Raw genomic sequence first — 69,022 nt, forward strand, 5'->3', positions numbered from 1 at the left:
TGAAGCACTTCTCCCAAGGCGCTATCTCTAGGCACCATTCCGGGGACCTTCTTCCCCTGCTCTCAGAACTCCTATTCCCCATCCCTCCAGAACGCTACCATGAACTCCCCAGCTCACAGGTTACCACACTCTGATTCTCGGATTTTGGGCCCAATCCCTCAGCAGTACTACACTCCCATCTCTCGGGTTAATAGGGGCGTACTGCTGGCACTTTGTCAAGTGGAGCCGCAGCTCGGCACTCAGCACTCGCTTCGCACTGACGGCGCGTCTCAGTCACACACACTCAGGAGTCTCAACCGACCCCAAGGAAAGAGTTCAATCCCCTTACCTTGGTCCGTGCACGAAGTTACCGGGTCGCCATGGCCAACACCTGTGCCTGCCTGCCCCTTGGCTTTCACAGAGCCCGTCCTTTATGTAACAGTCTCGGCTTTTTATCGGCCGTCCCAAGGAGTCACCTCAGCACCCAGACAGGACCGCTGCCATCAGCGGGGTGCACCTAACCTGTGCAGGGCAGTAGGGAAACTCCCAAAGAGGCGATCATAATCCCGGACGAGCCCCCAAATTGTTGGAAATATCCAAGTCATGTTTGTCAGGACGGTATCTCTGATAACAGCAGATTTTATTTGCGATTGCAATGGCGGCGTCCCGCAAGCAGGAGCGCCTATGGACACAACATGACAGCCTTTATACCCTGTTTTCTCCCCCTGCCTCCCCCCCCTCCCCTGTTTCCCCTATTTACTGGCTGGGTACTCCAGGTTCACAATCTTACAGAAGGTTTTTCTAAACAGAACAGAACTTTTTCTAAAGCTGTAGATCTGGAAGATGTTAATTAATGTCAGTAAAATGGGAGCAAAGAATTTAAGGCAAAAATAGAAATAAGATGTGTCAACAAACTTTCCATTTTCTAAAATGCTTTGGGGTCTTAGTTTAAAAAGGCGATAGTTTTTGAGAAGATTTAATGTCTTTTTTCTTCCTTTCTCTTTTTTTTTTTCTTTTTTCTTTTACAGAAAGTACAAAGAATGTTTTCCAGCACTGTGTTTGGAAGACAAAGATGCCTTCAGGCACAGGGGCACCGACACCTGGTGCCAGTGTTCATGCCCTGAACCCACACTCAGCTTCCACCTCAGCTCTACTCTGCTCTCTCTCTGATCTCCCTTACCTTCGCGGCGCTTCCAGCTCTCCTGACTGTGGTTAAGGGTATCTTTTCAGCAGGCAGTCTGTACGCATGTCCTTTCCACTGCTCTCCACATTTTCCTTTCCCTTTTCTCTTTATTCATTCATATACTTCCCAACGATTTGGCTGCTGTATGAGTTAGAAACTCGTCCCATCTCGAAAGTCTAATGAACTCTTTAGTCAACTTCTTAATTGTGTTTATCATAGAACCATATCACAGAATCACAGAACAGGCTGGGTTGAAAAGGAACACAATGACCATCTCGTTTCAACCCCCTGCTGTGTGCGGGTCGCCAACCAGCAGCCCAGGCTGCCCAGAGCCACGTCCAGCCTGGCCTTGAATGCCTGCAGGGATGGGGCATCCACAGCCTCCTTGGGCAGCCTGTTCCAGTGCCTCATCACCGTCAGAGTGAAAGACTTCCCCCTCACATCCAACCTAAGCCTCCCCGTTCCCCCTTCTCCTATCACTAGGAGACTTGTAGACAGACATTCCCCCTCCTGTTTGTACACTCCCTTTGAGTATTGGAAGGCCACAGTGAGGTTTCCCCCGGAGCCTTCTCTTCTCCAAGCTAAACAAGCCCGCTTCCCTCAGCCCTTCTTCGTAGGAGAGCTGCTCCAGCCCTCTGATCCTTTAGCGGTCCTGCTCTGGACCTGTTCCGAGAGCTCTGCGTCTTCGTTGTGCTGGCGGCCCCAGGCCTGGGCGCAGCGCTGCAGATGGGGCCTCACAAGAGCCGAGCAGAGGAGGACGATCACCTCCCTCTCCCCGCTGGCCGCCCCTTTTTAATGCAGCCCAGAACACAGCTGGCCTTCCAGGCGGCGAGCGCGCACTGCTGCCTCATGTCCAGCTTCTCGTCCACCAGGACCCCCAAGTCCTTCTGCACAGGGCTGCTCTCAAGGAGTTCTTCCCCCAGTCTGTATCAACACCTGGGATTGCCCTGACCTGAGTGCAGCACCCTGCACTTGGCCTTATTGAATCTCATTAGGTTTTTATGGGCCCACTTCTCCAGCCTGTCCAGGTCCCTCTGGATGCTTCCCTTCCCTTCAGTTATCGACTGCACCGCTCAGCTTGGTGTCATCTGCAATCTTGCTGAGGCTGCACTTGGTGCCATCATCTGTGCCCTTGATGAAGATATTAAAGAGCACTGGTCCCAGACCAACCCCCCATCCTGTCTCCAACTAATACATTTCTTCTACAAATATTCCCTGTGGAAGATCGACCTTCTTAAATGCAGCCGGGACGTGGCAGCCCCCCCCTCCCAGACCTCATGTAAGGGTTGGCAGTGGAGGCAAGAATGTTTTTCTGGAGATCTCTGCCTACCTGAGACCTTCTGAATGTAAGCAGCCTTTTTCCTTTGCTTCTGCATCCCCAGTTGCTGCACTTAAGCTTATCCTCTCTTGCTTCAGCTTGGGACTCTGCTACCCTGCTATCATGGCTTTGTTTTCTATCACATTATACCGTTACAGCCGTTTTCCCCTATGTTCCTTAGTTTCCCATTTTTTTCCTCCTTTTTATTGTTTTCCAGTTTCCAGCAGCACAGGGAGCAGTGCAATCAGAAGTTCTCTCTCCTCCCTTTTTTTTTTTTTGTTTTTGTTTGATTTATTATTCTTAACTACTCTACATTCTCTCACAATCCTTTTTAAAAATCAATTTTATCTCAGCTGGTTTTTTTCTTCTATCTCCCCCCCTTCTCTCATTGGGAGGGGTGTCACGTGATTAACTCTTCAAACTGCAACACAATTCAAAGAAATGATACGAAATTAAATGCAATCCAATGTAATGGAATGAAATCCAGTGTAACCCTAGCCCTAATCATAAACCAAACACAATACAGTGTAATGAAATACAATGCAGTGGGTTGAAATGAAATACAACAATAATGGAATGTAATACAGTCACAACCCCAACCATAAACCTAACTTAACCCTAAACTTTTCACTACGTGTAATCTACCACAAGCATTAAACCAAACCAGTAATACAATGGGATGAAAAGTAACGCTCAGCAAGGCAATTAAATGCATGACAGTGGAATGCAATGCAGTCCTAACCCTAACCGTAACCCTTCTCCTAATCCTAGGCCTAGCCCAAACCCTAATGCTAAACCTAACCCTAACTCTAACCCTAACACCAACCCCAACCCCAATCCCAACACAAATCCTATCCTTAACTCTAGCCTAACCCTAACCCGTAAGTAATACAATGGGATGAAGCCAAAGGCAATACAAAGCTAAATCCCAATCAAGCTAAAGTTCATGAATTCAATAGAAATTTGATCTGTCTGGCTAGTGTTCCCTATGAACCATGTGTAATGCCTTAAGAAATCTCCCTACGGTTTGTCCAGCTGTGTTATGCCGAGCTGCTACTTCCTTCGTCATGCAAGACAATAGAGGAAGGAGAGCCAGCTAACACTTGCCAATGTGAAAACAATGCAAGGCTCAATCATATTTCAGAATTCATATAAAACATCTGCCCTTCCTGTCCAGACATTCTCCAGTGTCAACCGACACATCCCTTTGACCAAGGACAGAGGGAGCTAACACGAGCAGGGCTGCTGGAACTCCACAACAAAATGCCCGTTTCCCTCTTTTTTGCTTTATTGTATAAAATGCATTATTTGCCTCTGAGTCTGTGCTTAGACATTCTATATTAAGAAAAAAAAAAAGAAAAAAAAAAGGCTGTGTGCAATTCTTATTCATATTGAGAGGGAATTGTGAAAAGGGACATCTCCATGGAGAATGTCATGTGCCTTTTAAATTAATGATTTTGATCTCGTTTTTTGTAGCAACCTTCATTGAGAGGAAATTTTTATGGGTCTGGGGAAGAAAGAGTTTAGAAGTCAGTTGTTGCACATACAGTTAGCACATTAGTTATAATCATAAAATCTCAAACTATTAACGGAGATTATTCAAATTGGTAACCCACAGCTGCTTCTTGTCATCATTCAACACCTGGTATGTATATGAGACAGTGCTGTGCTCACATTACTCAGACATCTGTGGCATGATGGGTTTGGAGATGGCACAAACAGAGGAAGAACAAGAGCTTTCGTGAATCTGAGAGAGGAAGGGTCTTTAAAGATGAGGGGATTAATCCCTCTCTCTGTTCATGTACTTGTTATCTATTACTCCATGCAATAAGGAATAGAGAAGAGCCAATGATAATTCATGCATTAAGATAATCCAAGGTAAGAAGCCACAAAATAAGTGTAATAAGTACATTCAGATCAACTTGACAGGCTGACAAAGGAAAATCTCTAGCTTAGCAGCTGAGATGATTCCTGATTTTCTGAGCAGTGACAAATGTGGCAACCAGGCATGGACTCAGATGTGGATGATCCAAATTGTTTATTACAGGTTCTCACATCACTTACTCACATTCACAAGTTTTCTGTTTAGCTTTCCCATCTGCCCTTACAACTTTCCCACCCGCCTTTACATGTCAACAAAGCATTCCACAAGCACTCCATAACCGTGCATGCAGGCACTTAATCCAGAACTGTGAGCCGTTCCTTTTGCTTTGCGCTACTAGACGTGTCCTTGGTTCTCAGCCTTGCCATCTCACGCTGTTTACCTCGCTCCACAGCATTTGCTCCAAATAGTCTCTCTTGTATTCCCACAAACAAGCACCATCCAGTCAGATTTTAAGAAAAAGCTCTTTTGTGTGCAGTGCTCTGCTCCCAGCCGCACCGCATTGTTTGCTTCACAGAGCTTCTGAGCTGGCTCACTGACCATAAAGCTGCTGACAAAAATAAGCGTGCTCTTAGCATGGACAAGAATAACTCATTTGGCAAAGTGAAGCATTTTACTTCTATGCAGATTAAAATCTATATCATATTCAGACTTTAAAATAAATCCAGGTCTCTGAAGCAGTGGAAGAAGAAAAGGAAAACAGGCAGAAGAGGACCAGGAAATCCATTCAGAAACTATAGGGAAAAACAGATTTTAAGTGCAGAACGCCAGCTGGATACTCACTGTCTTCTCTAGCAGCGAACATGCAACCCAACAAAACAACGGTAGAAGCAGACTGGAGCCTCTAGGCCTCCAACAGAAAATTAGTTCTTATTGAATGAAACATCTAACATGTTCTGAAGCTTTCTCAAGTGACAGAAGAAAAACGGTGTCAAAGTTATCCTAGCTGGTCTCTTACATATATCCAGTTTTTCTCAAAAAATAAATCAAGGAGATAAATCTTGTTGAAGTTAGAAACACATGCAGGAAGGCAAAGAAAAAAAAAAAAAGGGAGAGTGGTTCTTCTGACAAGTGTATTGAACTATGTTATATCTTTTCATCCTCTAAAACAAAGTTGCATGTTCTTCTTTAAGGGTTACAGTACCAAGCGTCCAAGCCTGCAGAAGAGCATCTGCTCTCGGCAGCCAGAGCCTGGCTTAGCAAGGTCAGCGCTGCGGCTGCGGATTCGGCAGCCCGTGAAAGCACGTCGCTTTTAACGCAGCTCGTTTCCCTTCATTCGGTTCGTCTCCGAAAGCTCCTCTTTGCCCGCGCCCCTAGCCCTGCCCGGGGAGCCCCGCCACGGGAGGCCGCAGGCGCCGGTAGTAACGCTCCGCGCCCCGCAGGCCCCGCAGCGCGTCGGCCGACGACGGGCAGCGCGGCCCGCGCCGCGGCAGCTCAGCTCAGCCAGGCCCGGCTCCGCCGCTCGCTCCCCGTACGGCCGCAGCACAACGGCAGCAGTAGGGCAGCTCGACCCGGTCCGGCCCGGCCCCACCGCGTCCGCCATCGCCGCCACGGCGCCTCGCGTCATCACGCCGCGCCGCGCTCCGATTGGCTGCGCCGCCGCTCGCGGAGCTCCGATTGGACGGCGGGCGCGCGTCCGGCGGCGGTTGAACGCGGCGCGGACGGGCGGTGCCGTCCGCCGTGCGGGAGCGGGGCTCGGTGCGCTCGCGCCGTTCCTCGGCCCTCATGGCTCCTGCCCGCAGGAAGGCGGCCGCGGGCGCGCGCGGCAGGAAGCTGAGCGCCTTCCTGAAGGACTTCGACCGGGAGGGTAGGCCGCGGGCGGGCCGCGGGCCGCGCTCGGGCCCGGGCCGCGTCTGACGCCGCGTCCGTCCCCGCAGTGAGGAGCCGGGTCGAGCAGCTGCGGGCGAACGGGGAGCGCCTGGTCAAGGAGGTGGAGAACCTGTACGACGTGGAGCTCCTCCGGCTGCCCGTGGCGCTCCGCGAGATGAACTGGCTGCAGTTCTTCGGTAGCGGCGGGGGGCGCGGGCGGGCGGGCGGGCGGGGGGCGCGGGCTGCCCCTGGAGCGGCGCTCGGAGGCTGTCGCTGAGGAGCGGTGGGACGCGGCGCGAGGGGCTCGCGCGAGCAGAACGCGGGTGGGCGCGGGCGGATGCGCCGCCCCCTCTGCCCGGGGCCGCTCGCTCGCCGCCGGAACGCCTGCTGTGCGCTGCGCGCTCCTGCGGCGGCGTTACGGCGCGGCTGCGGGCGCTGCGGGAGCTGTCCCGGCTGCGGACCGCAGCGACGCTTCCAACCGAGATGTCTTCTTTCTAGCTGAAGGGGGAAGCCGGAAGGTCCTGGAGGAGGCGGTGACGGTAGGTATCCGGCGCGAATGGGAAACTTTCCCCGGCGCGCGGTGCGTTCCTGGAGGAGACGAAGGCTTTGTGTATCCGCAGGAGCGCCGCTGCGATAGCGCGGGTTGTGCCCGCGGATCTGAACTGTTAAGGCTTAGCGGGAGGAGATGCTGCGGTGTCCCCTGCAGGGTTTGCGTGCTCGTGCTGCTCCTTGCCCGGCTTTGCGGGCCTGCTTAGTTTCATGCTAAGGGATCGCCGAGGTTGGAAAAGACCTCCCGGGCCGCTTCCCAAATTCCGGGATGGTCACGGTTTCCCCTCTGAGCCCGCTGTGTAATCACCACCAGCCGCTTACTCCAAGTGGCATCAGAAGCACGTCGTGTGGAGGGGGCCTTTCCTTGAAACATGCAGTTTGAACTGGTAATCACGGTGTTAAGGGGAGCCGTGCTTCAGTGCTGATTGTTGACGAAGCAGCTCCTCAAACTCCCTCTGTTGGGCCGGGCCCCAAATAATTTGTGCCCCCATGGGTCTGCTGGGGCCGCAGCCTTCCCTCTCTTCAATACCTGCCTGACCTCTCCGGGTTCTGCAGGAGTCTGGGAGGGGAGTTCGGTGGCACCGGGAGTGTCCGTCCGCTTCTCTGAGTTTTCTCCTGAGTTCCTCCACACCCTCTGCCACTCGCTGTTACCCGGCTTTGGGGGAGGTCCGCGGCCGATACCGATCATGAAAAGCACGTTCTGAAAACACGACAGTGCGAACAATGTGACTGTGTTGGTTGGGACGTTCCAGAAATGTCCAGAAATGTTGGGGGGGAGAAAAGGAAAAGCGTGGGAGGAGGGAAGCTTGGAAACCTGTTGAAACATCTCTCTGCCCATCGGCAGATTCCCCACTGGGAAGGCAGTGGGGGGCATACAAGCATTAGCACCTTCAGGAGCGTAGCTTTTGAGGCTCAAACCGTGCTGCATTGTATACAAACCCCAGACGGGTGACCCAGCTGTGCTTTTAGGGCTGTTGTGCATATACACCCTACAGCCAGGGGCATGCTCTGGGCAGCCTCTGCCAGTACGCCTCTCCCAGTCCTCTTTGCATTTTAACATTCTTCAGGGATGGTCATAAAGGAAAAAAAAGAACTAAACACGATATAATTGCTCTCCATTGGCTGCTCCATCATCACACACGGAGATCGCTGTTCCCTAACGCACCAGCCCTTCTCTCCTGCTATCTGTAAGGTTGCTCTCCTCCCTTGGAGTCATTTTGCGGGGCCCCACGCCTTGGGGGTTTGCTCCTAGGCCTCTGGAAGAGCACGCGCCTCTCGGTAAGCTGAAGCACTGCTGTGCTGTTGAGCAGCAGGGAGTAGGTGAAGCGTGCTCACAGCTGCCCAGCAGGGCGTGCTGGCGCTGAAGGGCACGAGATCCATTGTGTCCGGAACAACGAGGAAGGACCTCTTTTAGCACAGCAGAAGAACGCGAAGATACAGTTATGTTAGATAGTTGTGTATGTGAAATAGTTACAAAGATTTTGCCTGCAACTTTGACTTATCACAAACTCGCAGTACCGATCATCCCAACTTCTTAATCCTAGGCAGACTTGGGAATAACAGAAATAAACAAGTTGACAGCAGAATTTATCCAGACTCCTCTGAAAATCGTCACGAAAGGTCAGTAGATAACATTCTGTGAATGCTGGTTTGGTTCTTAGCTACAGCCTTCGCTACGTGTGAAGACAAGGACGTAATTCTGCCTTTACTCCTGCGACCCGAAGTAGTTTTACTTGCTTTAATTAAGGCATTCTGGATAATTCACAGCCATGTTCTCTTTACTGTTGTCATCAGAATTCAGATTTTAGAAGCAAACTGTTGCCGAAATAAGCTTGTAGTGTGTTTCCTTACCTTAGCTAATGGTCAGTTACGTCGTGTTAGTTTTTTTTTTCCTGTCAACCTGAATAATGCTTTCCTCTTTTCGTAGAAAAATCTAAACAGGGTATTGAAGCCACTGAAGAAGCAGCAGAGGTTCCTTTGCTTCCTCCAGCAAAGAAGGCGAAACACGATGGCCAACTTCTTCTGGAGCAAGCAGCTGCAAGTACTAATCCAAGAAACGGAAAGGTAAGCAGCTGCTCTTTGTGATGGCTTTTATTCCTGGGATATAAACTATGTACCGAGACGATGCTGATGCCTAAGGGGGAACAGCGTGCAGGATGCTGTAAGGGTGGCTTTCCAAAAGCTGTTGCTTGCTGATCATCCCGGTGACGCTGGAAGCTGGCTTTCGTTGGCAGGTCGTGCTGTTACTTGTGGCGAGGAAAGCGACTGTGCTGCGAGTTACCTCTGCTTTTATTCCTCTTGTACTTCTGCACGTGAGAGTCTCACCCTTCTCATCTGAGCGTTGCTGTATGGAGGGAGCGATATTCCCTAGAGCAGAACAGTCCGGGCCACATTGAAAATATTTACCAGCAGTGCTTTTCGGCTTTGTAGTTTCTGAGTTGTGCTGTGGGCAGCGGTAAATACATGAACCGTCTCGAGTCAGAGTGGAAGTTAAGGTGGTCTGTTATCCTCCTGAAGTTCTGCAGCTGAGCTTCGGGGAAAGGACGTGAGGGCAGTACTCGAATGGGGAAGGTCTCAGAAGGTTGTCCCGTGGCTTGTGTCAGACTCCCGTGCTGCAGGAAGGAGCCTGCTGAGCCAGGCGTTTCGTATGGGAGCGTTTGCTCGGTGCGGACTTGGCTGTCCCAGGAGAAGGAACTGACTGACTTGGCAGCTAATGTGTTTCAGGTGAGGACGTCCACTAAAAAAGCACCAGCGTCCAGGAGCAGAAGAGCTCCTTCAGCAAGAGTGAAACGCATGAGTCAAAGGTAACGGCGATGAGTTTCGTGGCAGGATTTCAGAAGCAGAGAGTAAAGGTGCGGTGCTAACGTAGCTGCAGAGTGGGGCGGTGCGTGGCCCGGCAGGCTGGGTGGTGTGGGCATGGCGTGCCGTAGGGCGATCTGTGAGGACCCTGGGTTGTCTCGTCCAGGTCTTTGGTAAGACAGTGCTTACGTGTCCGTTAAAATTATTCTTCTGAGAGCAGGGCTCTGCTTACATGCTTCCTTTTAAGCAGATCAAGCAAAAGCAGCTTTATCACTCCAGCTACTGGCAGAAATCTCAATCTCTGTGCTCAAGGAGGCGCCTCCATCATCACACCCAGGTTTGATTCCAGGTCTGTATTCTATTGCATTTCTCTGTTAATTTCTCATACAGAGGAGTGCCTTGCTGCTTGGTCCTTACATCTCAGTTGTCTATATGCAGAATACTTTCCAGCAGCGCTTTGAACCTGCAGTGGTTCAAAGTTTTGGTCCAAGCGCTCTAAGAAATTGCAGTAAAAGTCCTTGCCTGTTGCTTTTTCCAGAGTTTTCAAGACGCCGGGTTTGCGCACACCCACAGTAAATGAACGTGTTTACACCATCTCTGCTAACGGCAGCCCCCTTGCTGATGGCAATGATGTCTTCATTACCGTTCCTGTTGGAGGAGGGGAGGTAAAAACAAACTTGAGTCTGTAAAATCTATGCAGCAAGGAGAGCCTGCGCCTTCTTGGGGGCCTTATCAGTTTCAAGGGACTGCTGTTCATCCATTCTCGCCCGCTTACTTGTGCCGCCGCAGCTTATCAGGAGGTAAATGTCGCTTAAAAAGAACCCGAAGAAGTTCTTAGTCAGAGCGGGAGCTGTCTAAGAATTCTGGCCTAAGCAGAATGCACACTGCTGCTTTGCTGCGCTTTTGAGTGAAGCTGAAAGTGCCTTCTGCTCACGGTGCTGCGTCAGCACACCAAGGGCAGCACGGGATGAGCTGGTCAAGCTGGATGTGGCTCTTGGTACGGACGCGGCCTCCTAGTGTGCAGGGAGGGGTTTCTTTGCTGCTTGTAGCTGCTGCTGCTGAACAACCGGGAAACCTGAGATTTGGTGGTGTTTGGCTTCTTGCAGAGCATTCGTTTAACAGCAAGTGATCTGACCAAGAAGAATCTTCTTCATCTCAATCCAGAGGCACGAGGCATTATGAAGAAGCTGTCTGTAAGCCTTTCCTTTTTTTTTTTTCCGTTTGGGACCTGAAGCTGTAATGCAGCATTGTCTCTGTCCTTAATTGTTGTCCTTACCTGTTGAGCTACTGAGCTGTAACAGAAGCTTCTTACTTCAAGTCTTGTGTCTTAGCTCCTACCGCTGGTGGAGAAGAAGCATGAACTGGGAAGGGGAGGGATAAAGCCTCACGCTTGTAGAAAAATAACTGTTGTCAGCATTTTGAAAAACTGAATCGAAACTAAAGGTGTCTTCTGCTTCGGGTGGGAAGCGGAAGTGGCTGTGGGTTATAATCTCTTTGGCTCTTTCTTTCTAGGTTCGTCTTGCACAAGCTTGTAGCAGTGCAAAAACCTACAGGTGAAGAGCAACGAATGTCAACACCTTTTGTACACGTGGAACTACTATAAGCTACAAGTACATTTTGTTTGGTGTCTTGTAATTCTGTGAGCATTCACTTAAACAAAACGAAATAAAAAGAAAACAAACAGCAAAGCAGTTAAAACCTGTGCTGGGTAACTGACAACGCTGTTAATATTCAAACGTCCTTTTCCAGCAGTCAGAGCGATTCGGTTGTAGCTGGCATGAATCACAGCTACCTGGCAGCTAACAGCTAACCATATTCATCCCCCAAATCCATTTCCCATTGTGCCTGAGCCCCGTGTGCCTTCAGGGAGTGGATAGGTAAGCAATAGTTCTTTTCTCTGCAGTGTATTGCTTGCGCACACTACTAGAATCTCTTCTGCCCCCCTTCTGCAGCCCACGTGGCAGTAGCGTTTGGTTTAACCAAATTGGAACTTCCTTCTCAGTTCAAGTGTTTGAGGCAATGCAGGAAAGCTGGTTCACTTCCTGGTAACAGAATCTCTCGGTGTAATGCAAAAGCCCCAGCGCTTCTTCATTAAGATTTTCTGATCCTGAAGGAGGTACACAGAGGCAAATTATGATTAATTCATCCGGTGGAGAGGCACTGGCATTACTGCGGGCAGCTGCCCTATGGAAGCAAGGTCATTCACACAAGGCAAGGAGACTGGGATACAGCTGCAGAGCAGTTCCTCCCAAGCAAGTTTATTCTGCTATGTGCAGAAGCGCAGGCTGAGGCAGTTTACTTGTGTTCCCAAGCAAGCAGGAGACCTGCAGCTTGTGGCCGGAAGATGGCCCATGGCATGCAATCACCAAGCAGCTCATTTGTGCCGATTTGGGTCAGAAATGTTTGCCGATTAATGAGTGTTTGTAGTAACTTGGAATGTATGGTACTGGGTATGTGGGGCATCCCCAGGTAATCGTCTGGAGCAGCTGAAGGGTAGCTGTGGCCAGCCGTGCTGACCAATGAAGAACCTCAAAGTGTCAAATGCACAGAGTACTTCCTGGGATTCTTATTAAAGGATTTGGGTAAGAGAATGTTAAGCCAGCTTTTGGGTGAAGCTCCTGGAAGAAGCAGTGATGGTAGGTATTTAAACACAAATTTAAAGTTCCTTTATAGAGCTGTACGTTGCAGTAGCACGCCACTGTTTTATTGCATTCCCTTTCACTGTTCTTTTTCACTCCACTCATCTCTTTTCATTGCATTCCACTCCCACCCAGTTCATTTTATTGCATTCCCTGTGATTTCACACCACTCTGCATCATTCAGCTCCACTATACCTCATTCCTTTTCATTTCTTTTCAATGTGCTCGCTCCTCCCTCCACCACCGCACTTGTCCTTGCTCCCTCCCTTTGACCAGCTGCTCCTTGCTCAGCCTTGCTGGTTTCCTGCCTCCCCGTGGGGACAGAGACTTCTCACACTACCAAAGGCATCCTTAGAGTTGTTGGCTCTGTTTGGTTCCTGTTTCCTTAAGAACCTGTTTCCAAGGGACCTTTCCCCCTGATTCTTTTGAAAGAGATGGAAGTTCCTGCTCTTTGCTAAGCCCTCAGGGTCACAAACAGCCCGTACACAGTGGCTGCAGCCCGCACTGCCTCCAGTCTTAACCTCTGTAATGAGCTCACCTGCACTGGTGGGCTCCCGATGTGTTTGAGGGACAACCTGCAGATCTCGGGTCACCGAACTACTTGAGCAGGCACCCAGTGGCTCCGGATGACACTCAAAGGATCTTGTCATCTCCCCCTGAACTTCCTCCCGCCCCCCATTTCCTCACAGTTAGATTTCCAGAGCCGGTGCTCCGCATGCATCAAGCTTGGGCAGCGAGGCTGATGTCTCGAGCCCTGCAGTGCAGCACTGTCATCCCCTCGGGGTTGCCCAGCCCTCTGGAACCACCATGCCACAGGCGAACCTGCTGCCGCCCCCTAGCCGCAATTGCGTTCCCCACCGTAGCTGTGCGTCCCCAGGGCTGTATTCAGTGCCACATCACCCAGAGCGCCTGAACAGGGCAAAACCGCAACGTTTTCAATCAGGCGATTGTCAGGAGCTTCCCTTTGGAGACAATGCCACCCCGAGGCCAAAGTCCCCACAGGCCAGGTGCCAGGGACGCCGCTGGGATATCGAGTGGTCGGTGGCAGCATCAGCAGCTCAAGCGGGCGCAGCCCTGGTGACACGATGACAAGATCGGTGTCAGTGACAACCACAACCCTCAAGTCCGGTGGGATCCAAAGGGAGAATGAAGCCATACAAAGGCTGGACCGCCCTGCAGCGAGGCTGGAGACCGCACCTACCAGTGGATGCACTGCATAAAACCTCCCAGCTGCCGAGGCTGCTCGGCGGTTCTCTGGCATGGCATCTTCCCACCACAAGCTGCAGTCATCTCTGCTGAGTGGCAAGGATCAGCACCAGCTCATCATACTGCAGCAGCACTGAATTTAGCACATCAAGCCACCAGACTGTTTAGCTGGAAATCACAACAGACACAAAATTGCACTACAGAACCACACGGCATTAGACATACTGACTGCTGCCCAGGGGGCACTGGTGCAATCATTGACAGGAACTGTTGCGTATACAGCCCTGATGCTTTCAAAAATGGAACTTGTATGATGGCACAGATGAAGACGCAAATTATTCACATGGAACAACTAACGAATAATCCTGTCTCTACCTAGTTAGCCCCCCTAACTCCACGGTGCAGGAAACTGTACAGTGTTATTGGATTCTGACTCATACGTCTTCTTCATTGCTGCGTGCTGCATTGCTTATGTGGCACTTGGATGCAACGTGCTTCAGCCGTCTTCCGAAGAGCTGTGTCCAGTTCCTGCTGCAGAGGGCTGGGATGCGTGGGCAAATACAGAGCACTGCCTGAACAGGTGACTGACATACGAAAAAGGTCTCCTGCTTGCTTGGGAACACAAGTAAACCGCCTCAGCCTGCGCTTCTGCACATAGCAGAATAAACTTGCTTGGGAGGAACTGCTCTGCAGCTGTATCCCAGTCTCCTTGCCTTGTGTGAATGACCTTGCTTCCATAGGGCAGCTGCCCGCAGTAATGCCAGTGCCTCTCCACCGGATGAATTAATCATAATTTGCCTCTGTGTACCTCCTTCAGGATCAGAAAATCTTAATGAAGAAGCGCTGGGGCTTTTGCATTACACCGAGAGATTCTGTTACCAGGAAGTGAACCAGCTTTCCTGCATTGCCTCAAACACTTGAACTGAGAAGGAAGTTCCAATTTGGTTAAACCAAACGCTACTGCCACGTGGGCTGCAGAAGGGGGGCAGAAGAGATTCTAGTAGTGTGCGCAAGCAATACACTGCAGAGAAAAGAACTATTGCTTACCTATCCACTCCCTGAAGGCACACGGGGCTCAGGCACAATGGGAAATGGATTTGGGGGATGAATATGGTTAGCTGTTAGCTGCCAGGTAGCTGTGATTCATGCCAGCTACAACCGAATCGCTCTGACTGCTGGAAAAGGACGTTTGAATATTAACAGCGTTGTCAGTTACCCAGCACAGGTTTTAACTGCTTTGCTGTTTGTTTTCTTTTTATTTCGTTTTGTTTAAGTGAATGCTCACAGAATTACAAGACACCAAACAAAATGTACTTGTAGCTTATAGTAGTTCCACGTGTACAAAAGGTGTTGACATTCGTTGCTCTTCACCTGTAGGTTTTTGCACTGCTACAAGCTTGTGCAAGACGAACCTAGAAAGAAAGAGCCAAAGAGATTATAACCCACAGCCACTTCCGCTTCCCACCCGAAGCAGAAGACACCTTTAGTTTCGATTCAGTTTTTCAAAATGCTGACAACAGTTATTTTTCTACAAGCGTGAGGCTTTATCCCTCCCCTTCCCAGTTCATGCTTCTTCTCCACCAGCGGTAGGAGCTAAGACACAAGACTTGAAGTAAGAAGCTTCTGTTACAGCTCAGTAGCTCAACAGGTAAGGACAACAATTAAGGACAGAGACAATGCTGCATTACAGCTTCAGGTCCCAAACGGAAAAAAAAAAAAGGAAAGGCTTACAGACAGCTTCTTCATAATGCCTCGTGCCTCTGGATTGAGATGAAGAAGATTCTTCTTGGTCAGATCACTTGCTGTTAAACGAATGCTCTGCAAGAAGCCAAACACCACCAAATCTCAGGTTTCCCGGTTGTTCAGCAGCAGCAGCTACAAGCAGCAAAGAAACCCCTCCCTGCACACTAGGAGGCCGCGTCCGTACCAAGAGCCACATCCAGCTTGACCAGCTCATCCCGTGCTGCCCTTGGTGTGCTGACGCAGCACCGTGAGCAGAAGGCACTTTCAGCTTCACTCAAAAGCGCAGCAAAGCAGCAGTGTGCATTCTGCTTAGGCCAGAATTCTTAGACAGCTCCCGCTCTGACTAAGAACTTCTTCGGGTTCTTTTTAAGCGACATTTACCTCCTGATAAGCTGCGGCGGCACAAGTAAGCGGGCGAGAATGGATGAACAGCAGTCCCTTGAAACTGATAAGGCCCCCAAGAAGGCGCAGGCTCTCCTTGCTGCATAGATTTTACAGACTCAAGTTTGTTTTTACCTCCCCTCCTCCAACAGGAACGGTAATGAAGACATCATTGCCATCAGCAAGGGGGCTGCCGTTAGCAGAGATGGTGTAAACACGTTCATTTACTGTGGGTGTGCGCAAACCCGGCGTCTTGAAAACTCTGGAAAAAGCAACAGGCAAGGACTTTTACTGCAATTTCTTAGAGCGCTTGGACCAAAACTTTGAACCACTGCAGGTTCAAAGCGCTGCTGGAAAGTATTCTGCATATAGACAACTGAGATGTAAGGACCAAGCAGCAAGGCACTCCTCTGTATGAGAAATTAACAGAGAAATGCAATAGAATACAGACCTGGAATCAAACCTGGGTGTGATGATGGAGGCGCCTCCTTGAGCACAGAGATTGAGATTTCTGCCAGTAGCTGGAGTGATAAAGCTGCTTTTGCTTGATCTGCTTAAAAGGAAGCATGTAAGCAGAGCCCTGCTCTCAGAAGAATAATTTTAACGGACACGTAAGCACTGTCTTACCAAAGACCTGGACGAGACAACCCAGGGTCCTCACAGATCGCCCTACGGCACGCCATGCCCACACCACCCAGCCTGCCGGGCCACGCACCGCCCCACTCTGCAGCTACGTTAGCACCGCACCTTTACTCTCTGCTTCTGAAATCCTGCCACGAAACTCATCGCCGTTACCTTTGACTCATGCGTTTCACTCTTGCTGAAGGAGCTCTTCTGCTCCTGGACGCTGGTGCTTTTTTAGTGGACGTCCTCACCTGAAACACATTAGCTGCCAAGTCAGTCAGTTCCTTCTCCTGGGACAGCCAAGTCCGCACCGAGCAAACGCTCCCATACGAAACGCCTGGCTCAGCAGGCTCCTTCCTGCAGCACGGGAGTCTGACACAAGCCACGGGACAACCTTCTGAGACCTTCCCCATTCGAGTACTGCCCTCACGTCCTTTCCCCGAAGCTCAGCTGCAGAACTTCAGGAGGATAACAGACCACCTTAACTTCCACTCTGACTCGAGACGGTTCATGTATTTACCGCTGCCCACAGCACAACTCAGAAACTACAAAGCCGAAAAGCACTGCTGGTAAATATTTTCAATGTGGCCCAGACTGTTCTGCTCTAGGGAATATCGCTCCCTCCATACAGCAACGCTCAGATGAGAAGGGTGAGACTCTCACGTGCAGAAGTACAAGAGGAATAAAAGCAGAGGTAACTCGCAGCACAGTCGCTTTCCTCGCCACAAGTAACAGCACGACCTGCCAACGAAAGCCAGCTTCCAGCGTCACCGGGATGATCAGCAAGCAACAGCTTTTGGAAAGCCACCCTTACAGCATCCTGCACGCTGTTCCCCCTTAGGCATCAGCATCGTCTCGGTACATAGTTTATATCCCAGGAATAAAAGCCATCACAAAGAGCAGCTGCTTACCTTTCCGTTTCTTGGATTAGTACTTGCAGCTGCTTGCTCCAGAAGAAGTTGGCCATCGTGTTTCGCCTTCTTTGCTGGAGGAAGCAAAGGAACCTCTGCTGCTTCTTCAGTGGCTTCAATACCCTGTTTAGATTTTTCTACGAAAAGAGGAAAGCATTATTCAGGTTGACAGGAAAAAAAAAACTAACACGACGTAACTGACCATTAGCTAAGGTAAGGAAACACACTACAAGCTTATTTCGGCAACAGTTTGCTTCTAAAATCTGAATTCTGATGACAACAGTAAAGAGAACATGGCTGTGAATTATCCAGAATGCCTTAATTAAAGCAAGTAAAACTACTTCGGGTCGCAGGAGTAAAGGCAGAATTACGTCCTTGTCTTCACATGTAGCGAAGGCTGTAGCTAAAAACCAAACCAGCATTCACAGAATGTTATCTACTGACCTTTCGTGACGATTTTCAGAGGAGTCTGGATAAATTCTGCTGTCAACTTGTTTATTTCTGTTATTCCCAAGTCTGCCTAGGATTAAGAAGTTGGGATGATCGGTACTGCGAGTTTGTGATAAGTCAAAGTTGCAGGCAAAATCTTTGTAACTATTTCACATACACAACTATCTAACATAACTGTATCTTCGCGTTCTTCTGCTGTGCTAAAAGAGGTCCTTCCTCGTTGTTCCGGACACAATGGATCTCGTGCCCTTCAGCGCCAGCACGCCCTGCTGGGCAGCTGTGAGCACGCTTCACCTACTCCCTGCTGCTCAACAGCACAGCAGTGCTTCAGCTTACCGAGAGGCGCGTGCTCTTCCAGAGGCCTAGGAGCAAACCCCCAAGGCGTGGGGCCCCGCAAAATGACTCCAAGGGAGGAGAGCAACCTTACAGATAGCAGGAGAGAAGGGCTGGTGCGTTAGGGAACAGCGATCTCCGTGTGTGATGATGGAGCAGCCAATGGAGAGCAATTATATCGTGTTTAGTTCTTTTTTTTCCTTTATGACCATCCCTGAAGAATGTTAAAATGCAAAGAGGACTGGGAGAGGCGTACTGGCAGAGGCTGCCCAGAGCATGCCCCTGGCTGTAGGGTGTATATGCACAACAGCCCTAAAAGCACAGCTGGGTCACCCGTCTGGGGTTTGTATACAATGCAGCACGGTTTGAGCCTCAAAAGCTACGCTCCTGAAGGTGCTAATGCTTGTATGCCCCCCACTGCCTTCCCAGTGGGGAATCTGCCGATGGGCAGAGAGATGTTTCAACAGGTTTCCAAGCTTCCCTCCTCCCACGCTTTTCCTTTTCTCCCCCCCAACATTTCTGGACATTTCTGGAACGTCCCAACCAACACAGTCACATTGTTCGCACTGTCGTGTTTTCAGAACATGCTTTTCATGATCGGTATCGGCCGCGGACCTCCCCCAAAGCCGGGTAACAGCGAGTGGCAGAGGGTGTGGAGGAACTCAGGAGAAAACTCAGAGAAGCGGACGGACACTCCCGGTGCCACCGAACTCCCCTCCCAGACTCCTGCAGAACCCGGAGAGGTCAGGCAGGTATTGAAGAGAGGGAAGGCTGCGGCCCCAGCAGACCCATGGGGGCACAAATTATTTGGGGCCCGGCCCAACAGAGGGAGTTTGAGGAGCTGCTTCGTCAACAATCAGCACTGAAGCACGGCTCCCCTTAACACCGTGATTACCAGTTCAAACTGCATGTTTCAAGGAAAGGCCCCCTCCACACGACGTGCTTCTGATGCCACTTGGAGTAAGCGGCTGGTGGTGATTACACAGCGGGCTCAGAGGGGAAACCGTGACCATCCCGGAATTTGGGAAGCGGCCCGGGAGGTCTTTTCCAACCTCGGCGATCCCTTAGCATGAAACTAAGCAGGCCCGCAAAGCCGGGCAAGGAGCAGCACGAGCACGCAAACCCTGCAGGGGACACCGCAGCATCTCCTCCCGCTAAGCCTTAACAGTTCAGATCCGCGGGCACAACCCGCGCTATCGCAGCGGCGCTCCTGCGGATACACAAAGCCTTCGTCTCCTCCAGGAACGCACCGCGCGCCGGGGAAAGTTTCCCATTCGCGCCGGATACCTACCGTCACCGCCTCCTCCAGGACCTTCCGGCTTCCCCCTTCAGCTAGAAAGAAGACATCTCGGTTGGAAGCGTCGCTGCGGTCCGCAGCCGGGACAGCTCCCGCAGCGCCCGCAGCCGCGCCGTAACGCCGCCGCAGGAGCGCGCAGCGCACAGCAGGCGTTCCGGCGGCGAGCGAGCGGCCCCGGGCAGAGGGGGCGGCGCATCCGCCCGCGCCCACCCGCGTTCTGCTCGCGCGAGCCCCTCGCGCCGCGTCCCACCGCTCCTCAGCGACAGCCTCCGAGCGCCGCTCCAGGGGCAGCCCGCGCCCCCCGCCCGCCCGCCCGCCCGCGCCCCCCGCCGCTACCGAAGAACTGCAGCCAGTTCATCTCGCGGAGCGCCACGGGCAGCCGGAGGAGCTCCACGTCGTACAGGTTCTCCACCTCCTTGACCAGGCGCTCCCCGTTCGCCCGCAGCTGCTCGACCCGGCTCCTCACTGCGGGGACGGACGCGGCGTCAGACGCGGCCCGGGCCCGAGCGCGGCCCGCGGCCCGCCCGCGGCCTACCCTCCCGGTCGAAGTCCTTCAGGAAGGCGCTCAGCTTCCTGCCGCGCGCGCCCGCGGCCGCCTTCCTGCGGGCAGGAGCCATGAGGGCCGAGGAACGGCGCGAGCGCACCGAGCCCCGCTCCCGCACGGCGGACGGCACCGCCCGTCCGCGCCGCGTTCAACCGCCGCCGGACGCGCGCCCGCCGTCCAATCGGAGCTCCGCGAGCGGCGGCGCAGCCAATCGGAGCGCGGCGCGGCGTGATGACGCGAGGCGCCGTGGCGGCGATGGCGGACGCGGTGGGGCCGGGCCGGACCGGGTCGAGCTGCCCTACTGCTGCCGTTGTGCTGCGGCCGTACGGGGAGCGAGCGGCGGAGCCGGGCCTGGCTGAGCTGAGCTGCCGCGGCGCGGGCCGCGCTGCCCGTCGTCGGCCGACGCGCTGCGGGGCCTGCGGGGCGCGGAGCGTTACTACCGGCGCCTGCGGCCTCCCGTGGCGGGGCTCCCCGGGCAGGGCTAGGGGCGCGGGCAAAGAGGAGCTTTCGGAGACGAACCGAATGAAGGGAAACGAGCTGCGTTAAAAGCGACGTGCTTTCACGGGCTGCCGAATCCGCAGCCGCAGCGCTGACCTTGCTAAGCCAGGCTCTGGCTGCCGAGAGCAGATGCTCTTCTGCAGGCTTGGACGCTTGGTACTGTAACCCTTAAAGAAGAACATGCAACTTTGTTTTAGAGGATGAAAAGATATAACATAGTTCAATACACTTGTCAGAAGAACCACTCTCCCTTTTTTTTTTTTTTCTTTGCCTTCCTGCATGTGTTTCTAACTTCAACAAGATTTATCTCCTTGATTTATTTTTTGAGAAAAACTGGATATATGTAAGAGACCAGCTAGGATAACTTTGACACCGTTTTTCTTCTGTCACTTGAGAAAGCTTCAGAACATGTTAGATGTTTCATTCAATAAGAACTAATTTTCTGTTGGAGGCCTAGAGGCTCCAGTCTGCTTCTACCGTTGTTTTGTTGGGTTGCATGTTCGCTGCTAGAGAAGACAGTGAGTATCCAGCTGGCGTTCTGCACTTAAAATCTGTTTTTCCCTATAGTTTCTGAATGGATTTCCTGGTCCTCTTCTGCCTGTTTTCCTTTTCTTCTTCCACTGCTTCAGAGACCTGGATTTATTTTAAAGTCTGAATATGATATAGATTTTAATCTGCATAGAAGTAAAATGCTTCACTTTGCCAAATGAGTTATTCTTGTCCATGCTAAGAGCACACTTATTTTTGTCAGCAGCTTTATGGTCAGTGAGCCAGCTCAGAAGCTCTGTGAAGCAAACAATGCGGTGCGGCTGGGAGCAGAGCACTGCACACAAAAGAGCTTTTTCTTAAAATCTGACTGGATGGTGCTTGTTTGTGGGAATACAAGAGAGACTATTTGGAGCAAATGCTGTGGAGCGAGGTAAACAGCGTGAGATGGCAAGGCTGAGAACCAAGGACACGTCTAGTAGCGCAAAGCAAAAGGAACGGCTCACAGTTCTGGATTAAGTGCCTGCATGCACGGTTATGGAGTGCTTGTGGAATGCTTTGTTGACATGTAAAGGCGGGTGGGAAAGTTGTAAGGGCAGATGGGAAAGCTAAACAGAAAACTTGTGAATGTGAGTAAGTGATGTGAGAACCTGTAATAAACAATTTGGATCATCCACATCTGAGTCCATGCCTGGTTGCCACATTTGTCACTGCTCAGAAAATCAGGAATCATCTCAGCTGCTAAGCTAGAGATTTTCCTTTGTCAGCCTGTCAAGTTGATCTGAATGTACTTATTACACTTATTTTGTGGCTTCTTACCTTGGATTATCTTAATGCATGAATTATCATTGGCTCTTCTCTATTCCTTATTGCATGGAGTAATAGATAACAAGTACATGAACAGAGAGAGGGATTAATCCCCTCATCTTTAAAGACCCTTCCTCTCTCAGATTCACGAAAGCTCTTGTTCTTCCTCTGTTTGTGCCATCTCCAAACCCATCATGCCACAGATGTCTGAGTAATGTGAGCACAGCACTGTCTCATATACATACCAGGTGTTGAATGATGACAAGAAGCAGCTGTGGGTTACCAATTTGAATAATCTCCGTTAATAGTTTGAGATTTTATGATTATAACTAATGTGCTAACTGTATGTGCAACAACTGACTTCTAAACTCTTTCTTCCCCAGACCCATAAAAATTTCCTCTCAATGAAGGTTGCTACAAAAAACGAGATCAAAATCATTAATTTAAAAGGCACATGACATTCTCCATGGAGATGTCCCTTTTCACAATTCCCTCTCAATATGAATAAGAATTGCACACAGCCTTTTTTTTTTCTTTTTTTTTTTCTTAATATAGAATGTCTAAGCACAGACTCAGAGGCAAATAATGCATTTTATACAATAAAGCAAAAAAGAGGGAAACGGGCATTTTGTTGTGGAGTTCCAGCAGCCCTGCTCGTGTTAGCTCCCTCTGTCCTTGGTCAAAGGGATGTGTCGGTTGACACTGGAGAATGTCTGGACAGGAAGGGCAGATGTTTTATATGAATTCTGAAATATGATTGAGCCTTGCATTGTTTTCACATTGGCAAGTGTTAGCTGGCTCTCCTTCCTCTATTGTCTTGCATGACGAAGGAAGTAGCAGCTCGGCATAACACAGCTGGACAAACCGTAGGGAGATTTCTTAAGGCATTACACATGGTTCATAGGGAACACTAGCCAGACAGATCAAATTTCTATTGAATTCATGAACTTTAGCTTGATTGGGATTTAGCTTTGTATTGCCTTTGGCTTCATCCCATTGTATTACTTACGGGTTAGGGTTAGGCTAGAGTTAAGGATAGGATTTGTGTTGGGATTGGGGTTGGGGTTGGTGTTAGGGTTAGAGTTAGGGTTAGGTTTAGCATTAGGGTTTGGGCTAGGCCTAGGATTAGGAGAAGGGTTACGGTTAGGGTTAGGACTGCATTGCATTCCACTGTCATGCATTTAATTGCCTTGCTGAGCGTTACTTTTCATCCCATTGTATTACTGGTTTGGTTTAATGCTTGTGGTAGATTACACGTAGTGAAAAGTTTAGGGTTAAGTTAGGTTTATGGTTGGGGTTGTGACTGTATTACATTCCATTATTGTTGTATTTCATTTCAACCCACTGCATTGTATTTCATTACACTGTATTGTGTTTGGTTTATGGTTAGGGCTAGGGTTACACTGGATTTCATTCCATTACACTGGATTGCATTTAATTTCGTATCATTTCTTTGAATTGTGTTGCAGTTTGAAGAGTTAATCACGTGACACCCCTCCCAATGAGAGAAGGGGGGGAGATAGAAGAAAAAAACCAGCTGAGATAAAATTGATTTTTTAAAAGGATTGTGAGAGAATGTAGAGTAGTTAAGAATAATAAATCAAACAAAAACAAAAAAAAAAAAAAGGGAGGAGAGAGAACTTCTGATTGCACTGCTCCCTGTGCTGCTGGAAACTGGAAAACAATAAAAAGGAGGAAAAAAATGGGAAACTAAGGAACATAGGGGAAAACGGCTGTAACGGTATAATGTGATAGAAAACAAAGCCATGATAGCAGGGTAGCAGAGTCCCAAGCTGAAGCAAGAGAGGATAAGCTTAAGTGCAGCAACTGGGGATGCAGAAGCAAAGGAAAAAGGCTGCTTACATTCAGAAGGTCTCAGGTAGGCAGAGATCTCCAGAAAAACATTCTTGCCTCCACTGCCAACCCTTACATGAGGTCTGGGAGGGGGGGGCTGCCACGTCCCGGCTGCATTTAAGAAGGTCGATCTTCCACAGGGAATATTTGTAGAAGAAATGTATTAGTTGGAGACAGGATGGGGGGTTGGTCTGGGACCAGTGCTCTTTAATATCTTCATCAAGGGCACAGATGATGGCACCAAGTGCAGCCTCAGCAAGATTGCAGATGACACCAAGCTGAGCGGTGCAGTCGATAACTGAAGGGAAGGGAAGCATCCAGAGGGACCTGGACAGGCTGGAGAAGTGGGCCCATAAAAACCTAATGAGATTCAATAAGGCCAAGTGCAGGGTGCTGCACTCAGGTCAGGGCAATCCCAGGTGTTGATACAGACTGGGGGAAGAACTCCTTGAGAGCAGCCCTGTGCAGAAGGACTTGGGGGTCCTGGTGGACGAGAAGCTGGACATGAGGCAGCAGTGCGCGCTCGCCGCCTGGAAGGCCAGCTGTGTTCTGGGCTGCATTAAAAAGGGGCGGCCAGCAGGAGAGGGAGGTGATCGTCCTCCTCTGCTCGGCTCTTGTGAGGCCCCATCTGCAGCGCTGCGCCCAGGCCTGGGGCCGCCAGCACAACGAAGACGCAGAGCTCTCGGAACAGGTCCAGAGCAGGACCGCTAAAGGATCAGAGGGCTGGAGCAGCTCTCCTATGAAGAAGGGCTGAGGGAAGCGGGCTTGTTTAGCTTGGAGAAGAGAAGGCTCCGGGGGAAACCTCACTGTGGCCTTCCAATACTCAAAGGGAGTGTACAAACAGGAGGGGGAATGTCTGTCTACAAGTCTCCTAGTGATAGGAGAAGGGGGAACGGGGAGGCTTAGGTTGGATGTGAGGGGGAAGTCTTTCACTCTGACGGTGATGAGGCACTGGAACAGGCTGCCCAAGGAGGCTGTGGATGCCCCATCCCTGCAGGCATTCAAGGCCAGGCTGGACGTGGCTCTGGGCAGCCTGGGCTGCTGGTTGGCGACCCGCACACAGCAGGGGGTTGAAACGAGATGGTCATTGTGTTCCTTTTCAACCCAGCCTGTTCTGTGATTCTGTGATATGGTTCTATGATAAACACAATTAAGAAGTTGACTAAAGAGTTCATTAGACTTTCGAGATGGGACGAGTTTCTAACTCATACAGCAGCCAAATCGTTGGGAAGTATATGAATGAATAAAGAGAAAAGGGAAAGGAAAATGTGGAGAGCAGTGGAAAGGACATGCGTACAGACTGCCTGCTGAAAAGATACCCTTAACCACAGTCAGGAGAGCTGGAAGCGCCGCGAAGGTAAGGGAGATCAGAGAGAGAGCAGAGTAGAGCTGAGGTGGAAGCTGAGTGTGGGTTCAGGGCATGAACACTGGCACCAGGTGTCGGTGCCCCTGTGCCTGAAGGCATCTTTGTCTTCCAAACACAGTGCTGGAAAACATTCTTTGTACTTTCTGTAAAAGAAAAAAGAAAAAAAAAAAGAGAAAGGAAGAAAAAAGACATTAAATCTTCTCAAAAACTATCGCCTTTTTAAACTAAGACCCCAAAGCATTTTAGAAAATGGAAAGTTTGTTGACACATCTTATTTCTATTTTTGCCTTAAATTCTTTGCTCCCATTTTACTGACATTAATTAACATCTTCCAGATCTACAGCTTTAGAAAAAGTTCTGTTCTGTTTAGAAAAACCTTCTGTAAGATTGTGAACCTGGAGTACCCAGCCAGTAAATAGGGGAAACAGGGGAGGGGGGGGAGGCAGGGGGAGAAAACAGGGTATAAAGGCTGTCATGTTGTGTCCATAGGCGCTCCTGCTTGCGGGACGCCGCCATTGCAATCGCAAATAAAATCTGCTGTTATCAGAGATACCGTCCTGACAAACATGACTTGGATATTTCCAACAATTTGGGGGCTCGTCCGGGATTATGATCGCCTCTTTGGGAGTTTCCCTACTGCCCTGCACAGGTTAGGTGCACCCCGCTGATGGCAGCGGTCCTGTCTGGGTGCTGAGGTGACTCCTTGGGACGGCCGATAAAAAGCCGAGACTGTTACATAAAGGACGGGCTCTGTGAAAGCCAAGGGGCAGGCAGGCACAGGTGTTGGCCATGGCGACCCGGTAACTTCGTGCACGGACCAAGGTAAGGGGATTGAACTCTTTCCTTGGGGTCGGTTGAGACTCCTGAGTGTGTGTGACTGAGACGCGCCGTCAGTGCGAAGCGAGTGCTGAGTGCCGAGCTGCGGCTCCACTTGACAAAGTGCCAGCAGTACGCCCCTATTAACCCGAGAGATGGGAGTGTAGTACTGCTGAGGGATTGGGCCCAAAATCCGAGAATCAGAGTGTGGTAACCTGTGAGCTGGGGAGTTCATGGTAGCGTTCTGGAGGGATGGGGAATAGGAGTTCTGAGAGCAGGGGAAGAAGGTCCCCGGAATGGTGCCTAGAGATAGCGCCTTGGGAGAAGTGCTTCAAAACTGGAACATAATCCCAAAACTAGGGACAAGGACAGGGAAAAGATGTTTAGATACTGTATACAGTAGAGAGCCACTGCAGGGAAAATCATTATTGTGACCAAAATAGGAGTCTGACGAAGATTGGGCCTGTCAGACTTTGTATTTATATGTAAACAGTAGGACTCCTTTTCCTGAAACAGAATTGGCTTAGGTCGCTTAATGGGTGCAAGAAGTACAGAAATGTTCCTCGCGAGGAGTCGAAGTTCAAAGGAAATAGGAAAGAGAAGCAGAAAGATCATAAATGGGATCCCTTAGGTAACTTCTTCCCCCTCCCCCCCCCTTCCCTCCACTACCCCCCCCCCTTCCCTCCACTTCCCCCCCTCTCCTCCCCTCCCCCCCCCTTCAATTTCTGAAGCAGTGCAGGCGGCAGTGACCTCTCCAGAGGAGGAGAGTGGGTGCTGCTGATCTGTGCAGGTCCTGGAGAGAGGCTGTGCTCTCGATTACTGAGGGAGTTGGAGTAATGTGAATGGGACCTGGAGAGTTTTCCTTTCTCTAATACTAACCTTACTAACACTTCACTTTATCCTCTTAGGGCAGTCTTAGGTCAAAGGGAAATTGGGTATGGTAATGCCTGCTGTTTTTACTAGAAGAGAAGTTAGGAGTTTCAAGAAGAATTACCTAACTGAGGATCCTATAAGTGTAGCAGAACAATGAGATCAATTTCTAGGGCCTAATTTCTACTCATGGATGGAAATGATGTTTATTGATATGTTGTTTATTGGAGAAGGAGGTGGGCAGCTACGCAAGTGTGGGAAATGAATACAGAGGGAAGGTTGGGCTCTGGAGGGAGGCAGAGAGAGGAAGGATCCTGAGGATGAACTGTACTGATTGTTGTCACTGTCTTTGTGTTTGTTAAATGTTTGTGTTGTGAAAGTGTTCTGTGATGTCGTGTACGAGGCTGTTATGGAACAAGGGCTGTCTAAAGTGATACGAGAAGAGCCCTGGGTTGTATTTTGGCTCACTGGAGAAACATTGCTGGTGAGCCAGGGGAATATTGAATAAGAAACCAGGAACGTAAATGGAGTAATGGGACCAGTTGTATAATTGAGTGCCCTAATCATGAGACCAAGTGCCGGGTGTTTGTGGAAGCTGAGGAATGTATTGTTTGATTTGAGGATTTTGAAGGCACTTGGAGAAACTGTCTTAATGGTATGGGGAAATGCAATTGTTAACGGTATGTGGAAACGCAACTTTTAATGGTATGTGGAAATTATGTGGAAATGCAGTTGTTAACAGTATGTGGAAATGCAATTGTTAATGGTATTTGGAAATGCGGTTTTTAATGGTACGTGGGAATGCAGTTGAGGGTACAGATAGTGGAATTGTGGAAAAATGAACAAACAACAACAAAAAACAAATGGCAAAAAGGTGAAGGAAAGCAGTGAGTTTGGGATATTAGAGTTGGGCCGGCACGAGAACACATCCCCTGCACCACCACCCCCACTGCGGCTTGTAAGAACAACTTGGAGTGGGAGAAAGAACTGGGGGCCAGAGCATCCTACTGTAATTGTGAGGGGTGTATTAGCTGTGAATGGGGATGGGACGGGACATTGGAAGTGAGAATAGCCGGCATCTGCAGAGCTGGGGAAACCCGATATCCAGTGTGAGCACTGGAAGCCTGGGGACAGGAGGGGGTGAAACTGAAATAGAATGTTAGTAATGGCTGTGATGATGGTAGTTTGGAGAGTGAGAAGGGTTTGGGAAAAACGAGCTGAGGAAGGCAAAGTTGAGCAAGGTGTAACAGGGATGTCATTACCTAGAAGAAGAGGTGAGGGGAGCCTGCAAGGGCTCAGGGAGAGTTCCACCCCACAGGACTGACAGCAGCTGGGGAAGCAGGGTAAAGAGGTTTATTTTCTGATATGGGTGCCTCTTAACTCTGTGCTACACCAAGAATTATTACCTGTAGGTGATTTTTGTAACACTTGTAGGAGCTACTGGCAAGATAAGTTTACTTTTTTTGGACCAATTAAATGCAAGCTAGGAGAACAAGTAGGAATATATAAATTCTTGTACATGCCAGGTTTTCCAAAACCATTATTTGGGCATGACATGTTAGAATAGTTGAATGTAGAGTTTAAATTCAGTAGAGACGATTAGAACTACTTGTCAAGCAAGAGCAATGGACTGAAAATTTTAAGTCTGGCTTTAACACAAACTGGGAAAAGCAATGTTGTACTCCCAGAAGTTACGTAAATCCTACATTGGGTATACACAGGATTGCGGGCATCAGGGATGCCTGGCAGAGCCAAAAATGCAGCCCAGTGAAAGTTAAGGTAAAGATGGGAGCCAGCCCAACCAGGGTAAAGCAATGCCCTTTGAGGATACAAGATTGTAGGAGGATAAAAGAAATAATAAATAACTTTTTGTATTTTGGATCATTGATTGGATAGAAATCCAAATGCAGCACCCCAATCTTGCAAATGACAAATTGGATGGCAAGAGCTATAGTTTGGTACCAGATTTGAGGGCAATTAAAAGAAATGGTGAATATATACAACACATGGTGTATATCTTTATTGACCAAGGTAAGGAATAAGCAGGTGGGGTTTACTGTTCTGGATTTGATGGACACCTTTTTCTGCCTGGTTTTGCCAAAGAAAGTCTAAAATCATTTGCCTTTGAATAGGAAAACTCAAATATGGAGAGAAGAAAAAAATAATAATTAAAAATAATAATAATAATAATTCAGTTAACCTGCACAGTGTTACCCAGGGTTGTGAGAACAGCCCAATGATTTTTGAGAACTGGTCAACTCTTGAGCCCGAGCTTTAGGTTCACCATCTCACAGTGGAACTTTACTGCAGTACATGGGTGCTACAGTAATAAAGGACTGTGTGCAATGGACTGTGAGCTTGCTGAATTTCTTGATTTAAATGGCTATCAAGTTTCTCAACAGAAAGCACAACTGATCAAAGGGAAGGAAGCCATTTGCTGAACACCCAGAACACCAAGGCAGAGCTGCCTCCAAGCCAGCAGTGTGCGACTGCATGGAGGCTGTCTGTGCAAGTTGGTCAGAGCTACAGGAGGAGCCGTTGGACGATGCTGAGGAGTCCTGGGTTCATCGACGGAAGCAGTTTTGTGAGACAAGGAGACTGTAAGGCAGGACGTGCAGTAACTGCTACTGACAGGGTAATTGAAGCACAGCCATTACCTGTGGGGACTTCCACCCAGAAGGCTGAAATAATTGCCTTGACAAGAACCTTAAATGCATGGACAGATGCTAAATATGCTTTTGGGGTGGTACCCACTCGTGGTACCATCTGGAAAGAGCGAGGGTTGCTTACACACAAGGAAAACAAATTCAGCATGATGTAGATCTACCAAAGAACATCATGGCTGTTATACATTGTAAAGGACATCAGAAGAGTGACAGCGTACAGGAAACTGGGAATATGATGGTGGATCAGGGGGCAAAACAGGCAGCTGAAGGAAAAGAAATTGGAGAACTGGCTTTAAGTCCAGATGGTAAACTTGAAATATCTGAACCTTAGTCAGAACCTGTAAGGTACTCTAGAAAGGATAGGAATCTAATGATTGAAGGGAAGAGAGCAAGCTGACAGATGGCTGCATACCCCGATGGACACACTGTTGTGCCCGTTAGTATTTTATAGCATTTGGTTCTAAGGGAACATGATAAAACATGGAGGTACTGACACCAGAAAGTAACTGTACAATCCTAGTACCAGGAACAGGGTGCAAGTGGGGCTTGTTGGAAAGGAAACCTTCCAGGGCTACAATCGCAAATTGATTTTTCTTTGAACTGCCAGGAAAAAGGAGGGTTTCGATATATGCTGGTTCTAACCAATACCCTCTCAGGGTGACCAGAAGCATTCCCTTGCAGGACCAATAGAGCCAAGGAAGTAACCAAGGTGCTTTTGCAGGAGATTATTCCAAGGTTTGGGTGTCCTGCAACAATACCCTTCAACCAGGGAACTCATTTTATTGCAGAGATTGTCCAACAGGTCAGCAAGCATTGGGAATAAATTGGCAATTGCACACAGCACACAGACCACAGGCGAGTGGTCAGGAGGAAAAGATGAACTATCTAATTAAATCACAGGGTGTAAAACTGGGCCAGGAAGCTGGACTATCCTGATCACAGTTGTTGCCTTTGGCTCTCCTTAGTACCAGAACAAAACCTAGAGCTAAAGAGGGGTTAAGTCCTTTCACAATACTGTACAGAAGGCGTTATGATGTACAAACGGGATCTCTACCCAAGTAGGGAGTGAAATACTAACTGAGCATGTGATAAGTCTACAGGAATAGTTTTGAGAAAAAGAGAAACTGGTTCTAGGAAATAGAGCCCAAGGCCTTGATATGGCTTGACAACATGTATATAGCAGATCTCTTTCAGATTCGCCCCTGGAACCAAGGTGGGTAGGTCTGTTCTGGGTGCTGCTAACATCCCACACAACAGTAAAAGCATTGTGGATACATCACACTAGAGGTAAGAAGGTCCCTCGAACACAATGAGAACTGAAATCAGCTGGACCCTTAAAATTGTGAATCCAAAGACAGAAATGTGGGCTCTTGTAATTGTTAGAAATGCTGATTTGATGAGTGCAGCATAAGATGTGAATACTTATGTATCTCTTGGGACAGACATCATTGCATATCAGTATTGTTCGGTATGTGGGCAAGCTAAGGATTTAAACTTTTCACTTCTTGTTGTCCCTGATGATTTTCAGGCAAGAAATCAAACTGTTGCAGGGTTTGAGTCACTCTCCTGGTGGGTGATGATCAACAAGAATGTAGATTGGATTAACTACGTCTGTTATAATCAATGGAGATTTACAAATTACACAAAGAGTGCAATAAAGAGAATTGCAGCACAGTTGTATGCCACAAATAGGATGGCTGGAGAAAATAGGATCTCCTAAGATATGATACGAGAGTGTATATGTAATGTTGTATACCGTTGTTGCACCTTCATGCCAATAACACAGCTTGGATGACATAATAACGACGGCATTGCAAGGGCTTGGTACCAGCCTTGTCAATGAAGTGGCAGAAAAATCAGGAATAGATAATTCTGTCACTGGATGGTAACTAACTGAAGCGTGCTGTTGTACGGCTCTTGAGAAACACCACAGCTCAGCTGAAGAATTCCCACCTGGATCCTGGCTTCCGCTGGGAGTTCCTGGCTGCGGGGGAAAGCAGCTGAGCCAAATAGCTCTGTTTGTTTTGCTTACTGATTTGTCATTACTGGTTCTTGTGCAATGCATGGCTGTTGCCAAATGTATGGTTGTCCCTTTTCACTTTCTACCTTTTCTTCATTGCGTAACATTGGTGCCATCACTGCTGAGGAGTCACCGGGTGGTGTCTGTGGCAAATTGGATGGCTCTAATTGTTGCCTACAAATTGGATGGCAATGAAGAGGTTGCTAAACAAATTGCCCGTGGGTGAAACGCCTCCTATTCTGTGTGCCGTTGCTACTCTCGTGTTTGTTCCTTGCGTGGTTCCATGGTGGATTCAACTTATACAAGGACTTGTATCCTCCATGTGCTTTGTAACCACTTCAACTGATGATGAACAAGTCCAGCGCATCAGGGCAACCTTTGTAACCAAGCCCAAGAAATCCTTTCTAACAACTGTGTAACGTTTAACCCCCCTTCCTCCCCACCCCTCTTTTCCCTTCCGCTTACTTTGTCTCTTTTCTTCCTTTCTCTTTTCTCTTTCCTCACCACCACGAACGGTCATTTGCACATCAGTTTCAAGCAGCCTTGTTCTGGCTCCAAGCTTGCTGCCAGACGCATTTCTTGTGATGAGACTGACTTGTCTAGGAGATGAGTGATGGGGGTTGCCGTGGGGCAACCAACATCACTGTGTGGACAATTGTAGCTGTTTGCCTTTGCAAGAGAGTGCTCAGGACCGTTTGCTGGCGGAAGAGCTAGCCTGTGACCAAGTGACTCCAGCTTGCTGTGGGAGACTGGGGGATGATCCCACTGTACCCTGCAGGTACAAGGCGAGATACAAGTGGGCGCCTCCCTGCTCCCTCTTATCTGCTGGCAAGGCCCGGAAGATGGGAACCAAAGGAGTTCCTGCCGAGATCCAAAAGCCAGAAGCTGTCACTCCAAAAACAACTGACTCAACCCCTCTGGACTCACAGATAAGGTGGTACTGCCACGTGGTCACCGTCGTCGTCGACAGAACAACAGTGCCCGACGACCCACCATCACTGAAGATCAAGGACTGAACTATGAACCACGCTGGATCCACGGTGGTGACCATCTATCTCCCTCTTGCTTCCTGTAGAGACTCCTTGCTTCTCCTTTCCTGTGTTTCCTATCGCCCTCCTTCTCTTCCCCATCCCCCTCATTCAAAATACTGTCCGTCCTCCCCTTCCCCACCTCCCTGATTAAGATCTCTAATAAACTGGTCGGACCAACATTTTAGCCGTTGTCCTGTAAGCCCCGGGCACCTCCCTAAAATCCTCCTGTCGGCGCTGGAAGGGATGCACTGCCCGCGGCCGGCCTCCCTTTGCTATTTGCTTCGTTTATTCTTTACTTCAGCACGTGGCAGACATGAGCACTGCAAACGGCTGATCAAGCAAGCATCGGCGGTTTCCAACGTACTGATGTTTGAAAGGCTTCGGGAAGCGCTGGCGCATTCTTGTGTGCAGCGGGGAGGAAAAAGGAGTAACAAGAAAGCACACATGTTGGTGTTGGGTTGGTTTTATTGATGACTTACTCCAATTGCTAACAATTGTTCAAGTAAAATGGGCAAAAGCCCAAGTCCATAGATGGAAATGGCATCAAGTCCATAGATGGAAATGGCATCAAGTCCATAGATGGAAATGGCATCAAGTCCATAGATGGAATGGAATCAAGTCGATAGATGGAATGGCATCAAGTCCATAGATGGAAATGGCATCAAGTCCATAGATGGAAATGGAATCAAGTGGAAACTGGCAGTTGATTGGTGTCTTCCCGTCCCCTCCCATGCCAGGAAAGCAAAGGCGGCCTTCCAGACGTGGCTGTTTCATTCCACAATCAGAGGGGTTGTGTAGAGGGAATGCCGGATTCCAAAAGTGGATGCAGGCGCCCGGGGCTTGATCAGCGTCACCTGGAAGGGCAAAAAAAGGAAAGGCAGATCAGCAAGGGCCCTTCTCTTCTCTGCTGCCCTCCCTTCCTCTGCTCAGAGGTGGCACGAGGGCAGGGAGCAGGCCTGCTCTCCGGCACTTGGTCCCTGCGGCCAGAAGCTCTTTGGCCGGAGGAAGCCTCAGGGCAAGGGGGAGAGGCGTGAAGGCCGTGCTTGTGAAACAGAGGGGACGAGCTGAGCAGCGAGCTGCCTTACCCGGCCTATGCTGTAGTCTGCGGGCCCGGGCTTCACTGCTTTGCCCTCTGCAGGTTTTGGTCGGGCCGCCATGGTGTACGCGGGCGCCCTGGTCTTGTAGGCGTCCACAGCTACCTTGGGAAACGCCGCGGGACCCGGAGTCTGCAAGAGAGTCATGGGTGCACGGGGCTGGGATCACACGCAAGGCTCTCTCTTTCCCTGGAAGCCTGCGTTAAGCAAAGGTGCTTGGGGCTTGGAAGCCCCCTGGCACAGGGAGAGCAGCCCAGCTTCGGATGCTAACATGGAAAAGAGGAGCAGCAGAGCTCACCTTGGCAAGGTCTTCGTCAAAGCGGCCGCGCTGGCTCCTTCCCCTCATGGAGTAGCAGGGGCTGGCCGCTGTGTAGGCTGTATTGGGGCCCATCAGCTTGGGCAGCGTGTAGGTGCCCGGACCTGCAGGAGGAGCAGCAGAGAGCGTGTGCGCGAGGGGCTGGAGGAGACGGAAGCAGCAGAGAGGGGCAGCCCGCCCAGCCTGCTGGGGGGAGGGCTCGCCCCTCTGCCAGTTCCTGCCTCCACTTCGGCACTGGGCCAGTGCCGGCAGCTCCGAGCCCGAGCAGCCGGAGCCGCTGCGGGCCGAGACGTGTTGGTCACGCCAGAAAGCTTGCGGCCCCAGCGCTGCGCAGGCTGCGCGGTTGGCCCGTTGCTGGTGCTGAGCAGCAGCCCGTCCCTGCAGGATGCTCAGGATGAAGGGTCTGCCTTTGCCGGGGTCAGCGTACCTGGAGGGCGGTCTGTGCGCAGGGGCTCCCGCCGGAAGGCCATGGACTGCACCGGTGGGCACTTGAAGATGTGCCTGTTGGCTTCCTCGGTGCGGTAGTCACCTGGGGCAGAGGAGAAGAGGAAGAAAGCCGTGAAGTGCTGGTCTCCTGCAGCCGCAGAGACAACATCCCGAGGAAAGGGTCTTCTGAAGGGCTGCAGGATTGCTGGGGGGCGCACGCAGCACGCGGGGACGCTTTTCCGTGCCCCGCCACTATGTCCTGCCTTGCTGTCCCTCCTGTCAGCCCCTGGCTCTCTGTTCTTTTTGGACGCGGGGTCCTTGTGCCCTCAGCCAGTGGTGCTGGGCAGCCGGCCTTCTCCGAGGGGAGAGCGTGTTTATCGCTGCTCACAGCGGTTTGTGCTCTCTCACAAAAGACCGACGGCTCCATCAGGGCGCGAGCTGACCCAGGGCAAACGCCGCGTGTGGGGGAAGCGCTGCAGAAGTGGTACTCACTGGGTCCGGGGGTGACGGTGGTCTTTGTCGTGGGGCGTCCACAAAGGTGGGCGCTCGGAGCCACGTGCTTCCCGTTCCTGGTGACGGCGGGCTGCACAAAGTAGCAGGGACCTGGCCCGCAGCTCTCGGCCGCAGGCGGCTTGGTCCCGCGAAACGTGTACGCGGGGGCACGGGCTTTGGTGGGGCTGTGGCCCACGAAACCTAGGAGGAAAAGCAGAAGAGTCAGTCAGTCCCTGAGCGCAAACGCCTGCGCCAGAGCCTTGCGAAGCCGCCGGAAGGAGAGAGCGGAGCTTTGGCCAGCGCGCTGCCTGTGGCCAGCAGTTTCCAAAGGCCTGCCCGCACCACGCGCGCAGGCACTCCGCAGCGAGAGCCCCCAGAGCGCCGAGTCTGCGGGAGGCTCCGACGGCACGGGGAAAGGCTCGGGAGCTGCTCTGCCCCGCCACGGCCCCGACGCGCGTCCCCCTGCACCCCGGCGATGGCCGCCGTACCTGTTGTCCCCGGGATGGAGTACTGGGGCCCGGGGCTGGGGAACTGGGCCGAGATGAGGCCGCGCGGGCGATGCGGTCTCCACGTCCCCACCCAGGCTCCGTCCATGCTGGCAGGCGCGTGCCTCCAAACCTACAGGCAAGAGCAGAGGAGTCAGGGCCGGGCTGCCCCGGCAGAGGCCGCGGGTGAGCTCCGCTCGCCGCCGCCCGCCGCTCGGAGCCCGGAGGGGCCGGCAGGAGCGGGCTGTCTCCTCCGCTCAGCCGCGAGCTGTCCGCCGCGTGGCTTGCGGCTCCCGAGCCAGAAGGGCCGGCAGCGATTTCTGCTGCTCACGGCGGTCCTGCCGCTCTCGTGCCGCACGCCCCTCGCGCGCGGCGGAGCTCAGCCCGCACCCCGCGGCCGGGCTCTGCGGCCCGAAGCGTGCCGGAGCTCTCCCTCACCTCTGTGAGCCTTGGAGGACGAGCGCGACGAGGCTGAGCTAGTCTGCTGCTGGGGCTGCTCTCGGGCACGGGGCACGGCGAGCGGCTGCGGGCAGCGCAGCTCACGAATGGGGCGCCTGGAGCCGCCGGCCAGCTGCCCTCGGGGAGGGCCCGGCGTCGGCATTGTGACGGCACGCGGGCTCCGGGGACGTCATCGGTGCGGGGACGTCTCCCGGCCGGCCCGGAGCCGCGCCCTCCACGCCTTTTCGGCCGCGCACCCCAGCCCGGAAAAAGCTGGAGCGCACGACTGCCGACCCCTGCAGATGGACCGAGCTCTCAGTTCCAGCCCCGTGCCGCCCGGGGCTCCTGGGGCTTGATCAGCGTCACCTGCAAGGGAGAGAATCCCAGCGGGGAAATGCACTGAAAGTCCCTTCCGCCTGGGAAGGCGCAGCCACCAGCTTGATGATTTGGTTGCCCTCTCTTTTAGCTTGTTCCAAAAATACATCTAAATGAAGTGCACGTGTTGTTGCCGTTCACTCTGTTCTAGAGCGCATCCGTGGCACCGGCAATTCCTCTTCGCCCAGTCCGGCCCAGACAGGCCAGGACCAGATCATATATATATATATATATATATATATATATATATATATATAATATATATTTCCCAGGACCCCCCATACCCTGTTCCTGGTACTAGGATTGTACAGTTACTTTCTGGTGTCAGTACCTCCATGTTTTATCATGTTCCCTTAGAACCAAATGCTATAAAATACTAACGGGCACAACAGTGTGTCCATCGGGGTATGCAGCCATCTGTCAGCTTGCTCTCTTCCCTTCAATCATTAGATTCCTATCCTTTCAGTACCTTACAGGTTCTGACTAAGGTTCAGATATTTCAAGTTTACCATCTGGACTTAAAGCCAGTTCTCCAATTTCTTTTCCTTCAGCTGCCTGTTTTGCCCCCTGATCCACCATCATATTCCCAGTTTCCTGTACGCTGTCACTCTTCTGATGTCCTTTACAATGTATAACAGCCATGATGTTCTTTGGTAGATCTACATCATGCTGAATTTGTTTTCCTTGTGTGTAAGCAACCCTCGCTCTTTCCAGATGGTACCACGAGTGGGTACCACCCCAAAAGCATATTTAGCATCTGTCCATGCATTTAAGGTTCTTGTCAAGGCAATTATTTCAGCCTTCTGAGTGGAAGTCCCCACAGGTAATGGCTGTGCTTCAATTACCCTGTCAGTAGCAGTTACTGCACGTCCTGCCTTACAGTCTCCTTGTCTCACAAAACTGCTTCCGTCGATGAACCCAGGACTCCTCAGCATCGTCCAACGGCTCCTCCTGTAGCTCTGACCAACTTGCACAGACAGCCTCCATGCAGTCGCACACTGCTGGCTTGGAGGCAGCTCTGCCTTGGTGTTCTGGGTGTTCAGCAAATGGCTTCCTTCCCTTTGATCAGTTGTGCTTTCTGTTGAGAAACTTGATAGCCATTTAAATCAAGAAATTCAGCAAGCTCACAGTCCATTGCACACAGTCCTTTATTACTGTAGCACCCATGTACTGCAGTAAAGTTCCACTGTGAGATGGTGAACCTAAAGCTCGGGCTCAAGAGTTGACCAGTTCTCAAAAATCATTGGGCTGTTCTCACAACCCTGGGTAACACTGTGCAGGTTAACTGAATTATTATTATTATTATTTTTAATTATTATTTTTTTCTTCTCTCCATATTTGAGTTTTCCTATTCAAAGGCAAATGATTTTAGACTTTCTTTGGCAAAACCAGGCAGAAAAAGGTGTCCATCAAATCCAGAACAGTAAACCCCACCTGCTTATTCCTTACCTTGGTCAATAAAGATATACACCATGTGTTGTATATATTCACCATTTCTTTTAATTGCCCTCAAATCTGGTACCAAACTATAGCTCTTGCCATCCAATTTGTCATTTGCAAGATTGGGGTGCTGCATTTGGATTTCTATCCAATCAATGATCCAAAATACAAAAAGTTATTTATTATTTCTTTTATCCTCCTACAATCTTGTATCCTCAAAGGGCATTGCTTTACCCTGGTTGGGCTGGCTCCCATCTTTACCTTAACTTTCACTGGGCTGCATTTTTGGCTCTGCCAGGCATCCCTGATGCCCGCAATCCTGTGTATACCCAATGTAGGATTTACGTAACTTCTGGGAGTACAACATTGCTTTTCCCAGTTTGTGTTAAAGCCAGACTTAAAATTTTCAGTCCATTGCTCTTGCTTGACAAGTAGTTCTAATCGTCTCTACTGAATTTAAACTCTACATTCAACTATTCTAACATGTCATGCCCAAATAATGGTTTTGGAAAACCTGGCATGTACAAGAATTTATATATTCCTACTTGTTCTCCTAGCTTGCATTTAATTGGTCCAAAAAAAGTAAACTTATCTTGCCAGTAGCTCCTACAAGTGTTACAAAAATCACCTACAGGTAATAATTCCTGGTGTAGCACAGAGTTAAGAGGCACCCATATCAGAAAATAAACCTCTTTACCCTGCTTCCCCAGCTGCTGTCAGTCCTGTGGGGTGGAACTCTCCCTGAGCCCTTGCAGGCTCCCCTCACCTCTTCTTCTAGGTAATGACATCCCTGTTACACCTTGCTCAACTTTGCCTTCCTCAGCTCGTTTTTCCCAAACCCTTCTCACTCTCCAAACTACCATCATCACAGCCATTACTAACATTCTATTTCAGTTTCACCCCCTCCTGTCCCCAGGCTTCCAGTGCTCACACTGGATATCGGGTTTCCCCAGCTCTGCAGATGCCGGCTATTCTCACTTCCAATGTCCCGTCCCATCCCCATTCACAGCTAATACACCCCTCACAATTACAGTAGGATGCTCTGGCCCCCAGTTCTTTCTCCCACTCCAAGTTGTTCTTACAAGCCGCAGTGGGGGTGGTGGTGCAGGGGATGTGTTCTCGTGCCGGCCCAACTCTAATATCCCAAACTCACTGCTTTCCTTCACCTTTTTGCCATTTGTTTTTTGTTGTTGTTTGTTCATTTTTCCACAATTCCACTATCTGTACCCTCAACTGCATTCCCACGTACCATTAAAAACCGCATTTCCAAATACCATTAACAATTGCATTTCCACATACTGTTAACAACTGCATTTCCACATAATTTCCACATACCATTAAAAGTTGCGTTTCCACATACCGTTAACAATTGCATTTCCCCATACCATTAAGACAGTTTCTCCAAGTGCCTTCAAAATCCTCAAATCAAACAATACATTCCTCAGCTTCCACAAACACCCGGCACTTGGTCTCATGATTAGGGCACTCAATTATACAACTGGTCCCATTACTCCATTTACGTTCCTGGTTTCTTATTCAATATTCCCCTGGCTCACCAGCAATGTTTCTCCAGTGAGCCAAAATACAACCCAGGGCTCTTCTCGTATCACTTTAGACAGCCCTTGTTCCATAACAGCCTCGTACACGACATCACAGAACACTTTCACAACACAAACATTTAACAAACACAAAGACAGTGACAACAATCAGTACAGTTCATCCTCAGGATCCTTCCTCTCTCTGCCTCCCTCCAGAGCCCAACCTTCCCTCTGTATTCATTTCCCACACTTGCGTAGCTGCCCACCTCCTTCTCCAATAAACAACATATCAATAAACATCATTTCCATCCATGAGTAGAAATTAGGCCCTAGAAATTGATCTCATTGTTCTGCTACACTTATAGGATCCTCAGTTAGGTAATTCTTCTTGAAACTCCTAACTTCTCTTCTAGTAAAAACAGCAGGCATTACCATACCCAATTTCCCTTTGACCTAAGACTGCCCTAAGAGGATAAAGTGAAGTGTTAGTAAGGTTAGTATTAGAGAAAGGAAAACTCTCCAGGTCCCATTCGCATTACTCCAACTCCCTCAGTAATCGAGAGCACAGCCTCTCTCCAGGACCTGCACAGATCAGCAGCACCCACTCTCCTCCTCTGGAGAGGTCACTGCCGCCTGCACTGCTTCAGAAATTGAAGGGGGGGGGAGGGGAGGAGAGGGGGGGAAGTGGAGGGAAGGGGGGGGGGTAGTGGAGGGAAGGGGGGGGGAGGGGGAAGAAGTTACCTAAGGGATCCCATTTATGATCTTTCTGCTTCTCTTTCCTATTTCCTTTGAACTTCGACTCCTCGCGAGGAACATTTCTGTACTTCTTGCACCCATTAAGCGACCTAAGCCAATTCTGTTTCAGGAAAAGGAGTCCTACTGTTTACATATAAATACAAAGTCTGACAGGCCCAATCTTCGTCAGACTCCTATTTTGGTCACAATAATGATTTTCCCTGCAGTGGCTCTCTACTGTATACAGTATCTAAACATCTTTTCCCTGTCCTTGTCCCTAGTTTTGGGATTATGTTCCAGTTTTGAAGCACTTCTCCCAAGGCGCTATCTCTAGGCACCATTCCGGGGACCTTCTTCCCCTGCTCTCAGAACTCCTATTCCCCATCCCTCCAGAACGCTACCATGAACTCCCCAGCTCACAGGTTACCACACTCTGATTCTCGGATTTTGGGCCCAATCCCTCAGCAGTACTACACTCCCATCTCTCGGGTTAATAGGGGCGTACTGCTGGCACTTTGTCAAGTGGAGCCGCAGCTCGGCACTCAGCACTCGCTTCGCACTGACGGCGCGTCTCAGTCACACGCACTCAGGAGTCTCAACCGACCCCAAGGAAAGAGTTCAATCCCCTTACCTTGGTCCGTGCACGAAGTTACCGGGTCGCCATGGCCAACACCTGTGCCTGCCTGCCCCTTGGCTTTCACAGAGCCCGTCCTTTATGTAACAGTCTCGGCTTTTTATCGGCCGTCCCAAGGAGTCACCTCAGCACCCAGACAGGACCGCTGCCATCAGCGGGGTGCACCTAACCTGTGCAGGGCAGTAGGGAAACTCCCAAAGAGGCGATCATAATCCCGGACGAGCCCCCAAATTGTTGGAAATATCCAAGTCATGTTTGTCAGGACGGTATCTCTGATAACAGCAGATTTTATTTGCGATTGCAATGGCGGCGTCCCGCAAGCAGGAGCGCCTATGGACACAACATGACAGCCTTTATACCCTGTTTTCTCCCCCTGCCTCCCCCCCCTCCCCTGTTTCCCCTATTTACTGGCTGGGTACTCCAGGTTCACAATCTTACAGAAGGTTTTTCTAAACAGAACAGAACTTTTTCTAAAGCTGTAGATCTGGAAGATGTTAATTAATGTCAGTAAAATGGGAGCAAAGAATTTAAGGCAAAAATAGAAATAAGATGTGTCAACAAACTTTCCATTTTCTAAAATGCTTTGGGGTCTTAGTTTAAAAAGGCGATAGTTTTTGAGAAGATTTAATGTCTTTTTTCTTCCTTTCTCTTTTTTTTTTTCTTTTTTCTTTTACAGAAAGTACAAAGAATGTTTTCCAGCACTGTGTTTGGAAGACAAAGATGCCTTCAGGCACAGGGGCACCGACACCTGGTGCCAGTGTTCATGCCCTGAACCCACACTCAGCTTCCACCTCAGCTCTACTCTGCTCTCTCTCTGATCTCCCTTACCTTCGCGGCGCTTCCAGCTCTCCTGACTGTGGTTAAGGGTATCTTTTCAGCAGGCAGTCTGTACGCATGTCCTTTCCACTGCTCTCCACATTTTCCTTTCCCTTTTCTCTTTATTCATTCATATACTTCCCAACGATTTGGCTGCTGTATGAGTTAGAAACTCGTCCCATCTCGAAAGTCTAATGAACTCTTTAGTCAACTTCTTAATTGTGTTTATCATAGAACCATATCACAGAATCACAGAACAGGCTGGGTTGAAAAGGAACACAATGACCATCTCGTTTCAACCCCCTGCTGTGTGCGGGTCGCCAACCAGCAGCCCAGGCTGCCCAGAGCCACGTCCAGCCTGGCCTTGAATGCCTGCAGGGATGGGGCATCCACAGCCTCCTTGGGCAGCCTGTTCCAGTGCCTCACCACCGTCAGAGTGAAAGACTTCCCCCTCACATCCAACCTAAGCCTCCCCGTTCCCCCTTCTCCTGTCACTAGGAGACTTGTAGACAGACATTCCCCCTCCTGTTTATACACTCCCTTCGAGTATCGGAAGGCCACAGTGAGGTTTCCCCCGGAGCCTTCTCTTCTCCAAGCTAAACAAGCCCGCTTCCCTCAGCCCTTCTTCATAGGAGAGCTGCTCCAGCCCTCTGATCCTATTAGCGATCCTGCTCTGGACCCGTTCCGAGAGCTCTGCGTCTTCGTTGTGCTGGCGGCCCCAGGCCTGGGCGCAGCGCTGCAGATGGGGCCTCACAAGAGCCGAGCAGAGGAGGACGATCACCTCCCTCTCCCCGCTGGCCGCCCCTTTTTAATGCAGCCCAGAACACAGCTGGCCTTCCAGGCGGCGAGCGCACACTGCTGGATCCCGCCGCACCCCCGCCTCACCCTGAAGAAGAATAGGATCCCCGATGGCAACACCGAGCTATGCAGCCTTTCCCCAGAATTCCGAGGATGCTGCCACGCCTCCTCAAAACCCTCCCAAAATGCCCAGGACGCCCCAAGCTTCGCCCCCTGCGCCCCCCAAAATCCCCAGGGGCCCATCCCCCCAACACTGCCCAAAGCCCTTCAGCTGGCCACAAAGTTTCCCAGGACCCCAAAGCTCACCCAGGGCGCCCAAGCTGCACCCGTCTCCCCAAGGCTTCCAGCGCGCTTCTTTTCCAGCTCCGCAGGGACGCCTCCCCTGCCCTGAGCCACGGGCAGTGCTGCGGGGGCATCCCCCCGTGCTGAACTGCAGCCCTGCTTCTGCACCGCAATAGAACCGTCACAATCTGGTCCAGGCTTCAGAACAACCACCGTACTGTCCTATTCTCAGGACAGGTGCGGAACAAACGCTCGCTGTGCCAAGCGCGATGGAGAAGCCCGGAGTGAGTCGTCTCGCTTCTCAGCTTCTCCCCCCGCCAGCAACGCCCCCCCGTTGCTATTGGAGTTGCTGTTACTGGAACAGTTGATCAGTTAGTAGAGAGTGCCCCAAAGGCTGCTTGCCTCCAAACGACGTATGATAGAAAGCTGCAGCCACACGGTGAATCACCGGTGGTGGTGCCTGTTGATCCTGACAGGATGCCTGCTTCAACCTGGGCGCTTCAGAACCACTGAAAGCCATAGGCACACAACTGCAAGATGAGATACAGGCTACGTCTCAGGGAGAAAGAAGCCGGGCACTGTTAGAAGAGGCTGTAACCTCTAACCATCTGCAGTTGGGATACAAAGCACGGACGTGGGGGGAGGTTGCCCAAGAGTCAATTGACTACGGGAGAAAGTATGGTTTCTTCCAGCGGTTTCTTCCTCCAGGAAATTGGAGCCAAGGGAAGTGAGGCTTGCCACGGCCAGCCTTGCCCCCCGGCCACCTAGCCCAAAGCTCAGTGGGACTGGGAGGGTCTCACTGTCAGTAAAAGCAGGGAGGCGAAATATCGATCATAAGCGTAATTGTCTCTGGACACGGGGCTGGCACAAGGCTGTTCCACGAGATCTGATGAACGGAGCAGCCACTGTCAGGTTAGAGGCATTCGTTGAGCGGTGGCCGGAACAGAAGCTCAGGAATCTGGAGGAAAGCAAAAGCCCAGGTGCCAGGGCTTCTCCCGAGGAACCCGAGCGGCTCTCCAAGCCATTAGAAAGCTGCTGTCTTTGCCCCTCTCAGGTGAGGGGTGGATGCATGAGAAAGCTCACAGCCAAGGGAAACAAAGAGATCCTCGATGTAACACCTTCTGTGCAAAGGCCTCACCACTCTTGCCACTTATCCCTGGGAGTCACGGTTCAGTGGCTGAGAAGCTAGGGAAAGCCTTTTATCTCCCTGGCCAGCCTGTGTCGATTGACCCGGCTAACCTGCGGCCAGTTTCCCTAACCCTAATGGAATCCCTGAACGAATGTGCTTGGAAGGCTAAAGACACCCCGAGAAAGGAATAGAAAAGCAACACTTGCTGGACTGTGCCCTCCTTTGTTAGCCGTATTAACAAAGCCCCAGAAGGGCGAGTCGGTGTCTTGTTGTATGTTACAGAAGATCCCCGTGGGACCTGGATTGGACACAGGAAGGCTGATAGCTGATTTTAACAGCTGTGGTTTGTGACAGAAGACGCGATCACGCTAGAATCCTGAATACACCTCTTGATGACACGTTCTGGTTGCAGCAGTGCTATGTTTTGCGTTGCTGTGGGTGTGGGTGGTGATTGGTATCGGTCCTCGGACCTGTTAAACTTCACAACTGGCTTCAGAGTTCTTAGAGGTCATCCTAGCTTCCTGGTGCTCCCTGCACAGTGATAGCCTTTCTTTTGAGCCCTTCTTTCACCCCTTTTTATCAAACTGATCATGACTGGCATGTAAGTCCTCCGCAGCCTTTCCAAATTCCTAACAAACTGGGAAATGAATCAGGGGACCCATCTAATATCTGTCAGACGTGGGCACAAAGGAAACGTGTCATAAAGCCTTTTGCACTGATGCTTTTCAGTGTCACACCGGTCCAGGAGCTCCATCCAAAACGTAGCTGTTGGAAAGCGCCTAAGCTTTGGTAGGAGACGTGTACGTCTCTGGGATTACTCCTCTTTGATGCTTCCTCCTGTGGGCTATCCTGCACACACTCCCCTGTGAAAGCCTCTGTAGACTGTAACAGTACTCGAACTTGCCAACCTAGGATTTCTTTCTCCCAGCATTTGAATTGCTTTGGAAATGCTCAAGTGGACAGTTCTCATGGCACGAAATCATCTTAGAGAACACTCCATGGCAAGTCCACATACTGTCAGATTGGACTAGGCACGCTTTTGGTGAATTAACTGAAGCGTGCTGTTGTACGGCTCCTGAGAAACACCACATTCACAGCAGAATTCTTCTGCTGAAGAATTCCCACCTGGATCCTGGCTTCCGCTGGGAGTTCCTGGCTGCGGGGGAAAGCAGCTGAGCCAAATAGCTCTGTATGTTTTGCTTACTGATTTGTCATTACTGGTTCTTGTGCAATGCATGGCTGTTGCCAAATGTATGGTTGTCCCTTTTCACTTTCTACCTTTTCTTCATTGCGTAACATTGGTGCCATCACTGCTGAGGAGTCACCGGGTGGTGTCTGTGGCAAATTGGATGGCTCTAATTGTTGCCTACAAATTGGATGGCAATGAAGAGGTTGCTAAACAAATTGCCCGTGGGTGAAACGCCTCCTATTCTGTGTGCCGTTGCCACTCTCGTGTTTGTTCCTTGCGTGGTTCCATGGTGGATTCAACTTATACAAGGACTTGTATCCTCCATGTGCTTTGTAACCACTTCAACTGATGATGAACAAGTCCAGCGCATCAGGGCAACCTTTGTAACCAAGCCCAAGAAATCCTTTCTAACAACTGTGTAACGTTTAACCCCCCTTCCTCCCCACCCCTCTTTTCCCTTCCGCTTACTTTGTCTCTTTTCTTCCTTTCTCTTTTCTCTTTCCTCACCACCACGAACGGTCATTTGCACATCAGTTTCAAGCAGCCTTGTTCTGGCTCCAAGCTTGCTGCCAGACGCATTTCTTGTGATGAGACTGACTTGTCTAGGAGATGAGTGATGGGGGTTGCCGTGGGGCAACCAACATCACTGTGTGGACAATTGTAGCTGTTTGCCTTTGCAAGAGAGTGCTCAGGACCGTTTGCTGGCGGAAGAGCTAGCCTGTGACCAAGTGACTCCAGCTTGCTGTGGGAGACTGGGGGATGATCCCACTGTACCCTGCAGGTACAAGGCGAGATACAAGTGGGCGCCTCCCTGCTCCCTCTTATCTGCTGGCAAGGCCCGGAAGATGGGAACCAAAGGAGTTCCTGCCGAGATCCAAAAGCCAGAAGCTGTCACTCCAAAAACAACTGACTCAACCCCTCTGGACTCACAGATAAGGTGGTACTGCCACGTGGTCACCGTCGTCGTCGACAGAACAACAGTGCCCGACGACCCACCACCACTGAAGATCAAGGACTGAACTATGAACCACGCTGGATCCACGGTGGTGACCATCTATCTCCCTCTTGCTTCCTGTAGAGACTCCTTGCTTCTCCTTTCCTATGTTTCCTATCGCCCTCCTTCTCTTCCCCATCCCCCTCATTCAAAATACTGTCCGTCCTCCCCTTCCCCACCTCCCTGATTAAGATCTCTAATAAACTGGTCGGACCAACATTTTAGCCGTTGTCCTGTAAGCCCCGGGCACCTCCCTAAAATCCTCCTGTCGGCGCTGGAAGGGATGCACTGCTCGCGGCCGGCCTCCCTTTGCTATTTGCTTCGTTTATTCTTTAATTCAGCACGTGGCAGACATCAGCACTGCAAACGGCTGATCAAGCAAGCATTGGCGGTTTCCAACGTACTGATGTTTGAAAGGCTTCGGGAAGCGCTGGCGCATTCTTGTGTGCAGCGGGGAGGAAAAAGGAGTAACAAGAAAGCACACATGTTGGTGTTGGGTTGGTTTTATTGATGACTTACTCCAATTGCTAACAATTGTTCAAGTAAAATGGGCAAAAGCCCAAGTCCATAGATGGAAATGGCATCAAGTCGATAGATGGAAATGGCATCAAGTCCATAGATGGAATGGAATCAAGTCGATAGATGGAAATGGCATCAAGTCCATAGATGGAAATGGCATCAAGTCCATAGATGGAATGGAATCAAGACCATAGATGGAAATGGAATCAAGTGGAAACCGGCAGTTGGTTGGTGTCTTCCCATCCCCTCCCATGCCAGGAAAGCAAAGGCGGCCTTCCAGATGTGGCTGTTTTATTCCACAATCAGAGGGGTTGTGTAGAGGGAATGCCGGATTCCAAAAGTGGATGCAGGCGCCCGGGGCTTGATCAGCGTCACCTGGAAGGGCAAAAAAAGGAAAGGCAGATCAGCAAGGGCCCTTCTCTTCTCTGCTGCCCTCCCTTCCTCTGCTCGGAGGTGGCACGAGGGCAGGGGGCAGGCCTGCTCTCCGGCACTTGGTCCCTGCGGCCAGAAGCTCTTTGGCCGGAGGAAGCCTCAGGGCAAGGGGGAGAGGCGTGAAGGCCGTGCTTGTGAAACAGAGGGGACGAGCTGAGCAGCGAGCTGCCTTACCCGGCCTATGCTGTAGTCTGCGGGCCCGGGCTTCACTGCTTTGCCCTCTGCAGGTTTTGGTCGGGCCGCCATGGTGTACGCGGGCGCCCTGGTCTTGTAGGCGTCCACAGCTACCTTGGGAAACGCCGCGGGACCCGGAGTCTGCAAGAGAGTCATGGGTGCATGGGGCTGGGATCACACGCAAGGCTCTCTCTTTCCCTGGAAGCCTGCGTTAAGCAAAGGTGCTTGGGGCTTGGAAGCCCCCTGGCACAGGGAGAGCAGCCCAGCTTCGGATGCTAACATGGAAAAGAGGAGCAGCAGAGCTCACCTTGGCAAGGTCTTCGTCAAAGCGGCCGCGCTGGCTCCTTCCCCTCATGGAGTAGCAGGGGCTGGCCGCTGTGTAGGCTGTATTGGGGCCCATCAGCTTGGGCAGCGTGTAGGTGCCCGGACCTGCAGGAGGAGCAGCAGAGAGCGTGTGCGCGAGGGGCTGGAGGAGACGGAAGCAGCAGAGAGGGGCAGCCCGCCCAGCCTGCTGGGGGGAGGGCTCGCCCCTCTGCCAGTTCCTGCCTCTACTTCGGCACTGGGCCAGTGCCGGCAGCTCCGAGCCCGAGCAGCCGGAGCTGCTGCGGGCCGAGACGTGTTGGTCACGCCAGAAAGCTTGCGGCCCCAGCGCTGCGCAGGCTGCGCGGTTGGCCCGTTGCTGGTGCTGAGCAGCAGCCCGTCCCTGCAGGATGCTCAGGATGAAGGGTCTGCCTTTGCCGGGGTCAGCGTACCTGGAGGGCGGTCTGTGCGCAGGGGCTCCCGCCGGAAGGCCATGGACTGCACCGGTGGGCACTTGAAGATGTGCCTGTTGGCTTCCTCGGTGCGGTAGTCACCTGGGGCAGAGGAGAAGAGGAAGAAAGCCGTGAAGTGCTGGTCTCCTGCAGCCGCAGAGACAACGTCCCGAGGAAAGGGTCTTCTGAAGGGCTGCAGGATTGCTGGGGGGCGCACGCAGCACGCGGGGACGCTTTTCCGTGCCCCGCCACTATGTCCTGCCTTGCTGTCCCTCCTGTCAGCCCCTGGCTCTCTGTTCTTTTCGGACGCGGGGTCCTTGTGCCCTCAGCCCGTGGTGCTGGGCAGCCGGCCTTCTCCGAGGGGAGAGCGTGTTTATCGCTGCTCACAGCGGTTTGTGCTCTCTCACAAAAGACCGACGGCTCCATCAGGGCGCGAGCTGACCCAGGGCAAACGCCGCGTGTGGGGGAAGCGCTGCAGAAGTGGTACTCACTGGGTCCGGGGGTGACGGTGGTCTTTGTCGTGGGGCGTCCACAAAGGTGGGCGCTCGGAGCCACGTGCTTCCCGTTCCTGGTGACGGCGGGCTGCACAAAGTAGCAGGGACCTGGCCCGCAGCTCTCGGCCGCAGGCGGCTTGGTCCCGCGAAACGTGTACGCGGGGGCACGGGCTTTGGTGGGGCTGTGGCCCACGAAACCTAGGAGGAAAAGCAGAAGAGTCAGTCAGTCCCTGAGCGCAAACGCCTGCGCCAGAGCCTTGCGAAGCCGCCGGAAGGAGAGAGCGGAGCTTTGGCCAGCGCGCTGCCTGTGGCCAGCAGTTTCCAAAGGCCTGCCCGCACCACGCGCGCAGGCACTCCGCAGCGAGAGCCCCCAGAGCGCCGAGTCTGCGGGAGGCTCCGACGGCACGGGGAAAGGCTCGGGAGCTGCTCTGCCCCGCCACGGCCCCGACGCGCGTCCCCCTGCACCCCGGCGATGGCCGCCGTACCTGTTGTCCCCGGGATGGAGTACTGGGGCCCGGGGCTGGGGAACTGGGCCGAGATGAGGCCGCGCGGGCGATGCGGTCTCCACGTCCCCACCCAGGCTCCGTCCATGCTGGCAGGCGCGTGCCTCCAAACCTACAGGCAAGAGCAGAGGAGTCAGGGCCGGGCTGCCCCGGCAGAGGCCGCGGGTGAGCTCCGCTCGCCGCCGCCCGCCGCTCGGAGCCCGGAGGGGCCGGCAGGAGCGGGCTGTCTCCTCCGCTCAGCCGCGAGCTGTCCGCCGCGTGGCTTGCGGCTCCCGAGCCAGAAGGGCCGGCAGCGATTTCTGCTGCTCACGGCGGTCCTGCCGCTCTCGTGCCGCACGCCCCTCGCGCGCGGCGGAGCTCAGCCCGCACCCCGCGGCCGGGCTCTGCGGCCCGAAGCGTGCCGGAGCTCTCCCTCACCTCTGTGAGCCTTGGAGGACGAGCGCGACGAGGCTGAGCTAGTCTGCTGCTGGGGCTGCTCTCGGGCACGGGGCACGGCGAGCGGCTGCGGGCAGCGCAGCTCACGAATGGGGCGCCTGGAGCCGCCGGCCAGCTGCCCTCGGGGAGGGCCCGGCGTCGGCATTGTGACGGCACGCGGGCTCCGGGGACGTCATCGGTGCGGGGACGTCTCCCGGCCGGCCCGGAGCCGCGCCCTCCACGCCTTTTCGGCCGCGCACCCCAGCCCGGAAAAAGCTGGAGCGCACGACTGCCGACCCCTGCAGATGGACCGAGCTCTCAGTTCCAGCCCCGTGCCGCCCGGGGCTCCTGGGGCTTGATCAGCGTCACCTGCAAGGGAGAGAATCCCAGCGGGGAAATGCACTGAAAGTCCCTTCCGCCTGGGAAGGCGCAGCCACCAGCTTGATGATTTGGTTGCCCTCTCTTTTAGCTTGTTCCAAAAATACATCTAAATGAAGTGCACGTGTTGTTGCCGTTCACTCTGTTCTAGAGCGCATCCGTGGCACCAGGCAATTCCTCTTCGCCCAGTCCGGCCCAGACAGGCCAGGACCAGATCACAGAATCACAGAACAGGCTGGGTTGAAAAGGAACACAATGACCATCTCGTTTCAACCCCCTGCTGTGTGCAGGTCGCCAACCAGCAGCCCAGGCTGCCCAGAGCCACGTCCAGCCTGGCCTTGAATGCCTGCAGGGATGGGGCATCCACAGCCTCCTTGGGCAGCCTGTTCCAGTGCCTCACCACCGTCAGAGTGAAAGACTTCCCCCTCACATCCAACCTAAGCCTCCCCGTTCCCCCTTCTCCTGTCACTAGGAGACTTGTAGACAGACATTCCCCCTCCTGTTTATACACTCCCTTCGAGTATCGGAAGGCCACAGTGAGGTTTCCCCCGGAGCCTTCTCTTCTCCAAGCTAAACAAGCCCGCTTCCCTCAGCCCTTCTTCATAGGAGAGCTGCTCCAGCCCTCTGATCCTATTAGCGATCCTGCTCTGGACCCGTTCCGAGAGCTCTGCGTCTTCGTTGTGCTGGCGGCCCCAGGCCTGGGCGCAGCGCTGCAGATGGGGCCTCACAAGAGCTGAGCAGAGGAGGACGATCACCTCCCTCTCCCCGCTGGCCGCCCCTTTTTAATGCAGCCCAGAACACAGCTGGCCTTCCAGGCGGCGAGCGCACACTGCTGGATCCCGCCGCACCCCCGCCTCACCCTGAAGAAGAATAGGATCCCCGATGGCAACACCGAGCTGTGCAGCCTTTCCCCAGAATTCCGAGGATGCCGCCACGCCTCCTCAAAACCCTCCCAAAATGCCCAGGACGCCCCAAGCTTCGCCCCCTGCCCCCCCCAAAATCCCCAGGGGCCCATCCCCCCAACACTGCCCAAAGCCCTTCAGCTGGCCACAAAGTTTCCCAGGACCCCAAAGCTCACCCAGGGCGCCCAAGCTGCACCCGTCTCCCCAAGGCTTCCAGCGCGCTTCTTTTCCAGCTCCGCAGGGACGCCTCCCCTGCCCTGAGCCACGGGCAGTGCTGCGGGGGCATCCCCCCGTGCTGAACTGCAGCCCTGCTTCTGCACCGCAATAGAACCGTCACAATCTGGTCCAGGCTTCAGAACAACCACCGTACTGTCCTATTCTCAGGACAGGTGCGGAACAAACGCTCGCTGTGCCAAGCGCGATGGAGAAGCCCGGAGTGAGTCGTCTCGCTTCTCAGCTTCTCCCCCCGCCAGCAACGCCCCCCCGTTGCTATTGGAGTTGCTGTTACTGGAACAGTTGATCAGTTAGTAGAGAGTGCCCCAAAGGCTGCTTGCCTCCAAACGACGTATGATAGAAAGCTGCAGCCACACGGTGAATCACCGGTGGTGGTGCCTGTTGATCCTGACAGGATGCCTGCTTCAACCTGGGCGCTTCAGAACCACTGAAAGCCATAGGCACACAGCTGCAAGATGAGATACATGCTACGTCTCAGGGAGAAAGAAGCCGGGCACTGTTAGAAGAGGCTGTAACCTCTAACCATCTGCAGTTGGGATACAAAGCACGGACGTGGGGGGAGGTTGCCCAAGAGTCAATTGACTACGGGAGAAAGTATGGTTTCTTCCAGCGGTTTCTTCCTCCAGGAAATTGGAGCCAAGGGAAGTGAGGCTTGCAGCGGCCAGCCTTGCCCCCCGGCCACCTAGCCCAAAGCTCAGTGGGACTGGGAGGGTCTCACTGTCAGTAAAAGCAGGGAGGCGAAATATCGATCATAAGCGTAATTGTCTCTGGACACGGGGCTGGCACAAGGCTGTTCCACGAGATCTGATGAACGGAGCAGCCACTGTCAGGTTAGAGGCATTCGTTGAGCGGTGGCCGGAACAGAAGCTCAGGAATCTGGAGGAAAGCAAAAGCCCAGGTGCCAGGGCTTCTCCCGAGGAACCCGAGTGGCTCTCCAAGCCATTAGAAAGCTGCTGTCTTTGCCCCTCTCAGGTGAGGGGTGGATGCATGAGAAAGCTCACAGCCAAGGGAAACAAAGAGATCCTCGATGTAACACCTTCTGTGCAAAGGCCTCACCACTCTTGCCACTTATCCCTGGGAGTCACGGTTCAGTGGCTGAGAAGCTAGGGAAAGCCTTTTATCTCCCTGGCCAGCCTGTGTCGATTGACCCGGCTAACCTGCGGCCAGTTTCCCTAACCCTAATGGAATCCCTGAACGAATGTGCTTGGAAGGCTAAAGACACCCCGAGAAAGGAATAGAAAAGCAACACTTGCTGGACTGTGCCCTCCTTTGTTAGCCGTATTAACAAAGCCCCAGAAGGGCGAGTCGGTGTCTTGTTGTATGTTACAGAAGATCCCCGTGGGACCTGGATTGGACACAGGAAGGCTGATAGCTGATTTTAACAGCTGTGGTTTGTGACAGAAGACGCGATCACGCTAGAATCCTGAATACACCTCTTGATGACACGTTCTGGTTGCAGCAGTGCTATGTTTTGCGTTGCTGTGGGTGTGGGTGGTGATTGGTATCGGTCCTCGGACCTGTTAAACTTCACAACTGGCTTCAGAGTTCTTAGAGGTCATCCTAGCTTCCTGGTGCTCCCTGCACAGTGATAGCCTTTCTTTTGAGCCCTTCTTTCACCCCTTTTTATCAAACTGATCATGACTGGCATGTAAGTCCTCCGCAGCCTTTCCAAATTCCTAACAAACTGGGAAATGAATCAGGGGACCCATCTAATATCTGTCAGACGTGGGCACAAAGGAAACGTGTCATAAAGCCTTTTGCACTGATGCTTTTCAGTGTCACACCGGTCCAGGAGCTCCATCCAAAACGTAGCTGTTGGAAAGCGCCTAAGCTTTGGTAGGAGACGTGTACGTCTCTGGGATTACTCCTCTTTGATGCTTCCTCCTGTGGGCTATCCTGCACACACTCCCCTGTGAAAGCCTCTGTAGACTGTAACAGTACTCGAACTTGCCAACCTAGGATTTCTTTCTCCCAGCATTTGAATTGCTTTGGAAATGCTCAAGTGGACAGTTCTCATGGCACGAAATCATCTTAGAGAACACTCCATGGCAAGTCCACATACTGTCAGATTGGACTAGGCACGCTTTTGGTGAATTAACTGAAGCGTGCTGTTGTACGGCTCCTGAGAAACACCACATTCACAGCAGAATTCTTCTGCTGAAGAATTCCCACCTGGATCCTGGCTTCCGCTGGGAGTTCCTGGCTGCGGGGGAAAGCAGCCGAGCCAAATAGCTCTGTATGTTTTGCTTACTGATTTGTCATTACTGGTTCTTGTGCAATGCATGGCTGTTGCCAAATGTATGGTTGTCCCTTTTCACTTTCTACCTTTTCTTCATTGCGTAACATTGGTGCCATCACTGCTGAGGAGTCACCGGGTGGTGTCTGTGGCAAATTGGATGGCTCTAATTGTTGCCTACAAATTGGATGGCAATGAAGAGGTTGCTAAACAAATTGCCCGTGGGTGAAACGCCTCCTATTCTGTGTGCCGTTGCCACTCTCGTGTTTGTTCCTTGCGTGGTTCCATGGTGGATTCAACTTATACAAGGACTTGTATCCTCCATGTGCTTTGTAACCACTTCAACTGATGATGAACAAGTCCAGCGCATCAGGGCAACCTTTGTAACCAAGCCCAAGAAATCCTTTCTAACAACTGTGTAACGTTTAACCCCCCTTCCTCCCCACCCCTCTTTTCCCTTCCGCTTACTTTGTCTCTTTTCTTCCTTTCTCTTTTCTCTTTCCTCACCACCACGAACGGTCATTTGCACATCAGTTTCAAGCAGCCTTGTTCTGGCTCCAAGCTTGCTGCCAGACGCATTTCTTGTGATGAGACTGACTTGTCTAGGAGATGAGTGATGGGGGTTGCCGTGGGGCAACCAACATCACTGTGTGGACAATTGTAGCTGTTTGCCTTTGCAAGAGAGTGCTCAGGACCGTTTGCTGGCGGAAGAGCTAGCCTGTGACCAAGTGACTCCAGCTTGCTGTGGGAGACTGGGGGATGATCCCACTGTACCCTGCAGGTACAAGGCGAGATACAAGTGGGCGCCTCCCTGCTCCCTCTTATCTGCTGGCAAGGCCCGGAAGATGGGAACCAAAGGAGTTCCTGCCGAGATCCAAAAGCCAGAAGCTGTCACTCCAAAAACAACTGACTCAACCCCTCTGGACTCACAGATAAGGTGGTACTGCCACGTGGTCACCGTCGTCGTCGACAGAACAACAGTGCCCGACGACCCACCACCACTGAAGATCAAGGACTGAACTATGAACCACGCTGGATCCACGGTGGTGACCATCTATCTCCCTCTTGCTTCCTGTAGAGACTCCTTGCTTCTCCTTTCCTGTGTTTCCTATCGCCCTCCTTCTCTTCCCCATCCCCCTCATTCAAAATACTGTCCGTCCTCCCCTTCCCCACCTCCCTGATTAAGATCTCTAATAAACTGGTCGGACCAACATTTTAGCCGTTGTCCTGTAAGCCCCGGGCACCTCCCTAAAATCCTCCTGTCGGCGCTGGAAGGGATGCACTGCCCGCGGCCGGCCTCCCTTTGCTATTTGCTTCGTTTATTCTTTACTTCAGCACGTGGCAGACATGAGCACTGCAAACGGCTGATCAAGCAAGCATCGGCGGTTTCCAACGTACTGATGTTTGAAAGGCTTCGGGAAGCGCTGGCGCATTCTTGTGTGCAGCGGGGAGGAAAAAGGAGTAACAAGAAAGCACACATGTTGGTGTTGGGTTGGTTTTATTGATGACTTACTCCAATTGCTAACAATTGTTCAAGTAAAATGGGCAAAAGCCCAAGTCCATAGATGGAAATGGCATCAAGTCGATAGATGGAAATGGCATCAAGTCCATAGATGGAATGGAATCAAGTCGATAGATGGAAATGGCATCAAGTCCATAGATGGAAATGGCATCAAGTCCATAGATGGAATGGAATCAAGACCATAGATGGAAATGGAATCAAGTGGAAACCGGCAGTTGGTTGGTGTCTTCCCATCCCCTCCCATGCCAGGAAAGCAAAGGCGGCCTTCCAGATGTGGCTGTTTTATTCCACAATCAGAGGGGTTGTGTAGAGGGAATGCCGGATTCCAAAAGTGGATGCAGGCGCCCGGGGCTTGATCAGCGTCACCTGGAAGGGCAAAAAAAGGAAAGGCAGATCAGCAAGGGCCCTTCTCTTCTCTGCTGCCCTCCCTTCCTCTGCTCGGAGGTGGCACGAGGGCAGGGGGCAGGCCTGCTCTCCGGCACTTGGTCCCTGCGGCCAGAAGCTCTTTGGCCGGAGGAAGCCTCAGGGCAAGGGGGAGAGGCGTGAAGGCCGTGCTTGTGAAACAGAGGGGACGAGCTGAGCAGCGAGCTGCCTTACCCGGCCTATGCTGTAGTCTGCGGGCCCGGGCTTCACTGCTTTGCCCTCTGCAGGTTTTGGTCGGGCCGCCATGGTGTACGCGGGCGCCCTGGTCTTGTAGGCGTCCACAGCTACCTTGGGAAACGCCGCGGGACCCGGAGTCTGCAAGAGAGTCATGGGTGCACGGGGCTGGGATCACACGCAAGGCTCTCTCTTTCCCTGGAAGCCTGCGTTAAGCAAAGGTGCTTGGGGCTTGGAAGCCCCCTGGCACAGGGAGAGCAGCCCAGCTTCGGATGCTAACATGGAAAAGAGGAGCAGCAGAGCTCACCTTGGCAAGGTCTTCGTCAAAGCGGCCGCGCTGGCTCCTTCCCCTCATGGAGTAGCAGGGGCTGGCCGCTGTGTAGGCTGTATTGGGGCCCATCAGCTTGGGCAGCGTGTAGGTGCCCGGACCTGCAGGAGGAGCAGCAGAGAGCGTGTGCGCGAGGGGCTGGAGGAGACGGAAGCAGCAGAGAGGGGCAGCCCGCCCAGCCTGCTGGGGGGAGGGCTCGCCCCTCTGCCAGTTCCTGCCTCTACTTCGGCACTGGGCCAGTGCCGGCAGCTCCGAGCCCGAGCAGCCGGAGCCGCTGCGGGCCGAGACGTGTTGGTCACGCCAGAAAGCTTGCGGCCCCAGCGCTGCGCAGGCTGCGCGGTTGGCCCGTTGCTGGTGCTGAGCAGCAGCCCGTCCCTGCAGGATGCTCAGGATGAAGGGTCTGCCTTTGCCGGGGTCAGCGTACCTGGAGGGCGGTCTGTGCGCAGGGGCTCCCGCCGGAAGGCCATGGACTGCACCGGTGGGCACTTGAAGATGTGCCTGTTGGCTTCCTCGGTGCGGTAGTCACCTGGGGCAGAGGAGAAGAGGAAGAAAGCCGTGAAGTGCTGGTCTCCTGCAGCCGCAGAGACAACGTCCCGAGGAAAGGGTCTTCTGAAGGGCTGCAGGATTGCTGGGGGGCGCACGCAGCACGCGGGGACGCTTTTCCGTGCCCCGCCACTATGTCCTGCCTTGCTGTCCCTCCTGTCAGCCCCTGGCTCTCTGTTCTTTTCGGACGCGGGGTCCTTGTGCCCTCAGCCCGTGGTGCTGGGCAGCCGGCCTTCTCCGAGGGGAGAGCGTGTTTATCGCTGCTCACAGCGGTTTGTGCTCTCTCACAAAAGACCGACGGCTCCATCAGGGCGCGAGCTGACCCAGGGCAAACGCCGCGTGTGGGGGAAGCGCTGCAGAAGTGGTACTCACTGGGTCCGGGGGTGACGGTGGTCTTTGTCGTGGGGCGTCCACAAAGGTGGGCGCTCGGAGCCACGTGCTTCCCGTTCCTGGTGACGGCGGGCTGCACAAAGTAGCAGGGACCTGGCCCGCAGCTCTCGGCCGCAGGCGGCTTGGTCCCGCGAAACGTGTACGCGGGGGCACGGGCTTTGGTGGGGCTGTGGCCCACGAAACCTAGGAGGAAAAGCAGAAGAGTCAGTCAGTCCCTGAGCGCAAACGCCTGCGCCAGAGCCTTGCGAAGCCGCCGGAAGGAGAGAGCGGAGCTTTGGCCAGCGCGCTGCCTGTGGCCAGCAGTTTCCAAAGGCCTGCCCGCACCACGCGCGCAGGCACTCCGCAGCGAGAGCCCCCAGAGCGCCGAGTCTGCGGGAGGCTCCGACGGCACGGGGAAAGGCTCGGGAGCTGCTCTGCCCCGCCACGGCCCCGACGCGCGTCCCCCTGCACCCCGGCGATGGCCGCCGTACCTGTTGTCCCCGGGATGGAGTACTGGGGCCCGGGGCTGGGGAACTGGGCCGAGATGAGGCCGCGCGGGCGATGCGGTCTCCACGTCCCCACCCAGGCTCCGTCCATGCTGGCAGGCGCGTGCCTCCAAACCTACAGGCAAGAGCAGAGGAGTCAGGGCCGGGCTGCCCCGGCAGAGGCCGCGGGTGAGCTCCGCTCGCCGCCGCCCGCCGCTCGGAGCCCGGAGGGGCCGGCAGGAGCGGGCTGTCTCCTCCGCTCAGCCGCGAGCTGTCCGCCGCGTGGCTTGCGGCTCCCGAGCCAGAAGGGCCGGCAGCGATTTCTGCTGCTCACGGCGGTCCTGCCGCTCTCGTGCCGCACGCCCCTCGCGCGCGGCGGAGCTCAGCCCGCACCCCGCGGCCGGGCTCTGCGGCCCGAAGCGTGCCGGAGCTCTCCCTCACCTCTGTGAGCCTTGGAGGACGAGCGCGACGAGGCTGAGCTAGTCTGCTGCTGGGGCTGCTCTCGGGCACGGGGCACGGCGAGCGGCTGCGGGCAGCGCAGCTCACGAATGGGGCGCCTGGAGCCGCCGGCCAGCTGCCCTCGGGGAGGGCCCGGCGTCGGCATTGTGACGGCACGCGGGCTCCGGGGACGTCATCGGTGCGGGGACGTCTCCCGGCCGGCCCGGAGCCGCGCCCTCCACGCCTTTTCGGCCGCGCACCCCAGCCCGGAAAAAGCTGGAGCGCACGACTGCCGACCCCTGCAGATGGACCGAGCTCTCAGTTCCAGCCCCGTGCCGCCCGGGGCTCCTGGGGCTTGATCAGCGTCACCTGCAAGGGAGAGAATCCCAGCGGGGAAATGCACTGAAAGTCCCTTCCGCCTGGGAAGGCGCAGCCACCAGCTTGATGATTTGGTTGCCCTCTCTTTTAGCTTGTTCCAAAAATACATCTAAATGAAGTGCACGTGTTGTTGCCGTTCACTCTGTTCTAGAGCGCATCCGTGGCACCAGGCAATTCCTCTTCGCCCAGTCCGGCCCAGACAGGCCAGGACCAGATCACAGAATCACAGAACAGGCTGGGTTGAAAAGGAACACAATGACCATCTCGTTTCAACCCCCTGCTGTGTGCAGGTCGCCAACCAGCAGCCCAGGCTGCCCAGAGCCACGTCCAGCCTGGCCTTGAATGCCTGCAGGGATGGGGCATCCACAGCCTCCTTGGGCAGCCTGTTCCAGTGCCTCACCACCGTCAGAGTGAAAGACTTCCCCCTCACATCCAACCTAAGCCTCCCCGTTCCCCCTTCTCCTGTCACTAGGAGACTTGTAGACAGACATTCCCCCTCCTGTTTATACACTCCCTTCGAGTATCGGAAGGCCACAGTGAGGTTTCCCCCGGAGCCTTCTCTTCTCCAAGCTAAACAAGCCCGCTTCCCTCAGCCCTTCTTCATAGGAGAGCTGCTCCAGCCCTCTGATCCTATTAGCGATCCTGCTCTGGACCCGTTCCGAGAGCTCTGCGTCTTCGTTGTGCTGGCGGCCCCAGGCCTGGGCGCAGCGCTGCAGATGGGGCCTCACAAGAGCTGAGCAGAGGAGGACGATCACCTCCCTCTCCCCGCTGGCCGCCCCTTTTTAATGCAGCCCAGAACACAGCTGGCCTTCCAGGCGGCGAGCGCACACTGCTGGATCCCGCCGCACCCCCGCCTCACCCTGAAGAAGAATAGGATCCCCGATGGCAACACCGAGCTGTGCAGCCTTTCCCCAGAATTCCGAGGATGCCGCCACGCCTCCTCAAAACCCTCCCAAAATGCCCAGGACGCCCCAAGCTTCGCCCCCTGCCCCCCCCAAAATCCCCAGGGGCCCATCCCCCCAACACTGCCCAAAGCCCTTCAGCTGGCCACAAAGTTTCCCAGGACCCCAAAGCTCACCCAGGGCGCCCAAGCTGCACCCATCTCCCCAAGGCTTCCAGCGCGCTTCTTTTCCAGCTCCGCAGGGACGCCTCCCCTGCCCTGAGCCACGGGCAGTGCTGCGGGGGCATCCCCCCGTGCTGAACTGCAGCCCTGCTTCTGCACCGCAATAGAACCGTCACAATCTGGTCCAGGCTTCAGAACAACCACCGTACTGTCCTATTCTCAGGACAGGTGCGGAACAAACGCTCGCTGTGCCAAGCGCGATGGAGAAGCCAGGAGTGAGTCGTCTCGCTTCTCAGCTTCTCCCCCCGCCAGCAACGCCCCCCCGTTGCTATTGGAGTTGCTGTTACTGGAACAGTTGATCAGTTAGTAGAGAGTGCCCCAAAGGCTGCTTGCCTCCAAACGACGTATGATAGAAAGCTGCAGCCACACGGTGAATCACCGGTGGTGGTGCCTGTTGATCCTGACAGGATGCCTGCTTCAACCTGGGCGCTTCAGAACCACTGAAAGCCATAGGCACACAGCTGCAAGATGAGATACATGCTACGTCTCAGGGAGAAAGAAGCCGGGCACTGTTAGAAGAGGCTGTAACCTCTAACCATCTGCAGTTGGGATACAAAGCACGGACGTGGGGGGAGGTTGCCCAAGAGTCAATTGACTACGGGAGAAAGTATGGTTTCTTCCAGCGGTTTCTTCCTCCAGGAAATTGGAGCCAAGGGAAGTGAGGCTTGCAGCGGCCAGCCTTGCCCCCCGGCCACCTAGCCCAAAGCTCAGTGGGACTGGGAGGGTCTCACTGTCAGTAAAAGCAGGGAGGCGAAATATCGATCATAAGCGTAATTGTCTCTGGACACGGGGCTGGCACAAGGCTGTTCCACGAGATCTGATGAACGGAGCAGCCACTGTCAGGTTAGAGGCATTCGTTGAGCGGTGGCCAGAACAGAAGCTCAGGAATCTGGAGAAAAGCAAAAGCCCAGGTGCCAGGGCCTCTCCCCAGGAACCCGAGTGGCTCTCCAAGCCATTAGAAAGCTGCTGTCTTCGTCCCTCCCAGGTGAGCGGGGGGCGGTGAGGGGTGGATGCATGAGAAAGCTCACAGCCAAGGGAAACAAAGAGATCCTCGATGTAACACCTTCTGTGCAAAGGCCTCACCACTCTTGCCACTTATCCCTGGGAGTCACGGTTCAGTGGCTGAGAAGCTAGGGAAAGCCTTTTATCTCCCTGGCCAGCCTGTGTCGATTGACCCGGCTAACCTGCGGCCAGTTTCCCTAACCCTAATGGAATCCCTGAACGAATGTGCTTGGAAGGCTAAAGACACCCCAAGAAAGGAATAGAAAAGCAACACTTGCTGGACTGTGCCCTCCTTTGTTAGCCGTATTAACAAAGCCCCAGAAGGGCGAGTCGGTGTCTTGTTGTATGTTACAGAAGATCCCCGTGGGACCTGGATTGGACACAGGAAGGCTGATAGCTGATTTTAACAGCTGTGGTTTGTGACAGAAGATGCGATCATGCTAGAATCCTGAATACACCTCTTGATGACACGTTCTGGTTGCAGCAGTGCTATGTTTTGCGTTGCTGTGGGTGTGGGTGGTGATTGGTATCGGTCCTCGGACCTGTTAAACTTCACAACTGGCTTCAGGGTTCTTAGAGGTCATCCTAGCTTCCTGGTGCTCCCTGCACAGTGATAGCCTTTCTTTTGAGCCCTTCTTTCACCCCTTTTTATCAAACTGATCATGACTGGCATGTAAGTCCTCCGCAGCCTTTCCAAATTCCTAACAAACTGGGAAATGAATCAGGGGACCCATCTAATATCTGTCAGACGTGGGCACAAAGGAAACGTGTCATAAAGCCTTTTGCACTGATGCTTTTCAGTGTCACACCAGTCCAGGAGCTCCATCCAAAACGTGGCTGTTGGAAAGCGCCTAAGCTTTGGTAGGAGACGTGTACGTCTCTGGGATTACTCCTCTTTGATGCTTCCTCCTGTGGGCTATCCTGCACACGCTCTCCTGTGAAAGCCTCTGTAGACTGTAACAGTACTCGAACTTGCCAACCTAGGATTTCTTTCTCCCAGCATTTGAATTGCTTTGGAAATGCTCAAGTGGACAGTTCTCATGGCACGAAATCATCTTAGAGAACACTCCATGGCAAGTCCACATACTGTCAGATTGGACTAGGTACGCTTTTGGTGAATTAACTGAAGCGTGCTGTTGTACGGCTCCTGAGAAACACCACATTCACAGCAGAATTCTTCTGCTGAAGAATTCCCACCTGGATCCTGGCTTCCGCTGGGAGTTCCTGGCTGCGGGGGAAAGCAGCTGAGCCAAATAGCTCTGTTTGTTTTGCTTACTGATTTGTCATTACTGGTTCTTGTGCAATGCATGGCTGTTGCCAAATGTATGGTTGTCCCTTTTCACTTTCTACCTTTTCTTCATTGCGTAACATTGGTGCCATCACTGCTGAGGAGTCACCGGGTGGTGTCTGTGGCAAATTGGATGGCTCTAATTGTTGCCTACAAATTGGATGGCAATGAAGAGGTTGCTAAACAAATTGCCCGTGGGTGAAACGCCTCCTATTCTGTGTGCCGTTGCCACTCTCGTGTTTGTTCCTTGCGTGGATCCATGGTGGATTCAACTTATACAAGGACTTGTATCCTCCATGTGCTTTGTAACCACTTCAACTGATGATGAACAAGTCCAGCGCATCAGGGCAACCTTTGTAACCAAGCCCAAGAAATCCTTTCTAACAACTGTGTAACGTTTAACCCTCCTTCCTCCCCACCCCTCTTTTCCCTTCCGCTTACTTTGTCTCTTTTCTTCCTTTCTCTTTTCTCTTTCCTCACCACCACGAACGGTCACTTGCACATCAGTTTCAAGCAGCCTTGTTCTGGCTCCAAGCTTGCTGCCAGACGCATTTCTTGTGATGAGACTGACTTGTCTAGGAGATGAGTGATGGGGGTTGCCGTGGGGCAACCAACATCACTGTGTGGACAATTGTAGCTGTTTGCCTTTGCAAGAGAGTGCTCAGGACCGTTTGCTGGCGGAAGAGCTAGCCTGTGACCAAGTGACTCCAGCTTGCTGTGGGAGATTGGGGGATGATCCCACTGTACCCTGCAGGTACAAGGCGAGATACAAGTGGGCGCCTCCCTGCTCCCTCTTATCTGCTGGCAAGGCCCGGAAGATGGGAACCAAAGGAGTTCCTGCCGAGATCCAAAAGCCAGAAGCTGTCACTCCAAAAACAACTGACTCAACCCCTCTGGACTCACAGATAAGGTGGTACTGCCACGTGGTCACCGTTGTCGTCGACAGAACAACAGTGCCCGACGACCCACCACCACTGAAGATCAAGGACTGAACTATGAACCACGCTGGATCCACGGTGGTGACCATCTATCTCCCTCTTGCTTCCTGTAGAGACTCCTTGCTTCTCCTTTCCTGTGTTTCCTATCGCCCTCCTTCTCTTCCCCATCCCCCTCATTCAAAATACTGTCCGTCCTCCCCTTCCCCACCTCCCTGATTAAGATCTCTAATAAACTGGTCGGACCAACATTTTAGCTGTTGTCCTGTAAGCCCCGGGCACCTCCCTAAAATCCTCCTGTCGGCGCTGGAAGGGATGCACTGCCCGCGGCCGGCCTCCCTTTGCTATTTGCTTCGTTTATTCTTTAATTCAGCACGTGGCAGACATCAGCACTGCAAATGGCTGATCAAGCAAGCATCGGCGATTTCCAACGTACTGATGTTTGAAAGGCTTCGGGAAGCGCTGGCGCATTCCTGTGTGCAGCGGGGAGGAAAAAGGAGTAACAAGAAAGCACACATGTTGGTGTTGGGTTGGTTTTATTGATGACTTACTCCAATTGCTAACAATTGTTCAAGTAAAATGGGCAAAAGCCCAAGTCCATAGATGGAAATGGCATCAAGTCGATAGATGGAAATGGCATCAAGTCCATAGATGGAAATGGCATCAAGTCCATAGATGGAAATGGCATCAAGTCCATAGATGGAATGGAATCAAGTCCATAGATGGAAATGGCATCAAGTCCATAGATGGAAATGGCATCAAGTCCATAGATGGAATGGAATCAAGACCATAGATGGAAATGGAATCAAGTGGAAACCGGCAGTTGGTTGGTGTCTTCCCATCCCCTCCCATGCCAGGAAAGCAAAGGCGGCCTTCCAGATGTGGCTGTTTTATTCCACAATCAGAGGGGTTGTGTAGAGGGAATGCCGGATTCCAAAAGTGGATGCAGGCGCCCGGGGCTTGATCAGCGTCACCTGGAAGGGCAAAAAAAGGAAAGGCACATCAGCAAGGGCCCTTCTCTTCTCTGCTGCCCTCCCTTCCTCTGCTCGGAGGTGGCACGAGGGCAGGGGGCAGGCCTGCTCTCCGGCACTTGGTCCCTGCGGCCAGAAGCTCTTTGGCCGGAGGAAGCCTCAGGGCAAGGGGGAGAGGCGTGAAGGCCGTGCTTGTGAAACAGAGGGGACGAGCTGAGCAGCGAGCTGCCTTACCCGGCCTATGCTGTAGTCTGCGGGCCCGGGCTTCACTGCTTTGCCCTCTGCAGGTTTTGGTCGGGCCGCCATGGTGTACGCGGGCGCCCTGGTCTTGTAGGCGTCCACAGCTACCTTGGGAAACGCCGCGGGACCCGGAGTCTGCAAGAGAGTCATGGGTGCACGGGGCTGGGATCACACGCAAGGCTCTCTCTTTCCCTGGAAGCCTGCGTTAAGCAAAGGTGCTTGGGGCTTGGAAGCCCCCTGGCACAGGGAGAGCAGCCCAGCTTCGGATGCTAACATGGAAAAGAGGAGCAGCAGAGCTCACCTTGGCAAGGTCTTCGTCAAAGCGGCCGCGCTGGCTCCTTCCCCTCATGGAGTAGCAGGGGCTGGCCGCTGTGTAGGCTGTATTGGGGCCCATCAGCTTGGGCAGCGTGTAGGTGCCCGGACCTGCAGGAGGAGCAGCAGAGAGCGTGTGCGCGAGGGGCTGGAGGAGACGGAAGCAGCAGAGAGGGGCAGCCCGCCCAGCCTGCTGGGGGGAGGGCTCGCCCCTCTGCCAGTTCCTGCCTCTACTTCGGCACTGGGCCAGTGCCGGCAGCTCCGAGCCCGAGCAGCCGGAGCCGCTGCGGGCCGAGACGTGTTGGTCACGCCAGAAAGCTTGCGGCCCCAGCGCTGCGCAGGCTGCGCGGTTGGCCCGTTGCTGGTGCTGAGCAGCAGCCCGTCCCTGCAGGATGCTCAGGATGAAGGGTCTGCCTTTGCCGGGGTCAGCGTACCTGGAGGGCGGTCTGTGCGCAGGGGCTCCCGCCGGAAGGCCATGGACTGCACCGGTGGGCACTTGAAGATGTGCCTGTTGGCTTCCTCGGTGCGGTAGTCACCTGGGGCAGAGGAGAAGAGGAAGAAAGCCGTGAAGTGCTGGTCTCCTGCAGCCGCAGAGACAACGTCCCGAGGAAAGGGTCTTCTGAAGGGCTGCAGGATTGCTGGGGGGCGCACGCAGCACGCGGGGACGCTTTTCCGTGCCCCGCCACTATGTCCTGCCTTGCTGTCCCTCCTGTCAGCCCCTGGCTCTCTGTTCTTTTCGGACGCGGGGTCCTTGTGCCCTCAGCCCGTGGTGCTGGGCAGCCGGCCTTCTCCGAGGGGAGAGCGTGTTTATCGCTGCTCACAGCGGTTTGTGCTCTCTCACAAAAGACCGACGGCTCCATCAGGGCGCGAGCTGACCCAGGGCAAACGCCGCGTGTGGGGGAAGCGCTGCAGAAGTGGTACTCACTGGGTCCGGGGGTGACGGTGGTCTTTGTCGTGGGGCGTCCACAAAGGTGGGCGCTCGGAGCCACGTGCTTCCCGTTCCTGGTGACGGCGGGCTGCACAAAGTAGCAGGGACCTGGCCCGCAGCTCTCGGCCGCAGGCGGCTTGGTCCCGCGAAACGTGTACGCGGGGGCACGGGCTTTGGTGGGGCTGTGGCCCACGAAACCTAGGAGGAAAAGCAGAAGAGTCAGTCAGTCCCTGAGCGCAAACGCCTGCGCCAGAGCCTTGCGAAGCCGCCGGAAGGAGAGAGCGGAGCTTTGGCCAGCGCGCTGCCTGTGGCCAGCAGTTTCCAAAGGCCTGCCCGCACCACGCGCGCAGGCACTCCGCAGCGAGAGCCCCCAGAGCGCCGAGTCTGCGGGAGGCTCCGACGGCACGGGGAAAGGCTCGGGAGCTGCTCTGCCCCGCCACGGCCCCGACGCGCGTCCCCCTGCACTCCGGCGATGGCCGCCGTACCTGTTGTCCCCGGGATGGAGTACTGGGGCCCGGGGCTGGGGAACTGGGCCGAGATGAGGCCGCGCGGGCGATGCGGTCTCCACGTCCCCACCCAGGCTCCGTCCATGCTGGCAGGCGCGTGCCTCCAAACCTACAGGCAAGAGCAGAGGAGTCAGGGCCGGGCTGCCCCGGCAGAGGCCGCGGGTGAGCTCCGCTCGCCGCCGCCCGCCGCTCGGAGCCCGGAGGGGCCGGCAGGAGCGGGCTGTCTCCTCCGCTCAGCCGCGAGCTGTCCGCCGCGTGGCTTGCGGCTCCCGAGCCAGAAGGGCCGGCAGCGATTTCTGCTGCTCACGGCGGTCCTGCCGCTCTCGTGCCGCACGCCCCTCGCGCGCGGCGGAGCTCAGCCCGCACCCCGCGGCCGGGCTCTGCGGCCCGAAGCGTGCCGGAGCTCTCCCTCACCTCTGTGAGCCTTGGAGGACGAGCGCGACGAGGCTGAGCTAGTCTGCTGCTGGGGCTGCTCTCGGGCACGGGGCACGGCGAGCGGCTGCGGGCAGCGCAGCTCACGAATGGGGCGCCTGGAGCCGCCGGCCAGCTGCCCTCGGGGAGGGCCCGGCGTCGGCATTGTGACGGCACGCGGGCTCCGGGGACGTCATCGGTGCGGGGACGTCTCCCGGCCGGCCCGGAGCCGCGCCCTCCACGCCTTTTCGGCCGCGCACCCCAGCCCGGAAAAAGCTGGAGCGCACGACTGCCGACCCCTGCAGATGGACCGAGCTCTCAGTTCCAGCCCCGTGCCGCCCGGGGCTCCTGGGGCTTGATCAGCGTCACCTGCAAGGGAGAGAATCCCAGCGGGGAAATGCACTGAAAGTCCCTTCCGCCTGGGAAGGCGCAGCCACCAGCTTGATGATTTGGTTGCCCTCTCTTTTAGCTTGTTCCAAAAATACATCTAAATGAAGTGCACGTGTTGTTGCCGTTCACTCTGTTCTAGAGCGCATCCGTGGCACCAGGCAATTCCTCTTCGCCCAGTCCGGCCCAGACAGGCCAGGACCAGATCACAGAATCACAGAACAGGCTGGGTTGAAAAGGAACACAATGACCATCTCGTTTCAACCCCCTGCTGTGTGCAGGTCGCCAACCAGCAGCCCAGGCTGCCCAGAGCCACGTCCAGCCTGGCCTTGAATGCCTGCAGGGATGGGGCATCCACAGCCTCCTTGGGCAGCCTGTTCCAGTGCCTCACCACCGTCAGAGTGAAAGACTTCCCCCTCACATCCAACCTAAGCCTCCCCGTTCCCCCTTCTCCTGTCACTAGGAGACTTGTAGACAGACATTCCCCCTCCTGTTTATACACTCCCTTCGAGTATCGGAAGGCCACAGTGAGGTTTCCTCCGGAGCCTTCTCTTCTCCAAGCTAAACAAGCCCGCTTCCCTCAGCCCTTCTTCATAGGAGAGCTGCTCCAGCCCTCTGATCCTATTAGCGATCCTGCTCTGGACCCGTTCCGAGAGCTCTGCGTCTTCGTTGTGCTGGCGGCCCCAGGCCTGGGCGCAGCGCTGCAGATGGGGCCTCACAAGAGCTGAGCAGAGGAGGACGATCACCTCCCTCTCCCCGCTGGCCGCCCCTTTTTAATGCAGCCCAGAACACAGCTGGCCTTCCAGGCGGCGAGCGCACACTGCTGGATCCCGCCGCACCCCCGCCTCACCCTGAAGAAGAATAGGATCCCCGATGGCAACACCGAGCTGTGCAGCCTTTCCCCAGAATTCCGAGGATGCTGCCACGCCTCCTCAAAACCCTCCCAAAATGCCCAGGACGCCCCAAGCTTCGCCCCCTGCCCCCCCCAAAATCCCCAGGGGCCCATCCCCCCAACACTGCCCAAAGCCCTTCAGCTGGCCACAAAGTTTCCCAGGACCCCAAAGCTCACCCAGGGCGCCCAAGCTGCACCCGTCTCCCCAAGGCTTCCAGCGCGCTTCTTTTCCAGCTCCGCAGGGACGCCTCCCCTGCCCTGAGCCACGGGCAGTGCTGCGGGGGCATCCCCCTGTGCTGAACTGCAGCCCTGCTTCTGCACCGCAATAGAACCGTCACAATCTGGTCCAGGCTTCAGAACAACCACCGTACTGTCCTATTCTCAGGACAGGTGCGGAACAAACGCTCGCTGTGCCGAGCGCGATGGAGAAGCCCGGAGTGAGTCGTCTCGCTTCTCAGCTTCTCCCCCCGCCAGCAACGCCCCCCCGTTGCTATTGGAGTTGCTGTTACTGGAACAGTTGATCAGTTAGTAGAGAGTGCCCCAAAGGCTGCTTGCCTCCAAACGACGTATGATAGAAAGCTGCAGCCACACGGTGAATCACCGGTGGTGGTGCCTGTTGATCCTGACAGGATGCCTGCTTCAACCTGGGCGCTTCAGAACCACTGAAAGCCATAGGCACACAGCTGCAAGATGAGATACAGGCTACGTCTCAGGGAGAAAGAAGCCGGGCACTGTTAGAAGAGGCTGTAACCTCTAACCATCTGCAGTTGGGATACAAAGCACGGACGTGGGGGGAGGTTGCCCAAGAGTCAATTGACTACGGGAGAAAGTATGGTTTCTTCCAGCGGTTTCTTCCTCCAGGAAATTGGAGCCAAGGGAAGTGAGGCTTGCAGCGGCCAGCCTTGCCCCCCGGCCACCTAGCCCAAAGCTCAGTGGGACTGGGAGGGTCTCACTGTCAGTAAAAGCAGGGAGGCGAAATATCGATCATAAGCGTAATTGTCTCTGGACACGGGGCTGGCACAAGGCTGTTCCACGAGATCTGATGAACGGAGCAGCCACTGTCAGGTTAGAGGCATTCGTTGAGCGGTGGCCGGAACAGAAGCTCAGGAATCTGGAGGAAAGCAAAAGCCCAGGTGCGAGGGCTTCTCCCGAGGAACCCGAGCGGCTCTCCAAGCCATTAGAAAGCTGCTGTCTTTGCCCCTCCCAGGTGAGGGGTGGATGCATGAGAAAGCTCACAGCCAAGGGAAACAAAGAGATCCTCGATGTAACACCTTCTGTGCAAAGGCCTCACCACTCTTGCCACTTATCCCTGGGAGTCACGGTTCAGTGGCTGAGAAGCTAGGGAAAGCCTTTTATCTCCCTGGCCAGCCTGTGTCGATTGACCCGGCTAACCTGCGGCCAGTTTCCCTAACCCTAATGGAATCCCTGAACGAATGTGCTTGGAAGGCTAAAGACACCCCGAGAAAGGAATAGAAAAGCAACACTTGCTGGACTGTGCCCTCCTTTGTTAGCCGTATTAACAAAGCCCCAGAAGGGCGAGTCGGTGTCTTGTTGTATGTTACAGAAGATCCCCGTGGGACCTGGATTGGACACAGGAAGGCTGATAGCTGATTTTAACAGCTGTGGTTTGTGACAGAAGATGCGATCACGCTAGAATCCTGAATACACCTCTTGATGACACGTTCTGGTTGCAGCAGTGCTATGTTTTGCGTTGCTGTGGGTGTGGGTGGTGATTGGTATCGGTCCTCGGACCTGTTAAACTTCACAACTGGCTTCAGGGTTCTTAGAGGTCATCCTAGCTTCCTGGTGCTCCCTGCACAGTGATAGCCTTTCTTTTGAGCCCTTCTTTCACCCCTTTTTATCAAACTGATCATGACTGGCATGTAAGTCCTCCGCAGCCTTTCCAAATTCCTAACAAACTGGGAAATGAATCAGGGGACCCATCTAATATCTGTCAGACGTGGGCACAAAGGAAACGTGTCATAAAGCCTTTTGCACTGATGCTTTTCAGTGTCACACCAGTCCAGGAGCTCCATCCAAAACGTGGCTGTTGGAAAGCGCCTAAGCTTTGGTAGGAGACGTGTACGTCTCTGGGATTACTCCTCTTTGATGCTTCCTCCTGTGGGCTATCCTGCACACGCTCCCCTGTGAAAGCCTCTGTAGACTGTAACAGTACTCGAACTTGCCAACCTAGGATTTCTTTCTCCCAGCATTTGAATTGCTTTGGAAATGCTCAAGTGGACAGTTCTCATGGCACGAAATCATCTTAGAGAACACTCCATGGCAAGTCCACATACTGTCAGATTGGACTAGGTACGCTTTTGGTGAATTAACTGAAGCGTTCTGATTTACGGCTCCTGAGAAATACCACATTCACAGCAGAATTCTTCTGCTGAAGAATTCCCACCTGGATCCTGGCTTCCGCTGGGAGTTCCTGGCTGCGGGGGAAAGCAGCCGAGCCAAATAGCTCTGTATGTTTTGCTTACTGATTTGTCATTACTGGTTCTTGTGCAATGCATGGCTGTTGCCAAATGTATGGTTGTCCCTTTTCACTTTCTACCTTTTCTTCATTGCGTAACATTGGTGCCATCACTGCTGAGGAGTCACCGGGTGGTGTCTGTGGCAAATTGGATGGCTCTAATTGTTGCCTACAAATTGGATGGCAATGAAGAGGTTGCTAAACAAATTGCCCGTGGGTGAAACGCCTCCTATTCTGTGTGCCGTTGCCACTCTCGTGTTTGTTCCTTGCGTGGTTCCATGGTGGATTCAACTTATACAAGGACTTGTATCCTCCATGTGCTTTGTAACCACTTCAACTGATGATGAACAAGTCCAGCGCATCAGGGCAACCTTTGTAACCAAGCCCAAGAAATCCTTTCTAACAACTGTGTAACGTTTAACCCCCCTTCCTCCCCACCCCTCTTTTCCCTTCCGCTTACTTTGTCTCTTTTCTTCCTTTCTCTTTTCTCTTTCCTCACCACCACGAACGGTCACTTGCACATCAGTTTCAAGCAGCCTTGTTCTGGCTCCAAGCTTGCTGCCAGACGCATTTCTTGTGATGAGACTGACTTGTCTAGGAGATGAGTG

General features: G+C 53.3%; 6 protein-coding genes across 6 annotated transcripts; 1 reads left to right on the forward strand and 5 right to left on the reverse strand.

Annotated features, from left to right (window-relative positions):
* Positions 1-6,087: 6,087 nt before the first annotated feature.
* Positions 6,088-11,076, forward strand: LOC306954022 (borealin-like; the record flags this gene model as incomplete). The annotated part of the gene is given in 10 exon segments (XM_079545068.1): positions 6,088-6,169; positions 6,240-6,403; positions 6,405-6,710; positions 8,265-8,340; positions 8,648-8,784; positions 9,445-9,524; positions 9,770-9,868; positions 10,058-10,184; positions 10,626-10,712; positions 11,032-11,076. Coding segments are annotated over 10 exon segments (1,203 nt in total).
* Positions 11,077-14,731: 3,655 nt separating this feature from the next.
* LOC306953938 (borealin-like) lies at positions 14,732-19,720 on the reverse strand (the record flags this gene model as incomplete). Its single annotated transcript, XM_079544969.1, is given in 10 exon segments — positions 14,732-14,776; positions 15,096-15,182; positions 15,624-15,750; positions 15,940-16,038; positions 16,284-16,363; positions 17,024-17,160; positions 17,468-17,543; positions 19,098-19,403; positions 19,405-19,568; positions 19,639-19,720. Coding segments are annotated over 10 exon segments (1,203 nt in total).
* Positions 19,721-32,831: 13,111 nt separating this feature from the next.
* Positions 32,832-36,674, reverse strand: LOC306954172 (ciliary microtubule associated protein 1A-like; the record flags this gene model as incomplete). Its single annotated transcript, XM_079545240.1, has 8 exons — positions 32,832-32,915; positions 33,147-33,287; positions 33,454-33,575; positions 33,899-34,000; positions 34,390-34,590; positions 34,878-35,007; positions 35,313-35,445; positions 36,568-36,674. The coding sequence occupies 8 exons, from the start codon at positions 36,672-36,674 to the stop codon at positions 32,832-32,834; spliced, it is 1,020 nt and encodes a 339-aa protein (XP_079401366.1).
* A 9,378-nt stretch (positions 36,675-46,052) lies between these two features.
* LOC306954173 (ciliary microtubule associated protein 1A-like) lies at positions 46,053-50,096 on the reverse strand (the record flags this gene model as incomplete). The annotated part of the gene is made up of 8 exons (XM_079545241.1): positions 46,053-46,136; positions 46,368-46,508; positions 46,675-46,796; positions 47,120-47,221; positions 47,611-47,811; positions 48,099-48,228; positions 48,534-48,774; positions 49,987-50,096. 8 exons carry the CDS (start codon positions 50,094-50,096, stop codon positions 46,053-46,055), a joined length of 1,131 nt encoding a protein of 376 aa, XP_079401367.1.
* Positions 50,097-54,084: 3,988 nt separating this feature from the next.
* On the reverse strand, positions 54,085-61,380 carry LOC306954174 (ciliary microtubule associated protein 1A-like; the record flags this gene model as incomplete). Its single annotated transcript, XM_079545242.1, has 9 exons — positions 54,085-54,168; positions 54,400-54,540; positions 54,707-54,828; positions 55,152-55,253; positions 55,643-55,843; positions 56,131-56,260; positions 56,566-56,698; positions 56,823-56,931; positions 61,257-61,380. The coding sequence occupies 9 exons, from the start codon at positions 61,378-61,380 to the stop codon at positions 54,085-54,087; spliced, it is 1,146 nt and encodes a 381-aa protein (XP_079401368.1).
* A 798-nt stretch (positions 61,381-62,178) lies between these two features.
* On the reverse strand, positions 62,179-66,222 carry LOC306954175 (ciliary microtubule associated protein 1A-like; the record flags this gene model as incomplete). The annotated part of the gene is made up of 8 exons (XM_079545243.1): positions 62,179-62,262; positions 62,494-62,634; positions 62,801-62,922; positions 63,246-63,347; positions 63,737-63,937; positions 64,225-64,354; positions 64,660-64,900; positions 66,113-66,222. The coding sequence occupies 8 exons, from the start codon at positions 66,220-66,222 to the stop codon at positions 62,179-62,181; spliced, it is 1,131 nt and encodes a 376-aa protein (XP_079401369.1).
* Between the last annotated feature and the right edge of the window lie 2,800 nt (positions 66,223-69,022).

Source organism: Tetrao urogallus, assembly GCF_951394365.1.
Source record: "Tetrao urogallus genome assembly, chromosome: 20".
NCBI lineage: Eukaryota > Metazoa > Chordata > Aves > Galliformes > Phasianidae > Tetrao > Tetrao urogallus.